The sequence below is a fragment of the Podarcis filfolensis genome (genome assembly GCF_964270895.1).
Source record: "Podarcis filfolensis genome assembly, chromosome: 3".
Lineage (NCBI taxonomy): Eukaryota > Metazoa > Chordata > Lepidosauria > Squamata > Lacertidae > Podarcis > Podarcis filfolensis.
Genome location: NC_139606.1, coordinates 84,078,512 through 84,139,459, shown reverse-complemented (window position 1 = coordinate 84,139,459; position 60,948 = coordinate 84,078,512). Strand labels below are relative to the sequence as shown.

The window sequence follows — 60,948 nt, the reverse complement described above, 5'->3', positions numbered from 1 at the left end:
CTGCCTGTGGACAAATGCCGGCTCCCTTGGCCTGAAGCGAGAGGAGTGTCGCAACCCCATAGTCGCCTTTGACTGGACTTAACCATCCAGGGGTCCTTTACCTTTTACCTTACCATCCAAGCAGCACCCAGTGGTGGCACAACCAGCAGGGCCTCTGCTGCTGATTGTAAGGCTCAAAGTGGTTCATTCTGGGCACCACAATTGAAGGCAGATCTTGACAAGCTAGAACGTTTGCAGTGGAGGGCAACTAAGATGATCAAGGGTCTTGAAACCAAGCCTTATGAGGAACAATTGAGGGAGCTGAATATGCTTAGCCTGGAAAAGAGGAGACAGAGGCGATAGGATAGCCATATTCAAATATCTAAAGGGCTGTCACATGAAAGATGTAGCAAGCTTGTTTTCTCTTGCTCTGGAGGCTACGACCTGAACCAATGGCTTCAAGTTACAAGAAAGGAGATTCTGACTATACATCAGGAACAACTTTTCAGTGATAAGAACTCTTCAGCAGTAGAATGGACTCTCTCTGAAGATGGTGGACTCTCCTTCCTTGGAGGTTTGAAGCAGAGGTCAGGTGGCCCTCAGTCATGCATGCTTTAGTTGAGATTCCTGCATTGCAGGGTGTAGAATCCATGTGGAAGAAGAAGAAATATGTGCCTAAAATTTGGGGGATGTGCTTCGTCCCCTGCAAACTTAGGATGCTTCTGAACTGTTGCTATTTTGGAGTTGGATTCAATCACATAGTGGCAAATCCAGGTTGCATAATTATCGTTGACTGGGGAGGTCTTGCAAAAACCTACTGCCCCCAAAAGATAAGGGAAGTGCCAGGAAAATAGCCTGGAAAATGTAGAGTAACACTAAAGTCTTCTAACATCCCCACAAACAAATCAGAATGAATTCTCATTAAATAGCCAATATCTTCCAATCTCTCTGCAAACACATCAGGGTGAATGCTCCATAAACAGCTCTTTTGGAAGCCCCCTCACGCATGCCAGGACTCTTAAAAGCCAGGGGCTCTGTGTTCTATAGGATCTAGCAACTCTACCTAATGTGGCAACAGCTGCATAGAAAGGCCCTTGCGATTCATCATGGAAGACTAAAGTGCTCAGAAGGGTTAAAACTGGGCCCTCTTGCATTCGTTCTCTCTCTCTCTGGCGTGCCTTGGGAAGCTTTGTTCATTGGAGTATTAAATTCCACAGCTGTAAATAATCTGTAGCAGGAGAGATTATCAAGGCCTTGGGAAGAAGCAGCTTTTATTAATAAGATTGGGTCTCCCTGAGAAAGCTCACGTAGCTCTTTTCCACCCTTTCCTGGCTGCTGCTCCTCTTGTTTTTTGGGTTTGCTTTTTTGTGGGGTGCTCTGCGTCAGGATCCAGGCCCCCGCCTCGAGCTCTCCTATGCTGGCAGGTGTGCTCAGCCTTTGCCATGAGAGCACTTCCTTGCCTCAAGGCCAGCAGCTGGCAAGCGGTGAGGCTGAGACAGTTACATCCCAGTTTTGCTTGGCTGGCTGTGGCTGCAGCCCGATTGGTTTCTTGGGCTGGAAAGAAGGAACCAATGAACATCTTGGAACCAGGCTGCTGAAGTATGAATGTGTGTTATCAAATATTTACACCCCTTAATGGGCTTTGAGCGGGGCCGTCAACTGATTTTAATAATCCTTTTTAAAATAAATAAATAAATCCCGGCTTTTGATTTGGGTTGCCAACTTTTCAATCAGCTTCTGGCTGCTCTTGATGCCCAGACATTAGCAGCCGATGGTGTTTCTTTTTCTACCCACTGGAAAGTTTTGCTTGCTGGTTCCTGTAGACCAGGCTGTTCCACACACCCCTCTGGTCATTTGGCAACTTTACATTTCATTTATTAAATCTAAATATGTTTGCATATAAGCTTTTTTTTTTTTTTGGAGGATATTAGGAGCTGTGTAATTTTCCTCACATGTGAGATAACTGCTAGCTCCTGCCAAGTTTACTCTTTTCCTTTTAATCATTTTAAAACATGGATGATCCCCTACTAAATTAGCTTGCCACAGCAGGATGATGGCGGCGGGTGGGGTGGGGTAAGTTTCAGAAGAGTAATGAATACTTTCAACATTCTGGGGGATCAATGTTTTCATACAACAGCTTCAGTGCTTCCAGCTTCAATTTTTTTCTCTTATTTCCATTGCTGGGGAAAAGCTACAACCCACACCATCCTCAGTATAAACTGGTGGAGAGAAATGATCCTTAAAAATGCAATGCTATGCTTGTCCACTCAGAAGTAAGCCCTACTGAATCCATCATATCACATGAGGCTGCAATCCAGTGAGTCTCACTTGAACTCAGTGGGGCTTACTTCTGAGTAGACTTGCTTAGGATTTCATGGCAAGTTAATCGAGCATCAAATTTAGCTCAGGGAGGAGGGAGCTGAGCATAAAAACTCACTGGAGTAGCTAATTCATTCTCACTGTCTCTCTCTTTCTCCTTTGTATGTGGATCTCAGCTGGACATTTTTATACTCTCTTTGGAAGCCCATTTCAAAGCTGCCCCCGAAACAGAAAGGACTCCCTGAGATTTTTCTTAGCTCTCTATAAGCTCATGGACCTTTGGCTACCTCATCAGTTCTTAGATGCTACAAAGTAGGTTAAATGATATATTTTTAGACCTACTTAGATGGGATACTGCAAGCTTTGATTTTCACGGGGGTCGTCGTGAGACAGAGGCGGCAGCAGAAGCACGCTGCCTCCGCTAAACCAATTCAGTCTGCAGAAAGGTACTCTAGTCTGTGTGCTTCGTTTCTTCTGTCTTTTTGGATCAACATGGCAATCGCTGGCCTGGTTCAGATGTCATGACCTCAGTCTCAAAAACCCACACAGCTCCCTCATCTTTCCAGAATTTAATTTCCCATTACATCCAAGCCATATCCAGAGTCAGATCCTGGTTTGCAATCTGAGGAGAAACAACAGTTTCTGAAGTTTGATGTAACAGGAAACTGTCGTTTAACTAACCCTGGAAGTTTTCAGTAGTGGGGCAAGACAGAAGGACTGTGCAGGTCCAAAGCTTGTTCTTGATCTAATAAATCATGGATAGGCTAAGGTCAACAAAGGTCCGTATAGATAAAGCCAACAGAGGTCCATATAGTTAAAGCTATGGTTTTCCCAGTAGTGATGTATGGAAGTGAGAGCTGGACCATAAAGAAGGCTGATCGCCGAAGAATTGATGCTTTTGAATTATGGTGCTGGAGGAGACTCTTGAGAGTCCCATGGACTGCAAGAAGATCAAACCTATCTATTCTTAAGGAAATCAGCCCTGAGTGCTCACTGGAAGGACAGATCCTGAAGCTGAGACTCCAATACTTTGGCCACCTCATGAGAAGAGAAGACTCCCTGGAAAAGGAGCCAGATATATGGAGAAACGTGACTCAAAGAAGTAGGAGGCCCAGGGTTCGCTCTGATTGTTTAGAAATACACAATCGCTTTGAGGTCCTCTCCCCTAGCATGGAAGACGAAGAGCAGACTCCATCTGAGGATCTCTCCCTCATTACAGTCGATCAGGTATATGAAGACGAGCAGCAAAGTCAGTCCTCAGGGAATGTGCAGGCGACCTTAGAACGGACAGCTCACGGAAGAACCCCGACCAGACCTAAGAGGAGGTGTGTAGTGGTGATAGGGGATTCCCTACTGAGGGGAACAGAAGCAGTGATCTGTGGGCCTGACAAGATGTCTCGGGAAGTGTGCTGTCTCCCCGGGGCTAAGATCCAAGATGTAACTGAACGACTGCAAGGAATCATAAAACCCACTGACAAATACCCCTTCCTCTTGTCAAAACAAATTTTTTTTTTCCTTCCAGTAGCACCTTAAAGACCAACTAAGTTAGTTCTTGGTATGAGCTTTCGTGTGCATGCACACTTCTTCAGGTATCTGAAGAAGTGTGCATGCACACGAAAGCTCATACCAAGAACTAACTTAGTTGGTCTTTAAGGTGCTACTGGAAGGAATTTTTTTTTTTGTTTTGACTATGGCAGACCAACACGGCTACCTATCTGTAACCCTTCCTCTTGGTTCATGTGGGAACCAATGACACTGCAAGCAATAGCCTCCAGAAGATCAAAAGAGATTACGAGGCTCTGGGCAGGAAATTGAAGCAATTAAATGCACAAATTGTCATCTCATCTGTCCTCCCAGTTGAATGACGTGGCCCAGGGAGAGAGGGAAAACTAGTGGAAGTGAACAACTGGCTTCGCAAATGGTGTAAACAGGAACGGTTTGGATTCTTAGATCACGGACTGCAGTTTCTTGAAGATGGACTTCTGGCAAGCGATGGGCTGCACCTCACAACGGTTGGGAGGAATGTTTTTGCAAAAAATCTCAGAAACCTCATCAGGAGGGCTTTAAACTGACTAATGTGGGGGAGGGAGACCGTGCTTCTGAAGGTAGGAGTCTATCAATTGATGAAGATGATTATCCAAATGTCATAGACCGAATGGAGCAAACAGCACGCAGACCTAGTGGTGGGAGGAAAAAATCCTTAAATAAGAGACATGGGGGAATGATTAATGGACTTCAGTGTCTGTACACTAATGCGCAAAGCATGGGAAATAAACAAGATGAGCTTGAGCTCTTGGTACAGCAAACTAAATATGACATAATAGGCATCACTGAAACCTGGTGGGATAAGTCCCACGATTGGAATGTAATAATGGAGGGATACAATCTATTTCAGAGAAACAGACCAGACAAGAAAGGAGGAGGAGTGGCGTTATATGTCAGGGATGTGTATACCTGTGAAGAGATCCAAGATTTAGAACCTCAAAGCCAAAGTGAGAGCATTTGGGTCAAAATTAAGGGAGAGAAGAATAACAGTGACCTCATTGTGGGAGTTTACTATAGATCCCCAAGCCAAACGGAGGACATAGATGATGCCTTCCTGGAACAGATGGCCAAGCATGCAAAAGGAAGGGAGATAGTAGTAATGGGGGACTTCAATTACCCGGATATTTGTTGGATGTCAAACTCAGCCAAGAGCATAAGGTCAAACAGATTCCTCACTGGCCTTGCAGACAACTTCATTGTCTAGAAAGTGGGAGAAGCAACAAGAGGAACAGCCATTTTAGATCTGGTCCTAACCAATGTTGATGGCCTGGTTAGTGGGGTAGAAGTGGAAGGATCATTAGGCGCGAGTGATCATGCTCTTCTGAAGTTTACTATACAGCGGAAAGGAGCAGCCAAGCATACTAGGACTCAATTTCTTGACTTTAAGAAAGCCGACTTCATAAAACTTGGGGAAGTGCTGGGTGAGATCCCATGGACAGTAATACTAAAAGGAAAGGGAGTTCATGATGGCTGGGAGTTTGTTAAGAGGGAGATAGTAAAAGCACAACTTCAGGCAATACCAATGAGATGGAAACATGGAAGGTGCTTAAAGAAGCCAGGGTGGCCATCTAAAGAACTTTTAACTGAGTTAAGATTAAAAAAGGATGTGTACAAAAAATGGAAAAGGGGGGAACCACCAAAGAGGAATTCAAACAAATAGCCAGCACGTGTAGACACAAAGTCAGAAAAGCTAAAGCACAGAATGAACTCAGGCTTGCTAGAGAGGTTAAAAGCAACAAAAAAGGCTTTTATGGGTATGTTCGTAGCAAAAGGAAGAACAAAGAAACAGTGGGGTCACTCAGAGGAGAAGATGGTGAAATGCAAACAGGGGACACAGAAAGGGCTGAACTCCTCAATGCCTTCTTTGCCTCAGTCTTCTCCGATAAAGAAAACAATGCCCGACCTGAAGAATTTGGAGCAAATGATTCAGCAGAGGAAACACAGCCCAGAATAACTAAAGCGATAGTACAAGAATACTTGGCTAGTCTAGATGTATTCAAGTCTCCAGGGCCAGATGAACTGCATCCAAGAGTATTAAAAGAACTGGCAGATGTGATTTCAGAACCACTGGCAGTCATCTTTGAGAATTCCTGGAGAACAGGCGAAGTCCCGGCAGACTGGAGGAGGGCAAATGTTGTCCTTATTTTCAAAAAGGGGAAAGAGAGGACCCAAATAATTACCGCCCAGTCAGTCTGACATCAATACCAGGGAAGATTCTGGAGCAGATCATTAAGCAAACAGTCTGTGAGCACCTAGAAAGGAATGCTGTGATCACCAATAGTCAGCATGGATTTCTGAAAAATAAGTCATGTCAGACTAACGTGATCTCGTTTTTTGACAGAATTACAAGCCTGGTAGATGAAGGGAACGCAGTGGATGTAGCCTACCTTGATTTCAGCAAGGCATTTGACAAGGTGCCCCATGATATTCTTGTAAAGAAGCTGGTAAAATGCGGTCTTGACTATGCTACCACTCAGTGGATTTGTAACTGGCTGACTGACCAAACCCAAAGGGTGCTCATCAATGGTTCCTCTTCCTCCTGGAGAAGAGTGACTAGTGGGGTGCCACAGGGTTCTGTCTTGGGCCCGGTCTTATTCAACATCTTTATCAACGACTTGGATGATGGACTCAAGGGCATCCTGATCAAATTTGCAGATGACACCAAACTGGGAGGGGTGGCTAACACCCCAGAGGACAGGATCACACTTCAAAACGACCTTGACAGATTAGAGAACTGGGCCAAAACAAACAAGATGAATTTTAACAGGGAGAAATGTAAAGTATTGCACTTGGGCAAAAAAAATGAGAGGTACAAATACAAGATGGGTGACACCTGGCTTGAGAGCAGTACATGTGAAAAGGATCTAGGAGTCTTGGTTGACCACAAACTTGACATGAGCCAACAGTGTGACGCGGCAGCTTAAAAAGCCAATGCAATTCTGGGCTGCATCAATAGGAGTATAGCATCTAGATAAGGGAAGTAATAGTGCCACTGTATTCTGCTCTGGTCAGACCTCACCTGGAGTACTGTGTCCAGTTCTGGGCACCACAGTTCAAGAAGGACACTGACAAACTGGAATGTGTCCAGAGGAGGGCAACCAAAATGGTCAAAGGCCTGGAAACGATGCCTTATGAGGAACGGCTAAGGGAGCTGGGCATGTTTAGCCTGGAGAAGAGGAGGTTAAGGGGTGATATGATAGCCATGTTCAAATATATAAAAGGATGTCACATAGAGGAGGGAGAAAGGTTGTTTTCTGCTGCTCCAGAGAAGCGGACACGGAGCAATGGATCCAAACTACAAGAAAGAAGATTCCACCTAAACATTAGGAAGAACTTCCTGACAGTAAGAGCTGTTCGACAGTGGAATTTGCTGCCAAGGAGTGTGGTGGAGTCTCCTTCTTTGGAGGTCTTTAAGCAGAGGCTTGACAACCATATGTCAGGAGTGCTCTGATGGTGTTTCCTGCTTGGCAGGGGGTTGGACTTGATGGCCCTTGTGGTCTCTTCCAACTCTATGATTCTATGATTCTATGATTCTGTGAAAAGACCCTGATGTTGGGAAAGATGGAGGGCACAAGGAGAAGGGGACGACAGAGGACAAGATGGTTGGAGAGTGTTCTCGAAGCTACCAGCATGAGTTTGACCAAACTGCGGGAGGCAGTGGAAGACAGGAGTGCCTGGCTTGCTCTGGTCCATGGGGTCACGAAAAGTCGGACACGACTAAACGACTAAACAACAACAGGCTAAGGTCATTATGTCTAAAACAAGCCATTGCCTACTTCTCAATCCTGAGGCTTGACTGACTGCTTCTGATCACGCCAACCTCTAGCCTATTTTCCATTATCATAAGTTTTGGCCTTGCTCCCCTCCCTAACCCGCCACCCTCCTGAGCTTGCCTCTTTTCCTCCAATTCTGAAAAGACTTTCTTTCAACCTCTGGTAAAGCTGTGTTCTTGGTGCCTGGGGTCAAGCCTAGCCACACTCGCCATCTTTCATCCCGACAAAGGCTATTTGCATTTAACAGCTGCACAACAGGCAGGATTTCCACCAGTGCAACTACACCCCTGCCCCAATTTGGAGATGAAAAACCCTGGCATGTTCAAAATGCTGAGCCTTTGCCAGAAAATTGCAAATCCAGCTCACAGTCATAGAAAGCTGCCTCGTACCAAGACGAACCTTCTGCATGCAAAGCAGATGTTCTACCACTAAGCCATGGTTGTTCCTGGGTTTTGGTCTTGACTCTTATACACCATTCCACTGGTTATGATCAGACAAAGAGGTGCCATGCCTTCAGATGCAGGAGTAAAGCACCCCAGAAGCCAGGATGCTTTCTACACTCTTCCAATCCTTAGTCTTCCTCCTGCTTCTCCGCCACAGATAATACTCCCCCTCCCTTTACAGTGACTGGCTGCGCATCTTGGAGATTGCTGGCTGCCAACATTCCACAGGCAGCGCAACAGAACGCCTGAGAAATAAATTGTGTTTTAACCTAGTCAGACTCCCTTTAATGGAGACCGGCTGGATAAGAGAGGGTTGCTCTCTGGGAATGGAATGCAAATCAAAGCCCATTCACCTCCATGGCACCTGTTTCATTCTCTGCCAGCTGACCTGGGTGGGGTTTTTTTCATATATCTGGGGAGGAAGGAGGATGCGGGTGATAGCAAATCAAGAATGAAACGTCATGTTCACTGCTAAACGGCTCCAGGCTCGGCCCAGCCTGACCCTGAAGTTTTTCCGTTATATCTCCATGTGCATCCAGGAAGCCAATTGTTTTCCACGTGCCTCCGTGCATTCAGCATGATTAGGCCCTCAAACATTCTCTACCTCCGCATATAGTTACTTTCATCAGCTGCCACCACCCTTAACTGGACGATATTTTCAATTTTTAAAAATACAGTGCTAGAAACAGTTGCAGCAGAGGAAAAACTACACCAGAGATTAAACACCTGGGGTATTAAAAGGGCTTTATGTGGTGCAGAAGAGACTTCAGCATAGGCACCAAGTAAGCTGCTCTTGAGAAACAGCCTCATAAGTGAGGAACCATTACTAAAAAGGGCTTCATGGAGGTGGCATGGCCCAATACCAATTGCTGGGAATTGCTGGTGGGGAGAACGTTGTTGTACTCGGACCCTGGTTGCAGGCTGCCTATGGGCATCTGGATCGCCACTGTGAGAACAGGGCACCGTTTCTATGTTCTTTTTGAAACCACCTGCCTTACTTCAGATGGCAAGGACTCTCTGAAGTCGGCCTTACTGAAGTCTGCTTTCCTGAACCCCCAATACTGCATGAAATGCAGGTCTCTTGCTGAAAATAGCAGCCCTGGGTGGAGTTTCTCCTCCCTCTCTGTGATGCGGAGGACAAATCCTGGCTGCCTGCTCCAGCCAACACTCCCCCTTTGGCTGCTTTGCCTGGCTCTTCTTTATGGGCTTAGAGCAAAAGCCTTCTTGCCAGTTTCACGTGAAGCCGCAGCATGAGGGAATGCATCTGTTATTTGTTTATATCCGATGGCCCTTGCACACCTGCACGCACCACACCTGCTTTGGTGTGTCTGAGCCAATGTGGCTTGAGTTAGCATGAAAGTGGAATTTTAAGTGTTCTAGACTTGCTGAGCCATACCCCAAGGGCTCCTGAGGTAATGGCCTGGACACATGCATGCTGCTTTATTACAACTGCTATTCTTTCCCTCCGGCTGATGAGCGGCAAGCCAGCCAGCCAGCCAGCTTGCCACATTCTCTGTGCCCAGGCCCCTGTGTACAGTATACTTTCCCTCCATGCTAACTTTGCTTTGCTGAAATGTTTGCCAAGAAGATAACTTCCAGAAAGTAGGATTCCTGATGTCTTGCAGGGCGTGCTATTGTCAACAACCACCACCACAAACCCTTGGGCCTTGCAAGAAGGAGTATTGGACATTCAAATTAAACTCAGTTGTGTGGTAGAGAGCTGTGTGATTATAGTGCACCGAAGGTATCAAGCAGGTAGTTCTATTGCACCACGAGATATCTTAATGGCTCTCAACTCTGGCTTGACTAGAGGCATCACTGGGACTGCCGATTTCCTGCAGCCTCTTGCAGTGGGGACTGGCCCCAATGACTTTAGGCATGTTCTATGGGATGGGGTGGTTGGGGGGGGGAGAGAGACCTCATGCTGCAATTCCTGCATCATGACTGTGTCAGTGATCCCCCTCCATGGCATAGTAGACACTGAAAAGCTGCCCTGTGCCAATCAGCCAGGCAGAATAAATAAATTTATGGATTCCCATTCCTGGCAATGAAAGGTAGGGACAGTTGGAGGATTATTTTTTTGGGGGGGGAGGGGGGGAAGAATAGCATCATAGAATTGTAGAGTTGGATGGGACCTCCGATGATCATCTATTCCAACCCCTGTAATGCAGAAATATGCAGCTGTCCCATATGGAACTGAACCTGCAACCTTGGCGTTATAGTATCGGGACAGCCTGTGAGGGATACATCTCACTTGGCTTGAATCATAGGAGCCAACTCCGAGGGGCCGAGGTACCTTTGCCCCTCCTAAAATATTTGAGGGGGCCAGTCCCCCAAAAGTTGATTGTCATTCAAATGGTGTGTGTGCTTGTGGTTGATTATGCAGGGTGGGGTCGCCTCCATCTTTTATTCAAGCTGGCCTCCCTGGCTTGAATCACAACATTTGATCACCATTGCAGAATGCACTGCACACCATTGGATGAGCCTTGTTCTCTGGGGACAAGTTGCAGTTTGCCAATGGCTATTGCCAAGACACGAGGAGAACTGCAGTAGTGGGAGCATGTCAGCTCTGGTTCCAATGTCACTATTCATTATACAGAGCCAGGGGTGAAGGACCTGTGCTCCTCCAGAGGTTGCTAGACTTATAGGACTCATCATAGGAACAATAGAAAGCTGCTGAGTCAGACCCTGGGTCCACCTAGCTCAGTATTTGTCTACACTGACTGGAAGCAGATCTCCAGGATTTCAGAACAGTTTATCTCCCAGTCTTACCTGGAAAAGCCAGGAATTGAACCTGTGATCTTCTGGTTGCAAGGCAGATGCTCTGCCCTCTGAGCCACGGTTCTTCCCTGATGATTCGTCATGCTAGCTGGGGCTGGTTGGAATGGAGGTTCAACAACATCTGGAGGGCCACCTGTTCACCACCCTCCCCTGATATGGAGGCCTCTACTTAGGCATGCAACCACTCTCCACAGCTCTAAACCACAGCTATTTGCTTGCTGGAAGAACCTCATTTTCCCAGCAACTCAGTGCAGCAGTCCAAATGCTACTAATCAATTATTCCACTGCAACCATAAAAAGCATTCGTTGGAGCAACAGCCTTATCTGGATCCTGCTCTACAGTATAGCAAGTTTACTGCGGATAGTCCCACAGCTAAAAAACAAAACAAAACAAAGAAGAAGAACCTCACAATCTGAAAAGGAATTAGAAACACATTAAAATGGCAAAGGCATTTGCTAGATAAGTTTCTTGTGGGGTGGTGATAATGAAGAGGTGCTAGTTTTACTGTTTACAGACCGTTGTCTGCAGCGTGCTGCTCCTGTCCAAAGTCAACAAAGAGCCATGAGGCACCTCAGGGAGAAGGGGCTCCTTGTTTTCATTCAGGGCTCCTTGTGCAGATCTCATTCCATCCTGTTCAAGCCCAGAATCCGCCCTCCAAGGAGGTTTGTCCAAGAACAAATGGAAGAAATCATGGGACAAAGCAAAGTGCGGACGACCCCTCACAATGGTCCCTGACGGGAGGAACAACCACAGAACATGAAAAAGCCACTAGGTGGCGCCCTGGTGTTGAGTTTCTGCCCGAGTCACTGGTCAAAGAAGCAACTATATGGAGAGAGTAAGTAAAGAAATGAGATGGAGATGAACAATAATAAAAGTGAATGGTGAGTGGAAATCTGAGAAAAAGGAGAGAGGGGGTCAGAAAGGGATTTCATAGCCATTTCCTGCTTCATAGGATCAGCTTCAGGAAGTCTTTTCTCTTGTTTCCTTTAATAGAAGTCAGCACCCCCACTTAGGGGGCACATCTCACCTGCAGGGCAGCTGCAAAACACTGTGGTCTCCCCAATACAGCTGCATGCTGACAGCTGCGGTGTTTCTCTCCCTCCCTTCCTCCCTGCCTCTCTTTTTTCTGTTTAACAAGGCAGTTGCTGTTGGGCAGATGTAAGTGTTGAGCTGAAGTAGTTTTGGGATAATGTGTTCTGCAGAATTCCCAGCATGCCTTAGTTCCTTGGCACCAGGCCTCAGAGGTCAAGGGAGTATGAAACTTAAAGGGTCTTAAGTTCTTTTAGCTCCTGTAAGACTGGAGGCCAGAGGAACCTGAGTCTCTCCAGAAAATGCTAGGCTAAAGCTCCCCCTAACCATTGGCCATGTTGGCTGGGGATGAGGGGAGTTGGGAGTCCGGCAACTTTTGGGAGGCCACAGGTTCACCTTTCCTACTGCACATACAGCCTTTTCGGGAATCAGATTCCCAAGAATGAAAAACTGTACTGCAGCAGCTACGGCTCAATCTGATGCAGAGACCGACTGATCTCATTGGGTGTAGGGGTGAATCCAACTCTCTGTAGGACTGGGCAGACAAAATGTAGAATTATTATTATTTATTCTGTGGATGTGGAAATAAGAAGGGGAAAATGAAAGGGAAGACTTTTTCCTCAGGGAAATACCTGCCAGGGTGAGAGTCTGGGAGAAGAAAGGGAAGCTCCCAGGTGAGAGCTGGGAGGGTCCACCACTTCCTGTGTGAGACAAAGGTTAAGAGCTACCTTTGAGAGAGGACTCCATGTTTCCTCCTTCTTCTTCATTCTCTATTTTTGTTTTTATTTAGATTACTGTCTTTTATCTTATTGTATCATGAAAAAGCTTCAAAAATGGATTACTGGCAATTTTGAGCAAGCGCAACAGATTTCATACACTAGTAAAAATAATAATAAAATAAAATAAAATGAGGTTCTCTGGGTCTGCAGTCACTGGTGGATTTGTGCAAAGACCCCAAGAGTTGTGCCTGGTTTTAACAATTCTACAGCACAAAATTACTATAATGTGTTGCAAGTAACAGGGTGCTGACACCGCCGGCACTAAACAAAACCACCAGGGTATTACTCTGAGGAAGAGGATCTGGAGTTGGCGCACATACATTGGACAGAGTGGGCTATTGTCTGTTGTACTGGGACTGGAGCATCATCCAGCCAAGCAGTCCCTGGGGTAAAGCTTTTCAGCCCAAGGGCTTCTGCATTCTTTTCCAGGGGCCAGTGGTGATCAGAGCCAGAGGCAAATGTTGGCTTAGATTGTCCGCACACTCTGAGACCTCTCTCTGCCTACCATCTACGTAAGCAAGAGGCATCATCGGAGTCCAGGGATGCAGTTGAGCTAGGCAAAAACACCCAGGCAGGCCTTGAAGCAAGGTCAGTATGGGTGTGGCCTAGAAAGAGGGTGTGTGGCCAGAGAGAGAGGGCTGCATTTGACTCCTGAGACTAAGGTTCCCCACCTCTGCCCTAGCACAGTGCTTCAGCCCCTATGACTTTGCTGACTTTGCAGAGGGAGGAAAGACACCACAATTGCCTACATATGACCAGATGTGCCTCCCAAGTCTCTCACACGTTAGGCAGAGGAGTGCAGTCATTGGCACAGTTAGATAATTCCAGCAGACGCTGGACTTTCCGGTCTTACCGGCTGGTGGCCAGGGCTTGCTCCAGGTTTTTTGTGGGCCTAACCCCTTCCGTTTTTTAATGGCCTGATTTGGCCCCTCCCTGCCCATTCATTTTGCCGACTGGTTCTGGACTTCTGTAACCTCGTCCCACCCTGACAGCACCACCACTGAGGCCAGTCTTAAACAGATTGGACTCTGCAAAGAATCAGGTGTGAAATCTCTGCCGAAATCAGGACAGATACACAGGGCAGCACACAGGTGCCTTAGAGTGCTGTTGCCTCCCTGCAGCTGTCCTAAAGATGGCCACCCTCCTTGTCACCATCTCTTTGTCTCCAGAGCTAGGATGTGACAGGGGAAGGGTGGCTCTGTTTGAGCCCCACTGCCTCGCCTGCCCTGGTAGGCCTGCTGGCTGCCTAAGGCGGAAGCAGCAGCCAATAGTGATGCTGAAGGGAGCTGTCTGGGTCAGGTGCAGCCCTGCGTGCTCTGCCTCACGTACAGAGATGCTGTCTCTCCTCCAGCTATACTGTTTCCTGCCAGCTCATGCACAGAGGGGTTTGCTTCTTTCTTTTTCCTTCCCCCGGCGGAGATGCTCCGGCAGACAGTTAGCTCCATTGAGATTAGCAAACTGGCTGATCCTGCACCTGCGTCTGGAGGAGGAGGAGGACACTTTTGTACGTGCGCCAGCCGCTTTGAGGCAGGCATGGGTTGGGCTATCGGGGGTTGCGGGAGGCTTGCTTTGCAGAAGGGTGGAAACTGAGGCATGGAGGAGCCAAGGCAACTTGCCCCGGAGGTGACTTGTTGCGTCAAACTCAGGGTCAGGACACACAGAGTCGTGCCCCATGCACACAACAGATAGGATCCTTTCGCTTTGTGTGTGTGTGGTTGAATATTAGGAAATCTCAAGTAAGAGGAAGAACAGGGACCCTGGAGCTCTCACCCTGGGAGGATTAGAGCGATGGCACCCTAAAGCTCTGGGGATTATTCACCTGTCAGAAGAAAGAGATAGTGCCTGAATCTGTTGCTTCTGCAGGGGCTCTCTTAACCCCTGTGCAAAAAGAAAAGGATTCTCGGGAGTGGGTTTTTCTTCCTTCCCCTTTGTACTTGGTGCAGGTACTTAGAAGGAAAAGGAGTGGTCAGGATAAGGAACAAAGGAAGCCCCCAATTATTAGACAATCTATCTGTTCTCTGCACTGATGGGCAGTAAGCTTCCGTGTGCATGCACACTTCTTCAGAAAGTTTATACCAAGAACAAACTTAGTTGGTCTCTAAGGTGCTACCGGACAATTTTTAAATTTTTATTTATTTATTTCGATTGCATCAGACCAACACAGCTGCCTACCTGACTGGCAGTGGTTCTTCAGGGTTTCGGGCAGAATTTTAGACAGTCCTGTTTGGAGATGCTGAGATGTGAACTGAGGTCCTTTTTGCATGCACTTGGATTAGCAATGTGTTTATTTTCAGATGTATACACCACCCGGACTTCCTGGAGCCAAGAATACCCTACAGAGCACATTTTGCCCACCGCAATGTTGCTTACCTACAACTGCTGCAATCCCTGCTGGAACATGTAGTTCAGCACCTGAGAGAACGTTTCCATCAGGTCGTTCCCTCACCCCTGCTACAAAGAGCTCCCTTGCAGCCTTGCATCCCTATACCAGCCAAGCTAGTTCTATACAGCTTTGGAAATACAGCTCAGTGCTTAGCTCCCACATTGTCCTTGAGCCCAGCCATCGCCGCACAACTCTGTTCCGTCATCTGTACTCTTGAAACAAAAATGACCTATACTTAGTGACGAACATGGAAAGGAAATGACATGGTTGCTCACCTTGAACTGCAAGGATAGTGTGGGCTAAATAAATCAAGAAAGCAGCCTAACGCATTGTTCAATGAAACGACAGCCTCGTGATGCAGTTGCAGGGGATTCCCCCAATCTTTTGCAGTGAGTCCTGTATGTTCCAGAAACCTGAGCCATAGACTTTTAAGCAGTGGAAGGAAAACACTTCTGTTAGATGTCAGCCCAGGACTGGAACAATTCTGGTCACCCATACATAACCTGAGCAAGGTAATGGGAGGAGCATCTAGGAGCCTGATCCTTTACACAGTGCACACAACTTAGTCCGATGGGCTTTGGACTGCCTGACTCTGCAAAGGATCAGGCTTGGTTGGAGATTTCCCCCACCTCCTGTGGCATTTTAGGAAGCAAAAGGTTCCTCTTGAGTTATGGAGATTCGCAAATAAAGAAGGCTAGGGGGAAATGGGACATTTGAGAAGTCTGCCACAAAGGAAAATTGGGGAAGAGAGTGTTGGGAAAGGGTAGGAAAAGATGATTTGGCCATGTTCCAGAAAGGGGCACATTTGAAGGGGAAAGAGGTTTAAAGGGAGTCGGTAGGGCATGAAACATCGAGGACGGAGGTGGTGGGGGTAGGGGAGGTAAGGAGAGCCATGTTTTCCCTGAGCTTCAGGTTTATTATCACGTCCAGCTGCGCTTGCCAGATGCCGCTTATTGCTGTGTGCGCACACACGTGTGTGCCAGTGGTTAATTAAAATGTGGGCGTGTCAGGACCTGAGCCTGCCTAGCAACTGCCCATACAGGACAGTTTGCCAAGGGGTTTCGCCTGCATATGTGTTTGCCAGGCACAAGCACAGCAAATTCACGCCAAGGAAGGACTGCTGTTTTTTAACTTTAACGGGGCAGGTGCGTTTCAAAAGGCCTTCAAAAGAGTAACGTGCTTTATGGACGATCCCATTTGTGGAGGGGCTGTAGGCCAGTGCTGGAGGCAGTGGCGTAGCGTGGGGGGTGCAGGGGGGGGCGGGCCGCACCGGGCGCAACATCTGGGGTTAGGGCAAATCCATGGGTTAGGGGGCGCAAATCCACGGGTTAGGGGGCGCAAATTACTTGCCTTGCCCCGGGTGCTGACAACCCACGCTACGCCACTGGCTGGAGGACCTGCTTTGCAGGGTGAATGTCCCAGGATCAGTCCCCAAAAGGGAGCAGAGAGGCTCCCTGCCTGAAACCCTGGAAAGTCGCTGACTGTCGGTGTTGACTGAGTTAGGCCCATGGTCTGACTTGGCAGCTTCGTTCTTCCCCTCTAGACACCCATCCTCTGAGCTGCAGTTAGAGTTGGAAGAGACCACAAGGATCATCTGGTTCAACCCCCTGCAAATGCAGGAATCTTTTGCCCAATGTGTGTCCCGAGCCCACAATCCTGAGATGCTCCACCAACCCAGCTATCCCAGTGATACCATACCAGTGATCTGCTTGCTGGGCTGTGTGACTCTCCATCATGCATACAGCTGCAAAACACACATTTGCCACCAAGTAAGGTGTGAAGTAACCCTAAAGCAGAGGCAGTAATTTAAGGGCATGGCACTCTGTACCATGCTGGTCAGGGGTCACCGGAAATCTCTGCACATTGTCAATCCAAGGGGGTTAAGGAAGTGTAAAGCAGTTTGCAGGCTCAAACAAAACCCTGGAGGGCAGGTGAGTTTGAGATCAGCGGACACCCCTCAATTCCATACCCCACAACCCTTATGATAGCCCAGAGAAGAAAATCGGAGACTGTACTCAGCTGTGAAGCTCACTGGGTGGCCTTGATCCAGTCAAGACATCTCCATTTAACCTACCTCAAAGGGTTGTTGTGAGGATGAAATGTAAGGGAATAAAACTGTGAGCACCACCTTGGGCTCCTTGGAGGAGACAAGTGAAATAAATGAAATGAAATAAACTCAGCATTCACGCCCCCTTTTGCAGTTCATCCTAGCAGCTAGAAGGTGAGACGCAAGTGGCTGTTGGCTTCTTCCTTCCCATCCTCTCCGGAGATGAAGCCGCGTCGCGGAGCTTCGCCTTGTCCAAAACTAGGTGGCAGTGGCTGCTCAATTTTTATGAATGAAGCGGCGTCGGGCTGGAGGTGGGGAGGCGACTTGCGCGTGAGGCTGCTCCCCCCATTCTTGCTCCGTCGCCGGCTGGAGGGGGGAGGGGGAGGGGTGTGTGGCGAAGGAGGGAGGCGAGGCGGCCCCTCCCCCTCGCATTAGCATAAGGGCGGGGGAGGTTTACATGTCATTCTGCACGTTGCCTTTCAGCGATCCAGGCGCTTAACCAACCGGCCTTGGCAGCCGCCCAGCGAGTCAGCTGCTTCCGAGCGGCGAAGGAGGCTGGGCTGGGCTGAGCGCGGAGCCCCGGCGCCGGTTTTAAGGTGTCCCCGCACCCGGGCACGGCAGGGATCCCGGCACAAAGGGGCCGCCGTGGGGAAAGGGTGCATCGGCAGCCCGGGACGGGCATTTTTTATTAAAAAATTAAAAATAGCAAAAGTACAGTCTCTCTCTCTAACGCCCCCCCATTCATTTCTGTATTTTCTCATCACAACCCAGCAGGATTCTGCTTCCTTCTTGTGTGAAATCCTGCTGTTTGAGGCGTGGGGAAGAAAAGAAAAGAAAAGCAGCAGTGATCTCTCTACAACACCAACCTGTCAGCGTGATGATTGAATATTTTCAGCAAGGGCTGCGAATCTGTCTTGCCACGCTTTGACTGATAAGCAATTATCACGTCCTCCTCCGCCTTTTTAGCAGCCTTGTGACAGCTGAAGATTCAACAGGTGAAGCTTTCCCCGAGCTGCAGAAAGCTATGAAAGCTGAATGTCTGCCTGTTCCATGTCTGCTAAAGAAAGAGGAGGGCTTCCTGGGGCCAAAATGTGGCATCCTTATTCACCCCCCCCCCGCCCCTCATAGCAGCTCTGCAGAGTGTCCAGCCCAGCAGAAGGGGGAACCTGTGACCCTCCAGAGATTGGTGGACTGCAACTCCCAGCAGGACTGACAATTGGCCATGCTGGCTGGGACTGATGGGAGTTGGAGTCCTACAGCAGCTAGCAGGCCAAAGGTTAGGCCTCCTCCCTTATACTGAGGGGCTTTAAAAAAAATAAATAAATGAGTGCAATGATCTTCACTAGGTATGAGGATCTCAGCTCCCCTTGTGGGTTTTCAGGATCTGTCACTGCCTTGTGCCTGCTCTGGATCTGACCCTTCCTTTCACAAAGTGTTTGTGTGTAGTATCCTCTGCACAGACACATCTTCAGAATCACTTAACACTGATTAATTACCACTTAACATAAACTAGTCATTGTTTGGTACGTGCAGTTCATGGGCAGTTAAAGGATGGTTTCCCTTGCCTCTTCTTAAATGCATCTTTATGGATTTAGTGCATATTAGTAGCTGTGAGAGTAGGGAACCACTGGAAGATTTTATTTATTTTAAAAATGCACTTGATAACAGAGAGCTAGAAGAATCAGGAATGACAATAAAAACAAATAAACTGCAATAGCAGGTGAATGACGAAAGCAAACCAAACACCTGGAAATGTTTGCTTGGAACTTACTTCCAAGTAAATACATAAAACCCTATCCCAAGCCTGGCAATGCTTGGTCACATCTACCAAATGGAAGATGGCGGGATCCCCAAGGATGTGTCTCTACAAGGAACTGGCTTCAGGCACCAGACCCATTGGCAGACCAACTCTGTGTTGCAAATATGTCTGCAAACGTGACATGAAGGCTGGCAACGTTAACCCCAGTGTGTGGGAATCACCATGTGGGAATCCCTTGCAGACGACCATAGCATCTGGAGACAGGCAGGCAGGTTGAGTATCTACAGCAGCAGCAAGAGGAGGAATGACTGTTGGGAGGAGCACAGAAAGATTAAATGCTGTGAGAGCCAGTGTGGTGTAGTGGTTGAGAGCGGTAGACTCGCATCCCCATTCCTCCACATGCAGCTGCTGGGTGACCTTGAGTTAGTCACACTTCTCTGAAGTCTCTCAGCCCCACTCACCTCACAGAGTGTTTGTTGTGTGGAGGAAGGGAAAGGAGAATGTTAGCCGCTTTGAGAGTCCTTAGGGTAGTGATAAAGCGGAATATCAAATCCAAACTCCTCTTCTTCTGTGGTGTATCTGCAACAGCACAAACGGCCACCTTCATCTGCCCCAGCTGCAGCAAAACATGTCTCTCTCTTATTGGTCTTTACAGCCACAGCAGGCGCTGTAACTCTTCAACAGTTTGACTTCGCCCCCAAAGGTGCACCCTTCCACTGTCTCCCAAGACAGGTGGATGCCAACCACATTGAAAGCCAAGAAAAAAGGACTCAATCCAGGGAGAGAGTTCTATTATCTTGGCATCACTGTCAAGGAAGCTCTGCCAAATATCCCAGTCAGCCAAGTCTCTGAAGGCAGAATGACACACAGCAAGGCCTTCAGTGATGAATGCACTCAATAGGTAGACTTAGAGGAAGGAGACAGTCTTGCATGTAACCTGTTCCTATAGCTAGATGATCAGTTAATCAGGAACAATGGAGTTAAATAACTTACATGCACCCTGATTTCAGCATTATGAAAGAGTCTCTTCTGACAGTAGATTTGGGCTGCCACCCAACATGTTGATCATTTCAGTGATTATAATCCCACCTCTCTGCATCTGTGGGCACCATTTACTTAGGCACTCAGATGTCTAGCATATGCATGTGCACTGACCGATTAACCTTTATCTTTTTTGTGATTAAAAAAAAAACTCCAAAGGCTTCTAAAACTTTAAAGGGAATGAAGTATGTACATACAGCTGGCATTTGAAAAGAAGGGAATTTGTGGCATCACGTAACTCCTGCTGCAGTGGACAGGCGAGATCAGGGTTCCTGGACAGCTTTATCAGTCTTCTGACACCAAGCATGCCTCAGTCTTGAGACTAAAGCTGCTTCCAGATGGCTTGATTATTGAGCATTCATCCTGATTTTTTGTGGGGAGGTCAGGGGTGATTGTGTCAAGCAAATATTGTCCCATACTGTTCCCTGTCACTTTTCTTATTGCAAGATGTCTGGGGTTTCGGGGGGGGGGGAGTAGGTTAGTTGTGCAAGAGCTCCAAATCAACATTAACTGTGCGTCTTGAATTTGTCCGTATGTGATTAAAAAGAGCAACAGTCTGAACAAGAAATGCCCTGATGTAACCATTCCACCATTAACAGAGTTTGGGGAGTGACCTTATTTATTGCTGCTAATAATTGATCTGGAATTTTAAACAAGTGCAAAAGTGCTTTACAATCTGTATTGTGTCTCTGCTCACTGTAACTGTTCCCCTTTTATGGATGGGGAGCTGAGGCCAAGAGATTTGCTCACTAAAGCAAAACAAACTCATGCCACAAAGTTTTCCTAGGTCCGCTCCATCTACTCCACCATGCTGGCTCTGGAAAGCTGATTTTCAAATTCTCCACTTTCGTTTGCTATGCTCTTAGTACTAAAATGGCCAGTTATCACCTTTCCCAACAAGCTGTAAATCTCCAGTCACTGGTTTCCCACTAATTCAGTTCACAGGGCCATGCAGGAGTAATAAAACCTGCACAGAAGACATCTGGCTGACTTGGCCGTTTTGCACTGGGCGTTTGGCTTTCCTTGTCTGCTGGGTGGTCCATGGCAGGAAGATTCTGCAGAGAACAAAGCTCCTGAAGCAGCAGCAGCAGCAGCAGCAGCAGCAGGGAGCTTGTTTCTTGGTAGAACACTTTGTAGTTGAGATGCAGCATCCAGGCTTGTGCTGTGATGATGGCCGAAGAATGCTCTTGCTAAACATGGTGATTCTGTTTCAAGTGTCACTGGTAGGAGTCTTCCTGGGCTTGAAGGGCCCTAGCTCACTTGCAGAGCATCTGCTATCCAAGCAGAAGGTCCAGGCTCAATCGCTGGCATCCCAGGTAGGGCTGGGAAAAACACCTGTCTGAGACCCTGGAGAATCACTTCCAGCCAGTGAAGACAACACTGAGCTATATGGTCTGACTCAGTGGAAGGGACCTTCTTATGTTGCTAACCCTTCTCAAGTGTGTTAGAACGAGTGATTCAAATACATAATTTCTGCCCTCTGAGGCATTTGTTTACAGGGCAGGTGAGGTAACCTATGTTCAAACCACATGTCCACCACACCTAGACTATTTGTGTCTACATCCTTGGAAGAAACCAGAGACTCTGATGCCCCCAGAGGGATTGCTCTCCTATTTATCCCCTTTTCACTTAGAGATCAGCAGCTCCCCATTTCCCAGCCTGGATTAAGAGATGTCACAACAATCCTCCACAATGCTTTCTGAACACCACAAAAAAGACTCCCAGAAGACAAATCCATGTCTGCCTCACTCCCAGGCACTCGGAAATGTTCTTTCATGACACAGAGACAATGTTCCCAGAGAGCCTCTCAGACTTGCTGCGGTGCAAAACTAATCTTTTCCCAAGTGGTGGTGAAAGCAGTCAGTTGTGGCATGGGCAACCTCACACTCTTCAGAAGTTCAGAGCAGAAAGGAAATGTGTAAAATCAACAATTGGCATTTTAGTTGCAAGTGCTGTTGCTGCAACTCGAATGGCCTTCCTTTAATCTTTTCTACAGCCCTCTAAAGAAAGTGAAAATGGTTGTTCCCATTTTCAAGATTGGAAGACTGAGGCTGCAAGGGAGTGACTTTCCTGTGACCACTTGGTGAGTTGGTGGCAGAGATGAGATTTAAACTGGAGTTTTCCTTATTTGCAGTTCAGTCTGTGCAGGGCTACACTAGCTCACTTGCTTTTGCTGCCACTACAATGATATTCCCACATTGCAGCACTGTTTCCCTTAGGGGCAAATGCCATCTATTAACATTTGGAGAAAATTTATGTATGCACGTATGTATGTAGTCAGGGACATTCCTGTGATGGTACTGGGACCACAGTTCTTTGTAGGAGCAGGTTCTACCATTTCTCTTTACATTGTCTCATGTTGCCTATATGGTAACAAGCAGAGGACTGTCCTTCAAGTCAACTTGTAAATGGGCTTCTTAGGTGGGATGGGATACTTTTGGGCTAGGCTGGAACATAATTGATACTGACCCAATGGAAGCTTCTGTCCCTGGACAATACTAGTGTGTGTGTGTGTGTGTGTGTGTGTGTGTGTGTGTGTGTGTGACGCCTTCCCCTGTGTTATGGTCCCAATCAGCACCCTGCTTCCCTGCTGCCTATTTTGGGCAAAGGAAGATGTCAGGAACTAGCAGCAACATCCACACCTAAACAGTACAGTGGTACCTCGGGTTACATACACTTCAGGTTACATACGCTTCAGGTTACAGACTCCGCTAACCCAGAAATAGTACCTCGGGTTAAGAACTTTGCTTCAGGATGAGAACAGAAATCGTGCTCCAGTGGCATGGCAGCAGGAGGCCCCATTAGCTAAAGTGGTACCTCAGGTTAAGAACAGTTTCAGGTTAAGAACGGACCTCCAGAACGAATTAAGTACTTAACCCGAGGTACCACTGTACATTTAAATCACACGGCTCCCCGCAAAGAATCTTGGGGATTGTAGTTTATCCCTCAGAGACCTATGTAGTTTGGCCCAAAGTTTCCTTTTTGGAGGGATTTTATTTTAATGGAGGTGCATTCAGTGATGTGAAGCCCTGCCTAAAGTGAGTTCTCGCCACCTCAGCGAGAACTTGTAAGTTGTTTTGGGTCACTTTTGTGAGGAAAGTGGCTAATTCATAACTCCTCCTCCTAAGTGCAGCTTTCAGCAGGTCTCTCCTCTCTTATTCATGTGTTGTTTGCAGTGTCAATTTCTTTAAAACTTGTGCAAGTTGGAATGACCATCTGATGAGACAGGCTAAATTCGCAGTCTCTCTTTACCTCGGAAAGGGTGACTTCCGTGTGCCCTCTGCCAAAAGCCTGACACGACTCATGTGATCTGAGTGCCTTAGGACAGAGGGAACAAGGATGATGTCCCAGCAGGTAGAACTGTTGCTCAGAGCAAGAGCCAGATGGATATAAGGAGCCACCTTAAGAGAGAGGGGGGGGGGGCGGATTCCAGCAGACCATCCATATGACCAAAGACACACTCACAGCAAAATGTTTCATCTACCATATTCCATAGCCAAGGCAACCTTAACAAAGAACATTTCCCTTCAGACTTTTCTGTGCTGCAGCTGGGTCTGAAGGTTTTCTCCCTCCCTTCTCTCTTTTTATAATAATTATGTCATTATTCCACCCCCCCTTTTCATTCAGAGAAAAGAGAGGAGAGGTGATGCCAATGCAAAAGAATGGGCATTTAAACAGAACTAGATTGAACAAGCAGTGTGTGCCCAGAACAAGAAGTCTTTTTACATTGCATATGAACTTATACATGGCTCCATTCAGCATATTCCCCCCCGGTTTGAGCTCGACGCAGAGAATCAGGCATTCACAGCCCTGGGACTTACATCACTGACATTTCCACATTTTCATACTCAGCCTTCCCTGAGTTTTAGTTAAAAGAATCTAAAACACAGCTGTGAAAACATCAGCTGATTTGTTACAGGCAAAGGATATTCCATTTTTAATTGTTTAAAATTTGATTATCGTTGAATATTCCTAGGACACGGGTATATATGATATGTATGCATGCATGTGCATTTTCCAGAACAATCTGGCTTTGTTGCCACCACCTCACAGCTCTCTCTTCTCTCCCTCTGAATGAAAAAAAGGAAAGCAATTATGGCATTCTTAGGAAGCCAACCCTTCATTGCACTGATGGTTGTTGAAAGACGTGCACCAGATCTGTGTCCATATCACCTGTGTGCGTGATATCTACCTGTGTGTATTCCAAATAGCCACTGTCCTGCTCCATAAGTTCATATCCCATTAAAGATTCTGCAAAAGCATCAGGGACATTACAGTGGTACCTCGGGTTACATACGCTTCAGGTTACAGACTCCGCTAACCCAGAAATAGTACCTCGGGTTAAGAAATTTGCTTCAGGATGAGAACAGAAATCGTGCTCCGGTAGCGCGGCGACAGCAGGAGGCCCCATTAGCTAAAGTAGTGCTTAGATATATAAGTTTTAATGAGAAATAAGATTAAATAAAGTAAAAGTGGATGATTAATTGGTGAAAGAAAGAATGGGAAACTACAGTATAATAAGATAAGATATAAGGATAAAAATAAGGTGAAGGATTTGCTGAAATATCTATATGAATTAGAATGCAAAGAGGGGAGGTGTGAGGAGGTCAAGGAGATAAGTTAAGAAAGGGAGTTATATTAAGGTTTAACTTGTTCTTTTGCTTTTCTTTTTTGTTTTTTGGATTGTGTTTTTTTCTTTTTTTCTTTTTTAGTTGTTTTTGCTTTTTCTATTCTTCTATTTTTATTTTTCTCTTGGATATGTTTTGTCTTTACATATTGTGTTCTTTTTTGTAACCTTTTAAAACTTGAATAAATATTATTAAAAAACAAACAAAAAACAGATGTGTGATTCTATCAATCTTGAGGCAAAGCACATCAGACAGAAACAAAAACATGTATGAAGAATGGAAAGATGCAACAGTGTCACAGGATGGAGAGAAAACTTAACACCGATCACTCCAGCTTGCAACCAAACTACAGCCTACAGTTCCTGGCACTGTTCGGCCTTACATTGCAAATCAAGAATTGCTTTGTTGCAAAGTTCTGCTTCTTTTTCAAAGTAGCCACTTCAGGTGACAATTCTGGGAGCCCTCTATGTAGCAACAGAGAGCTGGAGAAATATTAATTAGGCTTCTTGAAGAGGAAAAGGGATTCTCCCACAATTAGCATGCGAAGTGAATTAGCATTCTTTCCATTAGAAGCAAAGGGTTGTCTTAAACCAATCTTCTTGTCCCCATCCATGCCAGGCAAAACCACATTCTTTTATCCAGGAAGCCTAAGATTATACAAGATTAGGTTTTTCTTGATCTCCCTTTCCATACTGATTGAATTGTTGCCCCTCGCACTTTCCACCAAATCCTGTTTCATGACATCACAGGCTGTTCCCATGGAAATAAGGATAACATCATTATTTATTTATTGTAGGTCATTAATAATAATAATAATAATAATAATAATAATAATGCAGCCCTTCAATCATATCCCCAGTTTACAAGAAAGAATAAAACAATTCATGTGTAAATGCAAACAAAACATAAAATGAAAAGGCCACACAATCACAAAAGCAGCAAAGAACAGCCAGCAAGGTTAAAATCATATCTGAAAAGCTTGGGGAAATAAAAAGGCATTTGCCTGGAACCCAAGTCTCCTCACTGATTTCAACAGGTCTTAAAAGTGCTTACTGTTGTTGCTGAGATTAACAACCTTTAGATATTACTGCTAGTGTTAATGCTTAAGCAAAGTCCCCCCTCCAATACAGTCCTTTCCTGTTATTGTAATCTGTAGCCTAGACTATATACATGCTGTTACAACATACCTTGAATGCCCCACCTGCATTAGATCAATGACAGCATCATAAATGGGTGATTCTCCCAGGATGAATGGGGGCAACTCGTCCCAGAAGTCCCTTTGTCTTGTCAAGGGGCAAGGAACCTCAGTTCCGGGGGTGAAATGTCTACATGACCCTCAGGACTTTGCCCAGGCCACACCCCTCCTCAGGCTCAAGGCTACATATATTGCTCCACCCACTTTTTGTTGGTGGCAAAGGAAAAAATAGGTATATAGAGGATGAATTCCTGGAAGCCATGATCCAAGTTTGAGGCAAGTACCCCCACAGAACCACAAAATATGCAGTAAAGTGTGGAAATATAGGCTGTTAGATCTTTAAATGTGCCCTTGTGAGTTCCGAAAGCTCTTCTCTTTCCCTGGCATAGAAAAAGAGCACATGTTTGGTAAGTTTAAAAAATGGTTTACTTACAAACTCTTCAAAGGTCAGATTCATGTGCTTTCCCATACAGCATTCAGAAAAGTTGCACAGGCAGTAAAACTTGGTTTAGTTGCAAAGTGGTGATAGTTCCTAAATTATTGGTATAGGAACTCAAGAGCCATTTGGTCTGAGCCTGGAGCTGAACTTCTAAGGTGAACTGGAGGGGAGCAAAAGCTTGATCGCCTAGTCCTTTCTAAGGTGAGCTAAGCCTGGCAGCACAGCTTACTCTATGGTCTTAACCCCATTATGCATTAATGAGACTGAAGCATGTTGGTTATATGAGGTTGGCTATCCCACACTTTTTGCTTCTGGTCCTGCCCACCCTGGCATGTGCCCTCTTCCCCCAGGAGTTGCCTATGAGGGAATGCAGCTCATAGGCAGCCCTTATCCTTTTTCTAGCGCTTTCCTTGTCCTAACTTTTAGGGGATGTGTGTTGTCCTCGTTTTTCAATTTCTGTGAATGATGAACACAAGCACACAGGCAGAAACATCCCTGCCATCTTCACCTTAAAGGGTTCATCCAATGCCTGTCTATGTCCCCTCTCATACAACTGTGTGCTTTTGGAGAGATTTCCAGGATCACATATTTAGAACTCAGCCCCAGAGAAAGACAGAGCATCTGCTGTAGTTTTACGACTGACAAACGTGTCTCAGTTTCTGAAGAAAAAGAATCACCCTTCTCAGACACACATTTGCAGCTCAGCAGAGTTTAACTTTCTTGTGCCATTTCTCCCCCAATCAACCCTGAACCTGCCCCATGAGCACTGGCTGGGTAGTATAACTTTGCTATCCCAGCCTGGAATCTTGATTAGCGAAAGTTTAGAATGACTGGGAAGCCTAATTTTTAGAAGTTTTATCTTCTAGGCTAGTGCTTTCCAAACTGCATCCAGGGAAAGTTTATCAGGGGCTTCTTCTTAAGAAGACTGGTAAAGGTAAAGGACCCCTGACAGTTAAGTCCAGTCGCAGATGACTCTGGGGTTGCGGAGCTCATCTTGCTTTTAAAGGCTAAGGGATCCGGCATTTGTCCGCAGACAGTTTTTCTGGGTCATGTGGCCAGCATGACTAAGCCGCTTCTGGCGCAACGGAACACTGAAACCAGAGTAATAGCAGATAAACTTCACTGCAAGACTGTGTGGCCAATGTTTACAACCTTCCTCTGCAATATGCTGTAACGAGAGAGTATTGGGCATGATCAATGAGGATATGGTCTTATTTCACATCAGATGGGAATAGATATAGCTGAATAGATATAGCTTGAGCTCAGTGTGAACTCTTGCACATGCCCCTGATTTTTTTTAAAAAGTGCACAGGGGTTCCTTGATGGACAGGTCAATATGGAATGGGTTCCTTGAAGGTAGGAAGTCAGAAAACTAGCCTTCAATGTTCCAAATCAAATTGACAGTGCAACATAAGGCATGATGGGACAGAGGATGCCAATAATCATATGGTCACACTGGTGCCCTGAATCTCTGAGCAGTGAGAGGTTTCAGGGGTTCAGCACTACTTGGGTTTGGTTTCTTTTTGAATAAGGTCCTTGGGGGTTTACTGGTGTTTTGCAACATTTTTATTTATTATCAGGCTGTGCATTGGTGGAGGTACAGTACAGCATAAAGCATTTCAACAGCAAGCCTCCTCTTGCCACATCAGGTCCTCCAGGACAACAGCCAGCATCTCCGATATTCTTTTTATAGAGCCAAAACTCAGATTCCTTATTCTCTTCCATATCTGACTCAGTCTGCCTCAAAACAGCCAGCCTGTTCTCCAGAGATACTGCTTACAGCAGGGGTCAGCAAACTTTTTCAGCCGTGGGCCGGTCCACTGTCCCTCAGACCTTGTGGGGGGCCGAACTATATTTTGAAAAAAAAATTTGAATGAATTCCTATGTCCCACAAATAACCCAGAGATGCATTTGAAATAAAAGCACACATTCTACTCATGTAAAAACACCAGGCAGGCCCAAAAAATAACCCTGAGATGTGTTTTAAATAAAAGGCCACATTCTACTCATGTAAAAACACGCTGATTCCCAGACCATCCGCGGGCCAGATTGAGAAGGTGACTGGGCTGCATCCGGCCCCTGGGTCTTAGGTTGCCTACCCCTGGCTTACAGCATCCCTAACTGGGAAGGAAAAGCATAACCCTTTTCATATATTACCTCATTCATTCCTAAGGCCAGCTGTTGAGAGCCATTGGCCTATTATCTAGAACAGAGGCCTGATATATTAGGCCTGAGCCTTCTCTTGTACAGCCTATGATCTGATGCTCTTGCATCTTTGAGCCAGTGTGCATCACCAGATTTTTATATTTTTGCTAAAAGTAGAAATTGGCGATTACCTTTTTTCAACATATATTAGTCTTGGTTTCCTTGTGAAGATTGAAATACATTGCCTTGTTCTGAGCCATTATCAAAAACAATAAGAGAAGCTCAGTATATTAAAAATATACAGAGGTACATTGTCTTTTGTCATGTAAAAATCATGATTTCTCCGAAAGGCAAATTAGTCTCCTTGGCTAGAGCATTTTCCAGTACAGCGTAATTGCAATATAGATTCTTGAATTTTGTCAGGTCCACGAGTTGAAAATATTTAGCTGGGCATTCTCCAAGCCATTTGTATTTCCTTGGACATTCAAGTAAAAACTTCATGGCTGGTGATATCTTAGTGTTACTAATATGAAAAAAATGCCTTTGCAGCATCTTCGCTATTAAAAAGCTATTCTTTTGCTACAATAAGCCAAAGCATTTTGAACATCAGAAACATTCCAGGATTTATTTTTTTTACTGTAATGGATGTTTAGTTCCTCCTTGGTTTGTTGCATATTTAGAATATGGAATGTTGCTCTCTTTGAAGTCAGTGGATCAGCACTGATTTGCACAAGATAAAGATCTGGCCGCTAAATCTGTACCCATCTTGGGCAATTGAGCTGTGTTAAACCCATCTAGGATTGTGGATATGAAGCACCTACATTTTAGAAAGCTCATTTCTCAAATGATTGCACCAGAATTTGGATACATGCAAAGGTGTATCTAGGCCCCCTTATCACCCTTGGCAAGGAGCTGTATTGGCGCCTCTGAAGTTGGGGGACCAGAATCTCATAAAGTTTGCTTTTGGTTGACTTTTGCACTCCACCAGTTTCTTCCTCTGCAACCATCAGGTTTGGGTCTGCTCTGTTCCGCCTCCCCTCTTCCTCTGCTGGTCTGCCTGCCTGCCTCCCTGGTTCAGCTCACTGCTTTCGCTTCTGCCTACTTCCTCCCTCCCTTCCATCCCCCCCCCCACTGGAACTCTTGCCAACTCTCTCCCTCTTTCCTCCCTCCAAGCCCTGCTGGGCGCTCAGCTCACACTTTCAATAGCATCACTGGCCAGCTGAGGAGGGAGCCCTGCAGGGCTGCTGCGATAGCCCATGCCAGCAACCAGATTCCTCCACCGAGGTGCCCAGATGAGCCTGCTCAGTTCGCCTGGCCACCCAGAGCACTGGAGGAGTGGCCTGGGGAGCATACAGGCAGGTGGGTGGGTTCCTAGCCACTCTAAGCCAGAGGTGTGATTTTTGCGCTGCCGCCCCCTGCCTGTGCCCTTGGCTGGGGCCAACTCCTAGGTATACCTTTGGATATGTTATGGTTTACTAACAATAGTCGTCCCCCCCCCAATTTTGCTAACTTTGTATGCCCAAAGCATGTTCCCATCTCTGTCGCCCCCCGCCCCCTGGCACTAAGGAACCAGGAAGAAGATTCTTTGTGGCATTTCCTTCCTTTACTTGCCTTCTTCCTCAGATATCAAGTCAGTGGTTCTAGGGTAGATAGCTACACAGAGTTCAGTGTCAGTTCTCAGACTTTTACAGCAGAGTTTAATCATTCACCACAATACAAAGAGTTGTATTTCTTCTTGCTTTTGTCTTCACAGATGGGGTTTTGGTCCTGGTCATACTGGGGAAACTCACTGCCCCAAAGGAATGTAACATTTCTAATACTTCCACAACAAATTTACTGGAGGAAGGGGAAACTACTTCTATACAAGAAGCAATAATTCTGGAGGGGGCACTCCGGAGATAAAGTTCAGACCTGTGTCTTTATACCATCACATGTGGGTGGATGCGATTCAGTTATATTCCAGCGTCTTGGTGTACAAGGGAACAGCTTGAAAAGAGAAAATGAAATCAGAGCATCAACTTGGCTTACACTGGAGTCCATTGAATTCAAGACTAACTTTTCCTCCAGACCTTTTGTGTGACTTGGAACAAGCTCTTAAGTATCCATCTTCCTTGGCTCTCCATTCTGTTAATAAAGACAATATTCATGTAGGTGAATGAAGAAAGTTATGGTGGAAGACTAAGGTCCAACATACACATCCCTTTGGTTTCCTAAGGAGGCTTCCATAAATGCTGTACTTCCATAAAATTTTCCATATTAAAGTGCTCTACCAAAAAAGAAAAGAAAAAAGAAATTAAGTGTATGACATAATCTGTTGTGTATATAGCAGATTCATTCTCATGGCATGGAGATACAGTAGTTCTATGGATGCACAAGGTGTACTCTAGGATCTATGCAAAGCCATGGCAGACTACTGTTATCTTTTCTGGTGGGAAGTGGCTATCGAAGCATATGCACAAAGAATTATTCAACACTCGGCTACAAAGCCCTTCAGTGGGCTGAAATACAGCTCAACAAAATGTGGCTTGAGTCTGAGCACGCAGGCTGCTTCGCTAGGAAGACAGCAGAGATCGGGTATATGATATCAGGCTAGACAGAAAATAATTCTCCACTTTTTCCAATGGACAGTGTCCATAGTCTGCTTCAAGAATGAGAACCTGTGGCCCTTCAGATACTAAACTACGTTCCCACAATCCCTGATTGACCACCCTAGATGAAGAGTTTGGATTTGATATCCCGCCTTTCACTCCCTTTAAGGAGTCTCAAAGCGGCTAACATTCTCCTTTCCCTTCCTCCCCCACAACAAACACTCTGTGAGGTGAGTGAGGCTGAGAGACTTCAAAGAAGCGTGACTGGCCCAAGGCCACCCAGCAGCTGCATGTGGAGGAGCGGAGACGCGAACCCGGTTCCCCAGATTACGAGACTACCGCTCTTAACCACTACACCACACTGGCTCTCAGTGGGGTTGATGGGAACTAAAGTCCAACAACATCTGGAGGACCACAGAATCTCCATCCCTAGTCTACAGTATAGACAAGTATAGATTTGTAACAATACATAAATTGCCTTTTTGATTGATGAAGCAAGTAAACTTGATCTGAGAGTACACCAGATGAACTGGTCTTCGGGGCCATGTAGATCTTTGTAGGCTCACTCACTACCAGGGCTACTGACAACTCTCAGACAACCAGATTACCATTTGCAAATTCAAACTGGGTTGACTTTTTCCTTTGGCTCAATATATATATATATATATATATATATATGAGATCAAAAGCACTTCATGTGATTCAACCAGCCCGCCCCAAACTTCCCAGCAATGCTCAGTCATCTGGTGATGCTTCTAGGTCTAAAACTATTTTTTGAGATCTAGACGCACGAGTCATGAGCCATAATAACTGGCCTTCTTCCATCTGCTCCATTTGGTATCAATTTGTGCCTGGAAAAGAGCATTTCCAGCTCCCAGCTGTGCATGCCTGCCTGCCAGGGCAGTTCTGATTAGATTTGCAGCTGTGCTTAACTTTCCTCTGCTTGCATTAGACTCTTGTTCTAGGGTTGAAGGGAAAGGGGGAGGGTGCAAAGATACAAAGGCCTGTAAGGGAGGAGCAATTCCTAATGGGAGGAGTGCGCTATATCTTAACCACTATGATTTCCCTCTTGGAAGTATTATTTCTATGTCATTCTTCTCATCTCGTCTTTGCTAATTGCTAGCTGGGGATAAATAGCTTTGTTGGAAACCCTTCTTCACACCAACAATGATTCTTTGCTCATCTAGACATTAGGTTCTTGTCCAGAACTTTGTAATACTGCAGAAAAGCCTGATTTATCAGCCTTCTCATTATAATATTGGGCTTCTCCTGGTCCTTGGAATATGGCAGATATTTCATCACATTCCTGGATTGTTGTTGGTTACACACTGAGATAAATGAAGTGTCAAGTAATTGTTTTTAACAGAGAAGCTGAATACAACGCTAGGTCCTTATAAATCAGCTATTGTAGGAAATACAGACTTTCTTGCACAGTCATGAGAAGTAGTAATAAGTTAATGTTATACAGAGGTTTGGAATTACCTCGGAGGGAAATCTCAGCAAGAAGATAGCAGATTGAAGAAAAACGAAAGTGGACAGTTCTGGTGCTAGTTTAAAGTGATTCAGGGACTGGCAAGGCACACTATAATAGCTTCTTAGTTAGCCACCACTGTTATAGTTAACATAATATAGTCCTTCTTGTTGGGTAGACTTCTTGTTTGAAGGAAGGATGCTGCTGATTGGTGAGACCTTATTCAGGCAACCAACAGGAATCAATATTTGACTATTCTGGCTTCACATAATCTCTCATTCATCCAGTTTCTCTGCCTTTGAGCGCACCATGAACCTGTTGCTGGCACACAATGATTTGACTTCAGAGTCAGCTGAAGGCAATTGGAAGAGGTAAGTTAATTTCCCATTTGGTAACTCTGAAAGGTAATGGTAGATCCCTAACAAATGGACTGAATGGTAACCATTGCTCCATGTTACTCTGCTATTGCTGTGTCTCGTGTAAAATTATATTGTGTATGTGCGAAGGACACCGAGAGAGGTTGTATTGTCATATTAGTCCCATGAAATACAGAAGTTTTAATTAGGTAAAATGGAAAGACCTCCAAATGTCTTGTCGGAATACTTGATGTAGTTTAGAATACAGCTAGTAGGCTGCCAGCTGGGACTAGCCCTAGGAATCATATACCAGTTTTGAAACAGCACCAGCGGCTGATGAATTTACTGTAAGTGGGTGGCAACTGCAGAGGGCTTTTTCATCTGTGGCTCTGCAGCTGAGAAAAGCTCTTCCCAAGGAGGCTCAACTGGTTCCTACTCATTTCTTTTTGTGCCAGATTAAGATCTCTGCATTATCACAGGCCTTTAAAAACACTGCTTTGAGTTGTTTTGGCAAACTCTGCCAACTCTGGTATGCTATGGTTCTTGTTTGTTACTGATTTAATGGGTTTTAAAAAACTTACATCAGTTTTATGCTTGCACTTGCTGCCCTGGGAATGTGCAGCTAATAGACCTATTCTTGATATTTACCATTACTTTTTACATGATTACAGAACTGACAAGACACGTGTTGAGCCCATTTATAATTGATTTCTGTATGAATAGCCACAGTCCAAGTGACTGCCAAATTTTATCTTGAGGTAAGGCAACAAAGGTCTGAATCAGCAGCTTCCTTTTCATTTTTGCATGATGAGTTTTGTACGATTCAGAGGTCTGAGTATGTAAGTCGGAGAGAAAGATGAAGGCAATACCATCCTCTCAGCTAAATGCAGCACTGGGCTGTGCACCAGCAGCACGACTGGGATTTCCCCTTTTCAGTACTGCCAACAAACATCTACCCACCTTCTAAGAGCTGGCACATGCCTTGGTAACTGCTCTGGAGGGGACCATGGGAAGCTGATTATTGGTCCTTCTAGTATAGATATGGGGAACCTTTGGCCCTCCAGATGTTGCTGAACAAGCATGGCCAAGGATGATGGAAGTTGTAGTTCTGCAACATCTGGAAGGCCAAAGGTTTCCCACCCCTGATCTAGTCGGGTATTGTTGACGATGACTGGCAACAGCTCTCCTCTCCAGAATTTCAATCAGGACACTTTCCATGCCCTCAACAACTATGCTGTAGAATATTTGCGGTATCCTTTCTTAAGCTTATAGAGATATCACTAGCAATCCAGAGAATGGGAGTGAATAGCAGGGAATTAAGTCTGCCTGCTTAAAAATAAGAGTACAATGCACTCTTAAAACTTACTAACACCACTTTTACTGGACACTTTTGGGGGACACAGTATGGGGCCAGAAAATGGACAGTTGGTCTCACCAAATATTAATCCTTAATTAATTGTTATAAAACCATCAATATCCTGACTTTTGGCCCTCAAAAGAGTAACTCCCAAGGCAACTTTCATTTATAATTAAAATATTGACCAATACAGCCACCAAAAACAAACAGAACACATTTACAATGATCAATGCAGCAGAGAAAAATTCAGCACAACTCAAATACGTAGTAAAATAAAATGGTTTTGACAGAATGTCTAAGTCATAATCTGGCTTTGCTTGCTCTTTCCACAGAATTTCAAATCGTTAAACTATGAGATGTTTTCTAGAAACTACCTTGTGCTCCTTTTAAATATCTGTTATGAATGCAAATTGTATTGACACATCCTGGAAAGAAAGAAAGGACACACACGCACACAAACATTTGATTAACCCTAAGTCAACATTATGATCCAAAAATCTGCTTTTGCAAAAAATTCTGGAAATAAACAATTTTATCAAATCCAACAATATCAAGAAAAAATGAACAACCACAAGCAAAATCAGGAATTTGTCCCAAAGATCAGGGTCACAGCAGGACAGCTCAGCACATTTCCAGGAAATGGCTGGTATAGAGATCAGTACCTTAGCAGCAGCGAGCTGCAGATATAATAGGAATGGGGGGTTTAGAGATCTGGTGCTGTATTTCAGAAGATTATAATTAAAGGTTGCAAGGGCAGGTCCAAGGCTTTTCACCACAAATCTCTGCCCCCACCGAGCTCTGAAATTTCTTATAGGTTTTACAAGCCAGGCAAGAGTTATGTGATTCTGGTGGCACTTTCCTAATCTCCCTTGCTGTCCACCCTCACAAGTGGAGAAGCATTTATCAATAAGGAATAAATTTTAGTTCCTGGACATGCTAAAACCACAGACTCTTGGGGAAAGGCATACATGTCTCCCTTCAAACTGAGCCACTATTTATTCCTCAAGACCAAGATACACTTTCCACACACTAAAGCATCTCCTTGTGATCTTTTCAGCTTCCTTGCAGCAGCTTGCTCTGTCCCCCACCCCCGTATTAATGAAATTATATCAGCTTGGGAAGTAGGACTTTTACATGTACTGTAACCATTATCTCTATTTCCCTCTTCACCATTTCCCCACCTAACTGTTTATCAGTTGCACTGCATCTCATTTCCACAGCTGCCATTGCCTTGAGCTATACACAGGTGAGCTATACACAGATGTGTGCTTTTCCTACATGCTCAAAAAATGATTCCACCCAAATGATGTTTACACTTGATTTTAGCCAAAAGGCCAAGAAGCCAAAATAATTTTTACGAGTGAATGCATTATTCCTGATTAGAATTACGTCATTCTAATATGGGAATCACATGGTTACCATATGAGATGATGAAAGGCTAATAAGCAAGGATGTTTCCCTTTAACCTTTCTTTTAGAGATATATTGGGAGAGCACACAAACACACACCACAAAGTGTTGACAGCTCTGAAACAGAGGTGTAGTGAAAACAATTTGCTGAAGGAAGGGCCACTTCACACTTACTGCATTGTCTATACCGAAAGCACTTGTATATAAAAAGTGTACATTTGTCAGTGTGTAAATGCACTGTGAATAAGCACTGTGGAGCTGAGGCCACAATTATGTCCCCCTGGTGCTTATTCCCCAGTGTTTAAGAATACGTGGCTGCTAGTCATACTTTATTCCCCAAGCACAACTGTGTCAAGTGTGAAGTGGCTGAGGCAGGACTTGACCTGCAGTATATACCGGTATGTATGTTGTATGTGTTGACATAACCTGGTACAAGAGCAGCTGGTGACTGATCAGAGGGCAATAGACTGGCATATTACACAGAGTCGTTCTGTGCCATAAATTTCTTCGAAAGCAAAACTAGAAGTGATGTGGGAGATCCTAAACAAGAACTCTGGAGCTTTTTAAAACGGGCAACCACAGTGGGAGTGAGGATCACAGGAGGGGAGAATGGGGCCTGCATGCTTTCCCAATAGCACCATGGTGGGGATTTCAAGAAGGCAAAGCATGAGGTTTAGCTATACTTCCGCAGGTGCCATGGTTACTGCCCAAATAGTGCGCCCCCCCCTTCCCTATGGCTGTTATTCGCATTAAACACACACACACACACACACACACACACACACATATTGGATCTCCAGCAGCCAGTGTGTTCATTGTTCCACACCCCATAATCTAGCCCCTGCCTATACAGGGCAAGATGCCTCGTCCCCGAAACCCTGTTCTGGGAAAAGTTCAGACTCTACCCAGCGCCCTGTTCCTTCGCTTCCAGACAGTGCGCTCACAGCCGCGGGGTCACCTCCCGAAGCCTGACAGGCGGGGAGCGACGGGAGATTCATCCCAGATCTCTCGACTGCTTGGCGCGGTCTGTTTCTTAGGAGCAGAGCGGGTGTGTTGGAAGCCGGACCCCCTCCCCCCAATATCTATGGTGTGTTTCTTCGACGAGCTAATGGCAACATGTGCAGTTGGGGAGATGAAGGAACAAAAATACGGTCTCTGAATGCGCGCGCGCAGGTTCTCTGGACGGGTTGCCACAGGTACCAGAGACCTTGAGGGAGGGAGGCGGGGGGGGGCAAGCGTCATAACAAAGCCATGTCTCGCCTGCCCCCCCCAACTCCTTCTCCTCGCTCATTATAATGTAGGAGAAACCGGGCAGAAACGTGTTTCACAACAGGAGCGCCACAAAACGTCTATATGCCAAACGAAGCGAAATCCCGCAGGAGACCTCCTCGCAAGCCGGCGTTATCTTTCCGGCATTGGCCTTCGCCACCTGCCTCCTGACACTCTCTCTCAGTCCACCTCCCCCGCCCCCCCGCCCGCCGCCTTTGTAAATCCGGCTCGCGCGAAGCGAGCGGCACCTTTCCCAGAGCAGCTGCTTCCCGCGCGCGCGCGCCCGGCCCCTCCTCTTCCCGCCCACCTGGGAGACGGACAGACTCCCTCTCTCCTCGCCTCCGCCGGCTGCTGGTGCGGACTCGCGACTCTGCACGTAGCGAATGGAGGCGGGCTCCTCCTCCTCCTCCGGCGCGCATGGAAACTGCTGCGCCGCGTGTGGCGGATCCCCCCCTCTCTATCCCCCCTATTCAGTTTCCGACGCACCATCAAGGGCTGCGTGTGAGACCGCGAGCAGGCGGGGCCCTTCCTCCGTCTCCTCCTGCCACATACGCGCCGGCTGCGCCTTTGCTCTTTCTGTTCTTTGGCAATGCCTTGAAGGGTTTAATCTTCGCTGCCTGCCGAGGGAGGGGAGTTTGGAGGTCATTTCACTTTCCTCTCCTTCAGAGGTTCAGTGCCCGCCATGAAGGACTCCGGGTGGGTTGGTCGAGGTCAAGCACAGACCAGCACAAAGGACCGGCCGTTTATTTCTAAGGCGAGGTGTTGCCTTATATTTCAGAGTGAATTGTTCGTTTAACACAGGTCAATTAGCCTTTTGGCATATCCTCACCTACAATTAACTGTCTCGCCTCCCCCCCCCCCCGAAAATCCTGGGAACTGTAGTTCGTGAAGGGTGCTGAGTATTGTTGCTCTGTGAGGTATAAACTATAGTTCCCAACACCTCACGCCACACATTTATTGATTATACAGCAGGGTTTGTATGGCAGGGTGGCAGAGAATGATCCTTCGTTACAGTCAGTGCTGTTGGAATGGCTTCCTATTCTGTGGTTGGGAAGCACCTAACCAGAGGTGCCAACTTGAATAAAATATTGGGGGGGGGGGAGGTAAGTCCTGCTCTACATCAATCACATTACACAGCACACACACAACATTTGAATGGCAATGTCCAACTTTACACACATATCCATTTATCTGGTTGTAAGTTCTATTGAACTTAATGGGATTTACTTCTGATTAGATAGGTACAGAATTGATCTATAATTGTACAAAGGCTTGTGAAAGATCCCTCCCCAAATCACAAACTCTTCTTGAAACCCCCTGCAAGTGCATTGTTAAATACTCTTGAAGTACTGAATACCTGCCATAGGGATGAATGTGAAGTGGACTGGAACTTCTTATCACAGGGGTAGTGTTTTTATTACTGATCATTTCTATAAAACAAGGAAGCATCTTGTGGCACCTTAAAGACTAAGAAATGGATTATGATTCATGAGATACATATTATAATTTCTATAGGACTTACTGGTGTGCCTGGGGTACTCAAAAAGGCTATACTGACAATGGACAGACATTTCTCCGGGAAATGGTTTTACAATGACAATAAATGAATATGCTGTGCAGAATTATTCTGATTATAGCATGCCTTCAGTTTATGGGAACTAGAAAGTCTTCTTACAGAGTTACCTATCACCTGATCATTAAGACGGCGTGAAACAATACCGTCAATACAATGCCCAGCTCTATCTTTCCTTGCCATTGGTATCAGAAAAGGCAGTGCAGGTCCTGTACTGTACGATAGTAAGGTAGCCTGGCTTCATTTCCTCCTGTTCTTAGAGGAAGAATGCTAAAATGTGATGGCGAAAGGCAAAAAAAAAACTGATTCGAACAGTTTTTTCCAGGAGGAAAAAAGGAAAGGAAAGAAAACGATCTCTGAAGTTAAAAAAGGTGTTTGAGTTTTTTGTTGAACTGGGGCAAATTGCTGGTGTGACCCATGCCATCTGAGATGGGGGTGAAGACCTCTCTAGGGAACTCCTGATGTTTCCCTCTTTGAAACACTTGATACCTGGTGTGATCCGATCTGTTCCAAAAAGAAAATGTTTCCGCTCTGAAAAATCTTTATGAGCTCACGGATTTGTCCTTTCCAGCAAGGCAGTCTTCATAATAGTCAGGAAAAGCTAAGGCACAGGGAATTCCACTGGAGTCAAGGGGGTAAACCTCAGCCTCCCCGTTCAGTAAAACAATGGAATGCATGTGTCTCGTGACACCACCATTCTGATCCTGGACTATATCGGTCATATATTTAACTGAATGTCTTACATTGTTAATCAGAAACATACAATTTTGGAGACCCAGTGGTGCATCATTATGGTCAGATGTTCTAGGGCAAGACATAATTTACACACAGATACAAACATTTACGGACTTTGTGGTGATGGAATAGCAGGGCTGCTGTACCTGATTGTATTGCTGCCTTTTCCTCTTCGTAAAACATGTTTGTACCTATGCATTTCCAACATATGCAGATGGGTCCAAACTATCCTATCAAATTAGTAAATATATAGCTTGGCATGTACAAATTTTGTTACTGTAGTTCTGGGCAAAGTGAACCGATGTTTCAGCCCGGTCTGAAACAGGTTCACTTGGAAGTAATTTTGATAGAACTTCCAAGTAAGTATGTTTAGATGGTCAGCCTCTGGCCTTCCCAGGTTGTCACTTTCCAGATAAATGCTTAACACTCATATAGCACACTTCAGGCTGGGTTAATGTGTGGCACACCTACTATGCCATGACTATGAGAGAATAATGTCTGTAGCTGAGGTTTGATCTAGCGACTTCCTGGCTCACAGCTCACTCACTCCATTAACCACTATGTGACACCAGCTTTCATTGTACAATCTGTGAGCTGATGGGGGTGTGGTGTGGTGGGGAACCCATGATGAGCATCAACAGCAATGCCTCTTCCCTTGTAGCAAGGCGTTGCCATTTTGTGAACTTTAAATGCCTATTTATGGTTCTTCAATTCTACTGTCTGAAAACAAAATCAGAAAGTGGAGCAAAAGCTGTCCCTACAACAAGACTATTCCTCCCTCTGGAAGCAAGGCTAACCACAAAGCATAAGAAGAGCCCTGCTGGATCAAGCCAATGGCCCATCTACTCCAGAATCCTGTTCTCACAGTGGCCAATCAGATGCCTGGATAGCTCAGTTGGTTAGAGCATGGTGCTGATAATGCCAAGGTTGCAGGTTTGATCCCCATATAGGGCAGCTGCATATTCCTGGACTGCAGGGAGTTGGACCAGATGATAGGGTCCCTTCCAACTCTATGATTTTATGATATAGAGCAAAAAATATGAAGCATGGGAAACTTGTAAGCAGGGCAACGGCACCCTTCCCAATCCTTTGCACTGTACACGGCAAGCAATAACCCCCCCCCATTTTTGAACACCAGGAAAAGTCTGCCAGTATTGCATGTGGGATGTATTATTTGCACCCAGTAAGGTCTCTTGTTTGCTACTATTTCTGAATTCCGTAGTGCATGTTAAGCTTTAGCAATATACACCTATTTTTAAAAGGATGCACAAAAGGCATTGCAGAGAGATACTTTGCTTTCATTTGCTGTTTTCATTTCTTCCGAATCCTCTGAGAATCAGCCTGTATGGCTCTGTGATCCAAGGTCTTCTGGCAAGCTTGAACAAGAGATGAAGGAAGGAAGAGGAAAACGCCACACTGCAGATTGTGAGCAGCAGCGTAGGCACTCAGAAACAGCATTAGATTATTTACTCTTAACAACCTGCAAGGGAACAATCTGCATGAGACTGCAATGGTATCAGCCCTCAGTGGCCAATGAGGTACCAGAGAAATGTGGAGTGATCACAGACAAAGCCAGGAGAAGGAGGAGGAGTGCCCTAAAGCCCTGACCGAATTCTGGCAGCCCCAGACACACTGTTAGACTGCCCGTGGGAGGTGCTGTGAATGTGCAGAAAATTTGGCTACATAATATCCTATAAGTGGATGATTTAACTAATACACAGATGACTTTATGGCCCTGAGAATGAGCTGATTTATCATGATCTTGACAGCTTCGGGGCAATAATGTACTGCTCTGAGACAGAGGAAGATTGAGAAAAGTTGAACTAGCCCAGTGCCTAGGAAATGGAATTGGACTTAGCTGTTGATGTTATTAATGCCTTGTTCCCACTCAGACCCTGACTGTGATTAGGTAGAGTTGGTGCACCCAAGTCATGGATTTTTCAGACAGGCAAGCCCCTCTCCACATAATGAATCACAAGATGTGGCGCACACACACCATTTGGCTGGCAATGCCCATCAACTTGGTGTGGTGCTGGTCCTGGCCCCCTTAAGTATTTTATTGGGGTGGGCCAAAGGGACCTCAGCCTCTAGTAGAATGGTATGCAACCATTCTGTTGTGAGACATGAACACCCCTTCCACAGTGTGAACTGAATAGCTGCTCTGCTGGATCAGTTCCACCTGATCCATTATCTCTAGCCATGGCCAGACAGATGACACCATCCCAAGCAGGACACCATGGCAATAGCTGTTCCCTGTTGTTTGCTCCTAGACTGTAACAAGTGGGATTTGCGGTGCGGTGCGGGGGGTGACAAGCTGCTGTGTAATATATTCCTGTTCCGGGTTCCAACCAGACAACTAATCCGCCACCAACCAAACCTTTTGCTGGAGACCACAGGAAGGAAGAGTTATAGTGTGCTTGGATCCTGATTGGGCCTGTCTGACAGGCATCTGGTTGGCCACTGTGAGAAAAGCCTGCTAGACTAGACGGCTATTAGCTTGATCCAGCAGCACCTTCTTACATTACAGTGGTACCTTGGGTTACAGCCGCTTCAGGTTACAGACTCTGCTAACCCAGAAATAGTACCTCGGGTTAAGAACTTTGCTTCAGGATGAGAACAGAAATTGTGTGGCGGCAGCGGGAGGCCCCATTAGCTAATGTGGTACCTCAGGTTAAGAACAGTTTTAGGTTAAGAACAGACCTCCAGAACGAATTAAGTTCTTAACCCGAGGTGGCACTGTATTATGTTATGTTCATACCATCTTCCAGGATACTGCAGGCCTGTGGATTCCCTTCAACTTGCTGATAACTCCTTCTTGTGCATTGATAGGTTGGGCTATATAAAGATCTGTGATTGGCAAACGGAGCTTGCTATTAGCATATAGGATAAAAGGTAATGCTGTAGCTCAGTGGTAGAACTTGACCTTCTTTCCATGAAAAAGACCCCAGGTCTTAGCTAGGTCTTAGCTACTTGAATTGGAAAAAGGCATTTTGCCCCAGAGCCTGTGGGGAGCTGCAGCTAAGCGAAATAGGCATTACAGGGTCAGCCCATGGCCTGATGTGCTAAAAGGTAGTGTTGACAAGTAATCACTGCTGTAGTGCCTCTGCATGTGGAAGTCCCACTCTTAGGTATCTTAGCAAATCATTGTCCATAGATCTTTCCTCCATGTGTACACCTAACCCTTTAAAAAACAATGCCACCTAGTGGCAATTATCACAGTGAAGACACACCTCTTTGCTCTGGCTTCTGACCCAGAGACATATATTTATAGGACCTGGCTTATTTATGTGATTGTAAGTGGTTTTAAACTGTTTTTAGCATTGTGTTTTAATTGTTGTAACCCACAGTGGGACCTTAGGATGAAGGATAGTAAGACACTGTTATTTATAATGGTTCTGGAGGTCCTTTTGAGTTCAATTAGACGAAATGAATTAATAAAAGGGGTGACAGTAGGTCAAAACGAATATAAAGTTAAAGCCTTTGCCGATGACCTGGTAATAACGATAGAAGACCCTGTAAACAGCTTAAATGAGGTCTTAAAGGAGATTGACCAATTTGGCAAGGTGGCCGGGTTTATATTAAACAAGAGAAAAACCAAAGTAATGGCGAAGAATATGGATCAGAGTTTAGTAGAAGAAATGCAAAGAGAAACAGAAATTGAAGTGGCTAAGAAGGTAAAATATTTGGGAATATGGTTAACCCAAAAAAATATTGACTTATTTCAAAACAATTATATACCGGTGTGGAACGGAATCAAGAAAGATTTGGAAGTTTGGGGCAGGATGAAACTTTCCTTCTGGGGTAGAATTTCAACGATTAAAATGAGTGTGCTCCCAAAGATGTTATTTTTGTTTCAAATGATTCCTATAATTAAGGGGACAAAGATCTTCATAGAGTGGCAAAGAATGATCTCAAGATATATCTGGCAGGGCAAAAAGCCAAGAATACAATTTAAGTTACTAACTGATGCGAAGGAAAGAGGTGGTTTTGCCCTGCCATATTTGAAACTATATTATGAAGCGTCTTGTCTCTGCTGGTTAAGGGATTGGATAAAATTAAAAAACAATAAGTTACTAGACTTATAAGGTTTTGATAACAGATTTGGATGGCATGCCTATTTATGGTTGGAGAAGAAGAAAAGTCATAAAGGTTTTGAGAATCATATTTTTAGGAGCTCCATATTAGAAATATGGGACAGGTATAAAAATATATTGGAACCTGAAGTCCCACACTGGTTGTCTCCATTAGAGGTAATGAGCGTAAAGAAAATTAATATGAGAGGAAATTGGATTACCTATGGAGACTTGGTAATTAAAGTGGGGGAGAAATGGAAAATGAAGCCATATGAACAAGTTAAAGACTATGTGTTTGATTGGTTGCATTATCTTCAGGTAAACGAAATGTTCAAAAAGGATCTTAAAGAGAGGGGATATATAGAAAAAGAATCGAAATTTCAAACAGAGATAATAAATAATGATTTTAAGATAATGTCAAAAATGTATAAAATCTTATTGGAATGGCAAACGAAGGATGAGGAGATTAAGTCGGTTATGATACATTGGGCCAGAGATTTTGGTTATAATATACAACTGGCTGATTGGGAAAAAGTATGGAATGAAAATATGAAATTTACTGCATGTTCGGCGATAAAGGAAAATATTATGAAAATGGTATATAGATGGTACATTACACCGGTTAAGTTAGCAAAAATGTTTAAAACATGTAATAAGTGTTGGAAATGTAAAGAAAAAGAAGGATCATTCTTTCATATGTGGTGGGAATGTAAGAAGGTTAACGGTTTCTGGGAAATGATATACAATGAGTTGAAAAAGATGTTTAAATATACATTTGTAAAGAAACCAGAAGCCTTTTTGTTAGGAATAACAGGAAGAGAGATTAATAGAAGGGACTATAAACTCTTTCAATATGCAGTAACAGCGGCAAGAATATTAATGTCCCAAAAGTGGAAACAAGAGGAACTACCGACACTTGAAGAGTGGAGAATGAAACTTATGGACTACGCAGAACTGGACAAAATGACGGGGGAAATTAGATATCAAAAGGATCACAAGTTCATCGAGGACTGGGGAAAGTTTACGGATTATCTGAAAAACATATGTGATGAACAGACAACGTTAGTCGGTTTTAAAGAGGCTTTGTGACTGTTAAAGATGTATTGTAAAAAGAAATTGAGATGAAAGGATAGTATTAACTGGCAATATAAGACATTGAAAATGCATAATGAATAGAAAATATGGATGATTGGTGGAGGAGCTGGTGGAAGTACAAAAAACTGGAAATTTGAGAACATGATTGTGTTGATTAATTTGTAAAAAGAAAATTTAATATATATATATATATATATATATATATATATATGTAAGTAATTATAATTAATCATCATCAACATCTTGTGAACATCATCAACATCTTGTGATCATGAGATCCATCCATGGTCAGGGAACCCAAACCAGTGGTGCAGCTACCTGCTTGGGCGCCCGGGGCAGTGTGCATATGGGGGCAGGGCTAGTCACCACGGGGGTTGGGCTAGCTGCCATGGGGTGGGGTATGCTGCCCACCAGGTGGGGTGGGGTGTGCAGGGCAGGGGCCAGCCACCAGCCCTCAGTTGGAGGGGGCTGCAGCCAGGAGGGAGGCAGTGTTTGGGGCATCCTGCAGACCGTGCTCCACATGTGTCCCACACTGCATTTTCAGGCAGCGCTGGGCCTGTCTGCTAGAGGGCGCCCTGCAGCCCCAGTGCCAGCCGTGGCTCCTCACCCCCTTCCTCTGCTACTGACCCAAACTTTTGGAAGGGAGCATGAGGTTCTTGAGTCTCCCTCACTGAGAATTAAAGTACATCTTGCAACCCACAGCAGATGAAAGCTGTTTGGTGTAGGGAATCCCCTGTGGGGGGACGTCGTTGTGTTGGATGAGGAGAACACAACTTGCTTGCCTTAGTGCTTTAGTTCCTCTGCGTTCAGGACAATGTGCAGACTCAGGGGGCTTGATCCTCATGCTGAGTTTTGCTTTATCAGAGGCAAGATTTCCCGCACGGAAAGTACTTCCGAGTAGGAAATGGCAGTTTAGTAGCCCATTTTTGAAGTTTGTCATTGAGAATTTGCACTTTGAACAGGCATTTTGTAGAACCTTATTTCTGAATGAAAACGTTTTGAGGACAGGATGTTGCCCATATTAATATTTGCTGCCTGCGCTCTTCACAATCACCTCAGGGAGGCTGGAATTACAACATGTTAGCTGACAACAACCAGAGATGCTAAATCTGGCACTGTGCTTTGTTTTTCACATATACTCAGCAAGCTGAGGCACATACCCAGTTAGGAGCCAGAAGGTATGGAGTGGGCAGGCAGTGGCTACATTGCAAAATCAACGAGAAGGATCAGTAGCTCTTCTGCATCACATTCCAGTTTAGACTTTCTTCATTGAGTGTGCATGTTGTTACTACAAGAGAGTGAGAAGGATGGTGAAAACATATAATGAATGTGCACCATTATGATTTTTTGTGTCGAATCACGTATTTATCCATTTGTGGATGTTGTCTTGACTTGTGTATCTCTTGGTTCTTGGAGAGGTAGCAGTTTCACATATGTTGTTGTTGTTGTTATTCCATTCATGAACAGGCAGCTCTTGAAGAATGAGGAGAGAGGCCACTGTCACAAAGGCCCAGTTTTCTGGACATTTTTAATCTGGAGTTTTTAACGTAGAAATATCGCTATTTTGAAGAAAAAAATCTAGGCTCTTTTTGCAAGGTTGTATTTAATTCTCTTGATCCACTCTCTCTCCCAATTTTGAATTTTGGTGAAAATTCATTAAAAACAATATTCTCTCCAAATGTAACGGAGCTGTATCTTCCAAGTTTTTTGGGGAAAAGTATAATCATTAAAATACTACTCCAAACTGGAGGACGTGTCCCCAACCTTGTTTCAGATTTATATTCTGTTATGTTTACATCTGAGGTGATGGTTAGCTGAAATTCTGCTGAAGAGCAATAATGTTCTCACATGTAAGGGTAAAGGGAGAACATTTGCACCCTCAGAATTAGAAATTATTAATTCTAATAGTCAATTCCAGTTATAGACAACCTATAACCATGCAGCTTCAGTGAAAAATGGAATGGTGTTCAGTGACATTTAATCACACCACTGCTCACACCATGTAGGTGCCAGCAGCTTTATGATCTCATGCACGATTGCACAGATCTAAAAGTTGAAATCTCACCGTATGATATTGAAATTCAGTATGCCACTACCGCTTGCCTGTAAATGTGGGAATAGCCCCAGGCTGTTATCTTGATTGTTACAGAACTTTGTATATATGTATACAAAGTGGAAGATGTAGCCACAGCTCCGCAAGAGGAAGTGTTCAGCAATGGGTTGTAGGAGTGGCTGCTAGATCCTTGTTAGGAAGAAGCTGTTTCCACCTTAATTCCTATGACAGCTGCTTAGCTGTCATAAAAGGAAGACGGAAACCACCAGTCAGTCTCCAACTTTCCTTTGATGGATGACAAGGAGATTTACCTAAGCTTGTACATGACAGTTTACCAACCACATCATTTCACAATGTATCATAAATGTCGGTTCGACATAGATTGGGTTTGAGGCTATTGTTAGGAAGGGAACAGATCTGAAGTAATCAGCAGGGTTCTTTGAAGATTTCTACAACCTGATGTTGGTGTGTATTTTGATCACTATGCCAAGTGGGATTAACCACCAGGCTCCCTGAAAACTGAGACAAATTTATTACAGGGGCAGTAGGATTCTGTGCCCCTTATAGCAAAAGCCAAGTCCTGAAATACCTTTTGACTTTTACCACTGTCAATTTGCCTGATCATAGCCTGGTTTTTTTGTAGCCTATGAATCACTATGGCAGGGCAAAATTCAGTCGTGACTCTAAAAGAAAACAAAGTTACAATGTAAACTGCACGTATTGAATGTACATGCCGCCACCCCCAGCCAACGTGACTTCTTTAGCAACTCTTGTCTGTTTTCCTTGCATTGCATGATGCACCCAGCAATGCAGTTAGTCATCCTAAAATGTTAATGTGGGTCAGCATTTCTGGAGGTACCAGATGAACCTGCTTGGGTTTCTATACCAGAGTACAAGTAAAATGTGAATGGGATTTTTTAGTGCCAGGTTTATGAAAAATAATCTCATAATGCTTTGTGAATTTTGTGAAAAATTCAGCATAGAAGCATGGCATCAGGATCTCAGCTCTTGGAGGAAATGCACATATGATCCAAATGCAATGAGATGTGTGGCTGGAATTGTAATGCAAAAATGCCTGGAAGAAACAGGCAGGCACAAAGAGTTGTCTCCAGTGCTAGCCCTACTAAAAGTGGATCCATTGACATTAATGAACATGGTTAATGTTGGGGACGCAGGTGGCGCTGTGGGTTAAACCACAGAGCCTAGGACTTGCCGATCAGAAGGTTGGCGGTTCAAATCCCCGCGACGGGGTGAGCTCCTGTTGCTCAGTCCCAGCTCCTGCCAACCTAGCAGTTCGAAAGCATGTCAATGTGCATGTAGATAAATAGGTACCGCTCCGGTGGTAAAGGTAAACGGCGTTTTCGTGCGCTGCTCTGGTTTGCCAGAAGCGGCTTAGTCATGCTGGTCACATGACCCGGAAGCTGTACGCCGGCTCCCTTGGCCAATAAAATGAGATGAGTGCCGCAACCCCAGAGTCGGTCATGACTGGACCTAATGGTCAGGGGTCACTTTACTTTACCTAATGTTGGTAATCTCAATGGGTTTACTCTGAGTAGAACTTAGCTGGAGAAAACACAAAGTATGTATATTTGTATCTGTAGGCTTCTGCACAAATGTATTTTCACAAATGCACTGCAGCAGCATGGATGGCATATGTTATTTCAAGCAGGCACAAACATGCTACCAAATAGTAAAGGATAACCCACTTTAAAACTCCGCATGGGAATCACTTAGCATTTTTGTGTGAATTCCTCAAAATAAACACATTTTTGCTTGCAGCTTTGGCAACACATTTTTACAAGTAATTTCCCCTAACGTAATGACTTTTTGTATGTTGTTTTCACTAACATATACATTCTTTAACATGCACTTTTTGTGAGTACATGCAATTTGTAAACATCCTTTGGTTGGAGAACAGTATTGCAAAATTTGGATGTGTGAATTCTGAAGGATGGCTATGCTTCAGTTTGAGAAAGTGTGAAGTGAGTAGGTACACTACCTTTAAACATGAACTGAATTTGTCTCACAACCCTATGGAAGTCAAATCTCTATCTTAATTATTAGCAAGTCAACAGGTTGGAGACTTTGTTTAGATTCCCACTTATCAGTTTGTATAATGTGCCTCTTTCTGTGGCTGACAGAAGGGATCCCCTCAGTATACTTTTCTTTTTGTCTCCCTCAAACTATAGTCATTCATATTCTGGGGTCTTCAGTTTACTCCTTACTGCCAGCCAAGACTGTGGTTGTGACATGTGCATTTTGTGGAGCCATAGCCTCTCCTCCTAAAGTAAACAGAGGAGGGAGAAAGAAAGAAAAACAGCCAGGAAGCAAAGAGATCTTATGAGGGACAAAGATGGCATGACACAGAAGTTGCATGTGATATAGGGAAAGGGGCCATAAAATAAACAGGCCAAATGGTAAAGAGAGATAAAAAGTAAGGGAGCAGGTGAAAGGGACCTGATGAGATTATGAGTCCAAGAAAATCAGGTGTTTCTGGTCTACTGCCAAGCATCCAGGTGCTTGCTTATGACTATGGAAAAGAAGCTTTCCTAACTTTCTCATTGCTCTTGGACTTTAGACACCCGTGTTGTGAATGGAGCTTGAAAGTTTTGTGAGCAATTCATAGATTAGTATGGGCTGGGGCACACATGATGACTCCCCCAGAGAGTGCCTCTGAAGGAGGCAAGTCTGCGCCTGGGTTTGTGGTTGGGCAGGGCTCATGTGGAGGTATCCAATGTGTGTGAGGGAGTTGTGTGCTTTTTACCATCAAAAAAACTGCTCTAAGGAAGAGGGAAGGAGAAAAGTGACTTCCAGTTTGTCACAAGGCCAGCCTATCAGTTCTGCTTCAAATAGGAAGAACAAGTTTTTCCTCATGAGTCCGACGGAGGGGAGAAGATTCTACATCTGACCCAGCTGCCATGAGCATGTTTCTATAATGGACTCATGGCTAAAATGAAGTATTTATGTGCCCTTAAAAGTGTCATTTGTCTCCAACCACCTTGATATTCAGATGGGGTCTCTGCTCTCTGCTACGGCATCCATATTCATCTGTTCAGATTGCAGGAAGGTCCCAGGCAGCAAACGACATTGCGAGCAAAGCGCTTCATTGTGTGGTTGGCAGAAGCGACCGACCGCACGACACTCTCTTTACTTTTCCACTCAGCTGAACTGAGTGCATCCATTGTAAATTCTCTCTCACTGGCCAACCTTCTGGGTTAATAAAGGTCATGGGTATGTGTGCAGACCATATGGTAATCAAGGGAAGCTGCTAGCAAATGTATCTCATTTTCACGGCCACCTGCAGATTAAAGGCCTGTGTGTCTCATGGATGGAACAACACCCAAGGGCCAAATTAGCTGTGGAGAGAATTTCCATGGGGAAATTTAGTTGCATGAAGAGCCATTTGACGGTGGTGGTGGGAAGCTCTTAGTCAGGTAACCACAGATGAAGTGAACAAGCCAAAAAAAGGCCCCACTAAGCAATACTGTGAGTATGGCGTGACTGAAAACAGAGTCCAGACTCATAACATTTCTTACAGGACAAGTTGTTGAGTTGTTGTGGTGAGGCAGTGGCTTAGGCATATGGCTGGCATGAGGAAGGGACAATTGGTTGAGGAACTTCAAGCCCTACTCAAGTATTGGCACAACAGTGCCAGCCCAGTGCTTTTCCTGGGCAGTGCCAGGATGAAGAATTGTGAAATTATCCTGTTGTGGGTTTGGAGGGCGGGCAGTAAGGCTGTATGCCCAAGTCCCTTCTAATTCCAGGATCCAACCAGGATTCAATTGCTAGAATAGCCAGACAAGTTTCTTGGTAATGGCCTAAATATGGGTTGTTAAGGTCACAAAGGAAGTGGCTCTGTGCCACAGGCCAAAAGGGTGACTCCTCTCCCTCAACTGTCTGTTAGCTAGAAAGATAAAAGCCAGAGTTGAGGTGTGTGGAAGCTAGAAGCAGAAGGAATGAGGCTGGGAAGCCAGGGAGACACAGCTATGCTTGATTTCTGCTTGAATCCAAGGCTGTGGCTATGGGAGAAGCAATACCTTTTTGGGGTGTTAATGCTGTGAGCCCCTCCATTTTGGCTTGGGCTGTATATATGTGTAAATAAACCATATGTCATAAAGACACCACAGTCTCCATTGGTCCTCATTTTGAGGAAACCAAACGCTTTGGTAAGTGCCTGGGACCTCTGGAATCTCACACCACTTGGAGATTGGGATGGAATGCAACAATATAACTTTGATAATATATGGGAGAGTGTGAACACACACAGAGCAAGTGAACAAAGGACTAGCTCAGCTGGTATTATGCCTTTATCCATAGTAGTGTTTACTACTATATAATGGGTGCTGCTTTACTTTAGTCAAGAAATAAAATATTTGTACAGTGGTACCTTGGTTGTTGCCTGTTGCCTTTGTCCATGGGGTTTTCTTGGCAGGGATACTGGAGTGGCTTGCTGGTTCCTGCTCCAGGTGGCGTGCTCTGGTCCATGGGGTCACGAAGAGTCGGACACGACTAAATGACTAAACAACAACACCTTGGTTGTTGAACGGCTTGGCTCATGAAGAAATCGGCTCCTGAATGCCGCAAACCCGGAAGTGAGTGTTCCGGTTTGTGAATGTTTTTCGGAAGCCGAATGTCCGACACGGCTTCCACGGTTTCCTCTTGAGTGCAGGAAGCTCCTGCAGCCAATCAGAAGCCGCACCTTGGTTTCTGAATGGTTCTGGGGGTTGAATGGATTAAGTTCGACAACCAAGGTACCACTGTACTTTGTTCTCGCTGGTGCTCTTGGATAATGGAGAAATAGTTTAAGACGAACAGAAAGAAGGCATTATTATCACTGTATTTATTTAAATTCCACATTTTCCCCAGACAGGGACTTTGTTGGACATTTGTTCCTTATTTCCGCCCTCAGGTCCTTAATATGTTTTTTTTGAAAGAAAGAAAGAAAGAAAGGAAGGAAGGTGTGGTTTCTAAGGGTGCTATTGCATTACATACCTACTAAGAGTAGATCCATTGAAGTTCAGAAACTTATCTTAGATTCATTAATTCCTACTCTGAGTAGCACTTTGTTGAAAGACCACCCTGAATCTCTACTTTTTCTGAACTGGTTAAATATTCAAATGGAATCTTATTAAATTACGTAGACATTAACATGTTTTTAGGTACCTTCTTTCCATTTTAATAATAATAATAATAATAATAATAATAATAATAATAATAATAATAATAATATCACAAATACAAAATTATTTTTCATAGAAGCCATATTTAGAATGACTTCCTATGAAAAATATGCTGTTAAACCCACACAATTATAATTACCCCCTTGTTGTCCAGTCCAAGTCTCCCTTCCACCTCCCTTACTGTTGTTTTAGATATGGGCCCATTAACCAAAGTACATTTTCACCTAGGGAACTCAGCAGACAGGTTTTCTCTCCTCATGCTCTGTGCCAAACTGATATTTAGGGTCGGGAAGGATTTTTTTAAAAAAAGAAAAAGGTCAAAAGCCTTGTGACCCTGTTTGGTGACCTTTCCTGTTTTTAAAAAATATTTTCTTGAAATATGTGGCATGGCTCATTTGCCTCAGCCATGTAGGTTTGTTGTTGTAAATTGATTCTTTGTCCTGCGAGCGCAGGAGTTCTGTCTTGCTTGACGATATAGGCCAACCAGTCAGGAGGGTTTGTGTATAGAGGGCCCTGCCTGACAGATGAGGCACCAGACTAAAACCACTCCAGGTGCTGTCCAGGACTTTGATTAATTTGCCACCAGCATAGGGGTTCCTCCATACATTACTTCGCAGCAAACATATGCTTACAGCCATGGACCCCAAACCAGTCCTGGCTCTGTAGTGCGATGCACATGGACAAAACACAGCCTTCATCTCCATGAGTTTTGCAGTGTTCAGGTTCTTCACATATCTGAACACACCGTGTCTCATAACAATGGATGTTTTGCTAGTTTAAAAGAAGTCAGCCTAGAAGGGTGAAAGATAGTCAGCATGCAAAAATATCTTAAGCACAGGTCACAAAACTGAGAAGGGAACATTGTACAAAAATGTGTGTAGCCCAGCAATGACCTAGCCATGTATGAACACAGTCTAAGAACAAGAGAACACAGTCTAAGAACTGGAGCAGACTAAAGTCTAATCTAGTCCAGCATTCTGTTGCCACAGTGGCCAACCAGAAGCCCATGAGAAGCCCACAAGCAGCACATGACCACAAAAGCCCTCTTCTGTTCGTATGCCCCAGCAACTAGTTGCAGTGACATGCTGCCTTTGATACTGGAATTAAAATATTGTTAAGTGCCACCCCAATATCCATGTAGCGAGAGGCTCCAGGAGTTCTGGCACTTACCAGGTTCGGTTTCCTTGGAATGAAGGAGAATGAAGACTGTAGTGTCTTTAGGATATATGGTTTTATTGACACACATATATGCAACCCGAGCAAAGGATGGGAGATATCACAGCATTAGCACCCCAACGGATCTTTCTTCCCCATTGGTTTCCAGCGAAGCCCTGAAGTCCAGCTTAGGTTCAGCACAGACCAAGAAATATATCTGTGTTTGCAGCTGCCGGCATCCAGCTTCCAGCTCTCTCTTGCAACTCTGTGTATTATTCTCCTGTGTACCAGCCAAGTGAGGGAAGATTGGTTAAAGGCCCACCCAAAGGGAGATTGGTTAAAGGCCCATCCATTTGTTCAATGGCACCCAGCAACTTATTTGATTTGAAGTATTTTTTTAATGAAATGATTTTAGAATGTTGTATTATTTTATTGTTGTTAGCCACCCTGAGCCTGGCTTCGGCAGGGGAGGGCGGGATATAAATAAAAAATTATTATTATTATTTAGATATGTTAAATTGTGGTACTTAATTAGCAGCCAAAGCCACTAACTTGACAAAGGAACTGGTCTACACTCACATACGCAGGATCCCAAGAACAGGAAGGGATCTAGGTTATCATCCAGACTAACCTCACAACTCATAACAATATAGTTCTTATGGCTAGTAGTCATTGATAGCTTCAACATCAATGAATTTGTCTTTTTAACCACACAAGTTGGTGGCAATTTTGCTGTAGCGAATTTCATGTTTTGACTATGTGCTGTGTGAAGTATTACTTCCTTTGGTCGGTCCTGAGTCTCCTACCATTCAGCTTCATTGGATTACTCTGGGTTCTAGTATAATTTTTTTGGGGGGGAGCAGAGTACACCTTTATCATACTCAGCTTAACTCATATTTTTTCTAGGCTAAAAAGCCCTAAGCATTGTAACTTTTCTTCAAAGCGAAGTTGCTCCAACCCCATTTTTGGTTGTCCCTTTCTACACCATTCCCAGCTCTACAAACATAGTAATCCAAGTGCAACTGCACCATAGATTTGTATAGTGGTATTATCATAAGTGCAGTCTTATTTTTAATTTCTTTCCCAATAATCCCCAACGCATAATACATATTTTCCCCAGCATCTTGGCTCTCTGTGCCAGCTCTTAAACACAAACTAATATAGTGCTTTTTCTACAGTACTCATGGTCAATAGGAGCTGGTAGACCTCAAATAATCTAGTTATAAGAAACGGTGACTAAGGATGAGGTCTACCGAGCAGGAAGACTCCCGTTGCCAAGCTAAGCAGAAATTATACATGGTGTAATTTATATCGCCCAGCACCATAAGTAGAATAGAACTGCCATCTAGATTTCTGCACTAATCCTTCCTCCATCCAAATGATGCAATCAGAAAACCCAACTTCTGTGGTGGGAATATATCCCGTCATTTGGGCAGATCTTCGTTTTCGAATTTGGAATGTTTTCTTTTGGTTTTGAAGTTTTGATTTTGCAGATGTTTTGGAATTATTTCCCGAGACTGGAAATAACAGAAGAGGAAGGAAGAAAGAAAGAAAGAAAGAAAGAAAGAAAGAAAGAAAGAAAGAAAGAAAGAAAGAAATCCACATATCACTGGCAGGCAGTAATAGCTCCTTCTGCATCAAGGTCTTGGATATGTTCATTTGGTGCACTTGAGATTTATAAGCCACACAGTGCTTGTATGTAGCCCTGCTCCTCCCACGTGTCCACCCAAAACCCATGAAGAGCACTGGGTTGCATACTCCTGATGACACAGTCCATACATTAGAAGTGCCAAAAATTAAAATGTTGTTGTAGTAAGAAATGCTGCTGCACAGTTTGTGCATTCTTTCCCCAGGCACTGCTTTCTGTACACTAGCAAGACTAAATGCTTTCCCCTCCGTAGTGACCACAGGTAGATGGGCGGGGGGATACCCAGCCAGATGGGCAGGGTATAAATAATAATAATAATAATAATAATAATAATAATAATAATAATAATAAAATAGATACTTGCAAACTCCTTATCAAGCTCGCCTGTGTGCCTGTAAACAGGGAGTACCAGATTCACTGGACCATATTCTTTTGGACTGCCCCTTGCACAGCATACTCCACAAACAAATGCTGAGCAAGATATTGGACCTGCGACCCCTGGGTCTGAGAGAAAGCCAAATGAGGTTCCTCCTAGTGGACAGGGACAAGGATGTTACTGCCTCAGTGGCTTCCTTTTTAATCTCCATCTTACCCAAAAGGGTTCTTAATGAATCATCCCTCTAGGGAATAGACAGGGTGAAGCAGAACAATCGAGTACCTTGTGATCCTCAACAGCCTCATTCCTGTCCCTTTTAAATTTATCCTAGTGTTTTGAAACGTTTTAACTTGCAATGCCAATAAAGGTATTCGTATTTATTTGCTTTCTGTACACCTGGTTTGGTGGCTTAGCACATAATCAGGAGGATGAAAAAACATCTGTGCAGATGTACCTTAGATGCTTAGGAAAGAGTTGCTGCCGCCATGTTTTTCATAGATGCCTTTAACACCTACATAACAGGCAGAATTCAAGAGGTAGAACTTCCTCCAGCACAGAAGTGCAGTGATAGTGGGAGTGGAAGAAACCTATGGATGTTTAAGCCAAAGAGTAGCCTTCCTGAACCAGGTGCTCGCCATATATTTAGGACCACAATTCCCATAATCATGGCTGCACCGGCTGGGGCTGATGGAAATTGTAACCCAAAATATCTGGAGGGCTCCAGGAAAGCTGCCACAGAGCTTCTGCCTAGATCTCAAAATTGGGTCTCCAGCTGCTGTTGGACAAAGCTCCCATCATTCCTGACCACTGGTCCTGCTAGCTAGGCATGATAGGAGTTGTAGTCCAAAACAGCTGGAGACCCAGGTTTGAGAAACACTGGTCTAGAAAAAGACAGCACTCTTGTTTTAGAGACAGATACCTGAGTTCATGGATAGGATCAATACAAGAGATTAAGCAAAAGAAATCCCATCCTTTGTCTACTGTTTGACATCAACCAATTCTACATTGTGACTCTTTCTTACTGCTGGATAATATTTGTCCAAGAGAGAGCACAGACTGTAGTGGAACATAAGATGCTTGTTTGTACACATTGAAGAACTCCAGCCTATATTGGGTGGAAAACAAGATGGGGGGGGGGGCACTTGAAGAAACACAGTCATGTGCCTTTCCTCTCTTGTACTAGGGGACTTAGAAGCAATGATTCCCACTAATCTCCAGGGATCATTGGGAACCGTCTACGATAAGGGTCTTTCTTTGTCTTCATCAGACCAGGAAAACCAAAGTCTCAGGGAGGTAATCAGATGTTTTCCTTGCCTCAAAGGAATAAATAAACAAGCCCCTCTTTGCCAAGATCTATTCACCAAGCTCGCTTTTCCGTGGCAGGGAAAATAGCCCTGTGAAATCTCTTCTTTCTCACAGAAGGGAGTAAACAAAACATTTCAACCTGGTCCTTTGACTTCAGGGCACAGAGTTGTGGATCTTCTGATCAGTGTGGGAGAAAATGCACCCACCCTCCTTGTGGCTAACTAGGAGGCTGGCTGCTCCTTAATAAGCCCCAGCTGAAGACCCCACCCTCTAGGGCTCAGCAAGTGGGGCAGATTTCCTCCCTTCTGTATTTGGAAAAAGGATTTAATTGACTGGTTTCTTCTTCCTGTTCATCACAAGCCTGCCATGCACATCGTCTCCAGAGTGGAGCATTCAAATAGGGCTCTGTATACTGCGGGAGGCAGTGGAAGACAGGAGTGCCTGGCGTGTTGTGGTCCATGGGGTCACGAAGAGTTGGATACGACTAAACAACAACAAATACATACATTTAAAGGAGAAGACTTTATATCAAGTGCCTGGACTTTTAAAGACACCTGAAGCCATCTCCAGAGCACCCCTATTCATATTGATCCTCTCTGGGAGTTAATAAGGGGACAGGGTTTCTGTAGATGCATAGAAGAGAGAATTTCAGCAGGTCTTAGCGTGGCAAAGCATACCACTTTACAGGATAGTCCTCTGTCTGAAGGCCCCTTCTATTTAAAAAGCTGTCCAATCCAAGTCTGTTTTAAAGACAGACAGCTGTAAGAAGGGAGGGCATCAGGGAATGCCTTGAAGTGTCTCATCACCAGCACTTGGGCAGCAGAACAGGCACACAAGCCACTCGGTCACCGTCTTCCCCAATATGGTGGGATGTATTGTATTTAAATTTCAGTCTCGGCTTCTAAATGAGCACTTGCAAATTTTATGCAAAGAAGCATCCTCTTCTTTTGGTGATGCAATTCCTCGTTTTGGGCAATGCATAAGTGACCTCCTTAGCACCTGCTGACATGCCCTCTTCTAAGCAATTCTTAAAGTCAAGTCAAACCCCATCATTAGCCAGAATAAGGTGACAGTCAGCAGATGGGGAAAGGGAATGGCGATGAGGTTGTGGAGGAGAGAGCTGTGTGTGCCATGGAGTTTGTCATGTACCCTCTAAGCTAGCCTGATCCCCTCAGGAATAGAGGGGGATGCCGTCCTGTTGCCAGTGTTTAAGTAAGATTCAGTTGTCAGTCTAGAAGAAGAAGAGTTTGGATTTGATATCCCGTTTTATCACTACCCTAATGAGTCTCAAAGCTGCTAACATTCTCCTTTCCCTTCCTCCCCCACAACAAACACTCTGTGAGGTGAGTGAGGCTGAGAGACTTCAAAGAAGTGTGACTAGCCCAAGGTCACCCAGCAGCTGCATGTGGAGGAGCGGGGAAGCGAACCCGGTTCACCAGATTACGAGTCCACTGCTCTTAACCACTACACCACACTGGCTGCTAGTTGGTTTCTCCATACATGGAATGGGAGTGGCTCAGAGTAAGGTGCAGGAGCTCTGCCCTCTCTTCCCTTTGGTTACCCCAGTTAGAAATGTCAACTCCTAACCAGGCATGGACACCCTGCCTTTAAGAGATCCATAGCAAGAATAAGCTTGCTGAAGGCCAAATGAGATGTGACAATTGTGTGATAGAAACCGAGGGCTCCTCCAGATGTCCTGTTTGTGCATTCATGATGATTTGTGCTCCTGACGCTTTTGGGGTGCTCCCACACAATCCCACATTCAATACTATATGAGCCTGCAAAAGGTGTTTTTTTTAAGGGTGGGGCAGCAGTCACACTGTTGAAATTCTGGAACTTGCACTAACATTCTTGCACCGATACTAAAGCAGAATAAATCCACCCCAATACACTATTATCATGTCAAGAATATGTTGCAGAATACACCTGCAATAAAACGTCTGTCTGAAAGGGCCCTGAATGTGCATTTTTTGTTTTGTTTTATAAATTGCAGCCAAGAGGCAGCCTGAACTGACAAGAATCTCCTCCCTGAAACTGCTATTTGCCTTTCAGGGAAATCCTCCATTGGTTCCAGTAAGTGCACAGGCCTGGTTGCTCTTTGCATTCTAAAAAGTGCATGTCGATTGCATTTGTGCAATGAGATCGCCTTCCGCCAGACTGTTACAGTGTGGCTGCCTGCCAGTTTCCCTCATAAAACTGCACCACAGCCCAAAGGAGAAGAGGGGTGTGTGAGCATTCCAGTATCCTAAGCTCAGCTCACGTATAGCTGAGCCTGGGAAAGCAACCTGGGAAACTTTTTTTGCATGTGCTTCCTGTATGAAGTGGTTGAGCTACATGGGTAGCGATGGCAGATTGTGGATAAGATTGTTAGAACTGGGACGTTAGAGCGGCCACAATACATCATATGCATGATTGGGGGTGGGGGGAGCATCAATCACTTTTATGTTCTTATATCTGGAGGAATCAGAGCAAAAGTTCCCAGGCTGGAGGATGCAGCCTTCAAGCAGATTGGCATCCTGGCACACCTTTATTTTAAAATAACTACCAACAATGTGGACAATGTGAGGCTAGGCATTCATACATGTACAATGGCTAAATGCTATACGTGTATAACTATAGCTCTCCTAATAGGCATCACTTATTGTCTGCAAATTTTCTTCACAGCTGTATGCTGATGCTGCACTACACACACACACACACACACACACACACACACACACACACACACACACACAGCTTTGCATAGCTGGAGAGGGAAGATCCAGGTGCTGGCACCTTCAGCCATAACTGAGTATCCATTATTCCAGAGTTATACAAACATAGTCGTCTGTGGGCAGACGTGATTCCAGGCATGGCTCTTGCGGGAGCCCAGCGGAAATGCTCCTGGTTTCCTCAGCTGCTTGTAGCAATTTGCATTGGCAGGGGCCTCGGCAGACCCCCGCAGGGCCTTGCCAGCATCCTGAATCCCTTGTGTATGTCAACTTTTGTCTCTCTCGATGAGAAGGGGCTGAAAGCCTCGAAACTGAAGGACTCAATTAATTGAGAATGAGCAAATGAGTCCGGCCTTGATTTATAATCAATGCTTTCTTTTCCTTAACTTACTGGTGCTGTTTTGTTCTGACTGGGCATCTCAGCTGTGCCCATGTAGGGCAGCCAGGTTCAAAGGGGCTCCAGGGCTCCTGTGTCATTAGACGTTGTGCAGAAGAGGGGTTTTCAGCAGGCGTAGATTGCGTGACTAGCTAAACCTGCGGAAACTATCTCCACTACACAGCTATTAAAAGTGCCAGAGTACTCTCCTCATCTGGCCTAATCCCATGGCACACCAACCTAATAGCTCAAGATGTCTTAGGGATGCAGAAAAAAATTCATTCAGTTTGCATTTAAAGGCATATTTACTTCATTGTCCGTCCTGAAGCAAAGTGAGACACGATCCTCTTTCAAAATTTCAACTGCTCTGACTTTTGCAAAACTGCTCTCCAATGTGTACAAAAACATATATACTAGTTTAAGTTTGCATATCTTAGTGAAAATATCCTATTAGTGAGAATGCATGTATGGAGAACCTTTGACCTTCCAGATGTTGCTGAACTACAACTCCCATCAGCCACAGCAGACATGGCCGATGGCCAGGGATGATGGGAGTTGTAGTTCAGCAACATCAGGATGGCCGAAGGTTCCCCACTCCTGTCCTATTGGGAAAAGCTTCCAATTACATATTTGCTTGTGTGTGTATGTGTTAGGCTGCTGTTAAAGTCTCAGGAGCAGAAACAGTACAAACAGTTAGCAACAGTTCAGAATTGCATTCACATTTTTCTGAACTCTTTCCCTGGAAAACTCCCTCTCCCTCCCCACCCCGATTCTAAAAGGGCAATGGCAGAGAAAATGATAAACAAAGATGAAAGCAAATAACTGTAGCAAAGGCAAGGAAACAAGCTGAAAACTAGGGCTAAGAAAATTAACAGTTGAATATTCTTATATGGAGAGTGCAAGCAACAAAGGCCCACAGAGCATCATTAATCCATGTAAAACTAAACTTCTTTGAAGCATTTTATTAGTACTGTCTGACCTTCCTTGTTACCCTTGGCGGGGGGGGGGGGGAGACCTCCAAACAATGCACAGTTGCCAGCTTTTCAACTAGCCTTTGCAGGAGTGCTTTTTAATAGAAAGGTGATGCTCAGACAATAGCAGGAGACACTGTCTGTCTCCATGCTGTGAAAATCAGCTTCAGTGGCTGATTTCTGCAGATCAAGCTGCTATTTATTTATTTTATCTAATTCACAACATTTGCATAGCACTTTATTGTAAGAATAGGCGGTTTACAAAAATTTAAATTAAATTATTTAATATATAAATAAAAGGCAGTTGAAAACAGGTATTTCAAACAGTCAAAAGATAATTAAAATCGACAGTAAGCAAAGCAGTCAGCATTCTGCATGCTTCATGTCTGGATAGGTTCACGTAAGCAAGAATATTTTAAGCAGGTGCATAAAAGTGTTCAATGAAGGCACCTGCCTGATGTCAACAGGCAGGGAGTTCCAAAGTGTAGGTGTACTATAGTAAAATATCAGTTTCTTACAAGGGCAGAATGACTTTCTGCAGCACGTGTAACAAGGCCAGTTCTGTAGACTAAAGTAGCTGATTGGACATCTGTGGAGAAGGGCGACCACACAAGTAAACTGGTCCCAGGTTTACTTATTTAACAAACAATAATAGTCAAGGCTGTCCCTTGCATCCTGATCAGTTGGCAACCTAAAAATATATAAAATGAGCCTTTGTTGGCATGGGACATCCACATCCATCTTTTTCTGCCTCACTCTCATGCGGAAGATGATGAGACCATTTAGAAAGGAAGAGTTGCTTGTTGACCTTTGACTTCAATGCAGCCCATGACCTCTGAGACTTCGTTCCTCCCAGGCTCCCCGTAAAACTGCAAATGTGGGTGCTCTTTGGTCCATTCTCCTCCTCTCTCGACTTCATGAACTGAGGAGACATTTCATTCTCCCACAGCACCTAGCTGTG

General features: G+C 44.8%; 2 long non-coding RNA genes across 3 annotated transcripts; one reads left to right on the top strand and one right to left on the bottom strand.

The window, feature by feature from the left end:
- The first annotated feature begins 793 nt into the window (after nt 1-793).
- On the top strand, nt 794-30,170 carry LOC310758418. The gene is made up of 3 exons (XR_014545763.1): nt 794-2,744; nt 11,370-11,676; nt 30,040-30,170. It is a non-coding gene; the product is annotated as an uncharacterized lncRNA (long non-coding RNA).
- Nucleotides 27,693-37,153, bottom strand: LOC310758405. 2 transcript variants are annotated; one of them, XR_014545741.1, is made up of 3 exons: nt 37,044-37,153; nt 29,048-30,552; nt 27,693-28,865 (listed from the first exon to the last, which is right to left on the bottom strand). It is a non-coding gene; the product is annotated as an uncharacterized lncRNA (long non-coding RNA). The 2 variants fall into 2 exon arrangements; XR_014545740.1 differs by having other exon boundaries at nt 27,693-30,552.
- Nucleotides 37,154-60,948: the final 23,795 nt, after the last annotated feature.